This window comes from Bos javanicus, chromosome 9, assembly GCF_032452875.1.
Source record: "Bos javanicus breed banteng chromosome 9, ARS-OSU_banteng_1.0, whole genome shotgun sequence".
NCBI classification, from domain to species: Eukaryota; Metazoa; Chordata; class Mammalia; order Artiodactyla; family Bovidae; genus Bos; species Bos javanicus.
The window spans coordinates 63,176,470-63,248,558 of NC_083876.1; the positions used below are offsets into that span (position 1 = coordinate 63,176,470).

At 39.6% G+C, this 72,089-nt stretch overlaps 1 non-coding gene across 1 annotated transcript; it reads right to left on the minus strand.

The window, feature by feature from the left end:
* Positions 1–25,899: 25,899 nt before the first annotated feature.
* Positions 25,900–26,026, minus strand: LOC133254507 (small nucleolar RNA SNORD22). Its single transcript, XR_009738688.1, has one exon. It is a non-coding gene; the product is annotated as a small nucleolar RNA SNORD22 (small nucleolar RNA).
* Between the last annotated feature and the right edge of the window lie 46,063 nt (positions 26,027–72,089).

Sequence of the window (72,089 nt, forward strand, 5' to 3'; positions counted from 1 at the left end):
TGTACTTTCTGTTGTTTTCTTGGCACCCATGGTTTAGCTATTCTTGAGTCTTTCCTGTCTTCTTCCCTTCTTTTTCCTCCCTTTCTGTACAGACTTGTTTTATACTTGTTTTCCTCACTTCTCTTCCTTGACCGCCCCCACCATGGAAGCTGGGTGACTTCCAACCCTCACATTGTCACTGGTTCTCTTACTCAGCTCTAAAGACCCTGGCTTTTTCCTCTTCTATCCTTTAACATAGGACCTCCTGGGATCTATCCAAGGCTTTCCCTTCTAGAGCTACTTTGTATCTTTTAATAATTGCTTTTGTTTTTTGAGCTTCAATCAGCACTTTTACATAAGTGAATCTAGTAGGAAGGAACTCATCTCATGATCTACTTGGCCACCCTGTCACAAAAGTGCCCCAACTCGAAAAGTAATAATTCAGGCTACAACTGATGAATAATTTTATGGGAAGAATTGTACAATGCAAATATAATGCAAAAACCACTTGCTTAGAAGCCCAGGGAAGGGGCTAGTGGTCTAGACTTCTGAACTTTTATTACATGAAAATCAGAAGTTTGCACTAGACAATATCTAAGTTTCTTTTACCTCGTAAAGTTGATGATTTGTGTAGAGTATTTTTAGAGAAATATTTTATTGCCCCATTGTCTTTACTTCTATCTCAGGGAAAAAAGCTATCCACCTAGAAAAAGAGATTATTTTACTTTAAGTTTCTTTTATCATAATGTTTCTTCATAACAATATCCAAGGAAATTAACACCTTGACATTGTTTTTTTACTAAGTTAAGGGGGAGCTGAGAGGAGATGTTTCAATTTATAGTTTGAAAAGAGTTGACTTGCCATTACCTAGGATTCAGACATAAGAGTTTGGGGTATCATAATAAGAGCTAGAGTTAATTATTTAAAAAAAATCAATTCCAGTATCCTAGATACCTAGATGCAGAAAATGCCCAAAATGAAGTTTAAATTCACTTCTTCAAGGGGAAATTGTTACATTTTGGGTGTTACAAGTCATTGAAAAATATACTTACTATGAAATGCTAAAGCCTTCAATCAAAGAACTACACAATCAGACAAGTTAAATGTTAAAAACAAACTTCTTTCCTTTTTAATAGTGTCTTAATAGAACTTTTAAATGTAGGACTGACCTGAGACCATTTCCCCTGTTATCTTAATTCTCACTTACAAGCACAGTGATGAGCAGGCATTCACAGAAGTAACACCATCTTTGCTCAGACTTTATGCCTTGACCCACACCAGGCTCTTATGTTTCCTCCTCTGTCAAGATTAAGTGAAAGCTGTAGTCTGAGGCTTTGTCAGATCAACTAGAGGCCAAAGATGTATTGTAGAGTGAGTTTTAAAAGAAGTAATTCAATTAAAAAAAAAAAAACACACTTCTCATTTAGTTAAATATACATTACATATTTTTAAATAACAACCAAATTGTCTGTTACATTATGTTCTGCAACATAAGAGGCAGATCTATACAAATACTGCTATCCACTAAATCTTAAAAATACTTAATTCCCTTTCATGAAATTTGCAATCAGATTTTTATTATTTAAAAGACACTAACTGCAAAGGAGTTAGTTGTACAGGAGACAGGGATCAAGACCATCCCCATGGAAAAGAAATGCAAAAAAACAAAATGGCTGTCTGAGGAGGCCTTACAAATAGCTGTGAAGAGAAGAGAAGCAAAAAGCAAAGGAGAAAAGGAAAGATATAGGCATCTGAATGCAGAGTTCCAAAGAATAGCAAGGAGAGATAAGAAAGCCTTCCTCAGCGATCAATGCAAAGAAATAGAGGAAAACAACAGAATGGGAAAGACTAGAGATCTCTTCAAGAAAATTAGAGATACCAAGGGAACATTTCATGCAAAGATGGGCTCGATAAAGGACAGAAATGGTATGGACCTAACAGAAGCAGAAGATATTACGAAGAGGTGGCAAGAATACACAGAAGAACTGTACAAAAAAGATCTTCAATACCAAGATAATCACGATGGTGTGATCACTGACCTAGAGCCAGACATCCTGAAATGTGAAGTCAAGTGGGCCTTAGAAAGCATCACTATGAACAAAGCTAGTGGAGGTGATGGCACTCCAGTTAAGTTATTTCAAATCCTGAAAGATGATGCTGTGAAAGTGCTGCACTCAATATGCCAGCAAATTTGGAAAACTCAGCAGTGGCCACAGGACTGGAAAAGGTCAGTTTTCATTCCAATCCCAAAGAAAGGCAATGCCAAAGAATGCTCAAACTACCACACAGTTGCACTGATCTCACACACTAGTAAAGTAATGCTCAAAATTCTCCAAGCCAGGCTTCAGCAATATGTGAACCATGAACTCCCTGATGTTCAAGCTGGTTTTAGAAAAGGCAGAGGAACCAGAGATCAAATTGCCAACATCTGCTGGATCATGGAAAAAGCAAGAGAGTTCCAGAAAAACATCTATTTCTGTTTTATTGACTATGCCAAAGCCTTTGACTGTGTGGATCACAATAAACTGTGGAAAATTCTGAAAGAGATGGGAATACCAGACCACCAGATCTGCCTCTTGAGCAACCTATATGCAGGTCAGGAAGCAACAGTTAGAACTGGACATGGAACAACAGACTGGTTCCAAATAGGAAAAGGAGTACGTCAAGGCTGCATATTGTCACCCTGCTTATTTAACTTCTATGCAGAGTACATCATGAGAAATGCTGAGCTGGAAGAATCACAAGCTGGAATCAAGATTGCCAGGAGAAATATCAATAACCTCAGATATGCAGATGACACCACCCTTATGGCAGAAAGTGAAGAGGAACTCAAAAGCCTCTTGAGGAAAATGAAAGTGGAGAGTGAAAAAGTGGGCTTAAAGCTCAACATGCAGAAAACGAAGATCATGGCATCCGGTCCCATCGCTTCATGGCAAATAGATGGGGCAACAGTGGAAACAGTGTCAGACTTTATTTTTTGGGGCTCCAAAATCACTGCACATTGTGATTGCAGCCATGAAATTAAAAGACGCTTACTCCTTGGAAGGAAAGTTATGACCAACCTAGATAGCATATTGAAAAGCAGAGACATTACTTTGCCAACAAAGGTCCATCTAGTCAAGGCTATGATTTTTCCAGTAGTCATGTATGGATGTGAGAGTTGGACTATGAAGAAAGCTGAGCACTGAAGAATTGATGCTTTTGAACTGTGGTGTTGGAGAAGACTTTTGAGAGTCCCTTTGACTGCAAGGAGATCCAACCAGTCCATTCTAAAGGAGATCAGTCCTGGGTGTTTTTTGGAAGGACTGATGCTAAAGCTGAAACTCCAGTACTTTGGCCACCTCATGAAGAGCTGACTCATTGGAAAAGAATCGGATGCTGGGAGGGATTGAGGGCAGGAGGAGAAGGGAACGACAGGGAATAAGATGGCTGGATGGCATCACCGACTCGATGGACGTTAGTTTAAGTGAACTCCAGGAGTTGGTGATGGACAGGGAGGCCTGGCCTGTTGCAATCATGGGGTCGCAGAGAGTCGGACACGACTGAGTGACTGAACTGAACTGAACTGCAAAGAGATCCAACCAATCCATTCTAAAGGAGATCAGTCCTGGGTGTTCTATGGAAGGACTGATGCTGAAGCTGAAACTCCAGTACTTTGGCCACCTCATGGGAAGAGTTGACTCATTGGAAAATACTTTGATGCTGGGAGGGATTGGGGGCAGGAGGAGAAGGGGACAACAGAGGATGAGATAGCTGGATGGCATCATCGACTTGATGGACATGAGTTTGGGTGAACTCCGGGAGTTGGTGATAGACAGGGAGGCCTGGCGTGCTGCAATTCATGGGGTCGCAAAGAGTTAGACATGACTGAGCAACTGAACTGAACTGAATGGGTAATTCAAAATGCATGCGTGCATGCTCAGTTGTGTCCGACTTTTTGCGACCCCGTGGACTATAGCCCTCCAAGGTCCTCTGTCCAATGGATTTTCCAAGCAAGAATACTGGAGGGGGTTGTCATTTCTTTCTCCAGGAGATCTTCCTGACCCAGGGATCGAACCCAGGTATCCTACTTGCAGGCAGATTCTTTACCAACTGAGTTCATCATAAAAAAAATTTTAATTGTGACCTCTCCATTAGCATTCATTTCTTTTGAAGGAAACTGTAAAAATCCTAGAAGAAAACACAGAGAATAACCTCCTTGACATTGATCTTGGGAATATTTTGGATTTGTCATCAAAACAAAGGCAGTAAATGAAAAAAAGTAAACATGTTCAACAATATCAAAACAAAAAGCTTCTGTACAGCAAAGGAGCAGTCTTTCCTGACAAACTAATGTGTTGGCTGAGATATGAAGCATGAGTGAGAGCTGATAGGTGAGGGTGAGAGTTCAGGTGAAGGGAGGAGTATTAAGGGAGAGGAAAGAGCATATACAAAGGCCCTGGGGTGAGAAGGGATGTGGTTCTTGATGCATTGAGGAAGGGCCAAAATGATCAGCATGGCTTGGAGGCAAATACTGATAAAGGAAGGAAATTGGTGGATATGAATAGGAGGCTAGAGAGGTACATAGGGACCGTGTGAGGCAAAGCCTTGTACTTGTATATAGGTTTTGGTCTTTAACAACAGTAGGGACAATAGAGACATTATCAGATTTGCATTTTGAAAAGATTGCTTTGGGTATCTATATGAAATCTGAATTTTTCCTTTCTTATGCAAGGAAGCTTCCTGTTCATCTTCCCAACTTGCCCTAATTTCTGTTTTTCAAAATAAGATGAAAAGTTTTTCTAAAGCATTAAGAAAAAACCCTCCTCCTTCCAATGATTATACATTATTTTCCTTTATTCTTTTCTTGATCTTCTATATTAAGAATGTTTTCTCATTTCCCTGTATAGCTCCTGAAACACAAAACTTGGATTTTATTTTGGTTTTCTTAATTTCATCATCCACATCTTAAAAAATCATGTGCCTCTATAATTACTTCATCTATTTTTTTTCTGTCAACATATAGTGAAAATTAGACTGACTCGAGTTTAGCCCACAGAAGGCCTAAGAAAAACTGGTAAGTAGGCCGAATCGTATGTGTGCCACTCTTTTTCTTCCCTGGTGGCATTTTTTCTCCCATTCATGCCTCTCTGCCTTATCTGAATGCCTCCTTAGATCTGCGTTTGCCCTGTTTTTACATCAGCTACTTGCCTTCCATATCATGCAGAGTCATAGCTATTGTCAATGACTGGAGGACCGTGATGTTGAGATAATACTTCGTAATGACTCTCTACACTGCTATTCAAACTGACAGGACAGTTAAAGATTTGGCAGAAGCTTATTAATTTGTTTTTGGGAAATTTTACAAATAAATGGCCCAAGCCCTGGAGAAAAGGGGAACAATATATATGTTTTGGTCCTGACTTCTTTAGAGCTATGTGATCCCAGGTAAGTCACTTTAACTCAATGACCCTGTTTCCTCATTTGCTGAACTCTTAAGAGTTGGTTTGTTTGTGTTTTTTTTTGGTGGGGGGGAGAGGGGGGGTCCTTGGATGGAATGTTGGATCTTAGTTCCCTGAACCCATGACCCTGTAGTGTAAGCTCAGAGTCTTAACCACTGGACTGCCAGGGAAGTCTTGCTCATTTGCTGAACTCTTGATCCCTTCTCAAGTATGGAACAACTTCTGTGCTTGTATAATTCTGTTTTGTTGGCTGATCAAATCTCTTTCTAAAGATCTCTTCCCATAGAATTATTAAAGTTCAGTGGCTAATTCATCTGTAACAGTGAGAAGGCATAGTTATAGAATGGAGACATTTGGAAAAAGTCCTAGTAAACTAATCTAGAGAATGCTTATTTTGGATTAAAACCAAGGAGAAGCTGGAGTTTTACATCTAAAACCATTATTCTGAGTCTGGCGCATATTAATTTAAAAGCAGCCATCCTTGTTACCCCCTCAGGATCACATGTTGTAAGTTTTTATTTTTACCATGTCTTATCTTTGCTGTTGTATTTTTATCCTTTGGCTTCAAGGATGCCCTTCATCGAGAGGTGTGAAGACACAAATACTCCCATTTGGGAACACGCAGTGCTACATCCTTCCTGGTAGTGTTTTCAGTAAAAATAGTTTCTCTTGATAAAAATTATGGATAAAAATGTAAAAGCCTAACAGCCGGTGGCCCCCTTAACAAACTGTGCATGACAACCTTCTGTGTTGGGAGACAAATGTGAGTAATAAGAGCAGAGGGGTCATGCACAGGGGCACTGGCAGGTCAGCCCCCATTGAAGGTCAAGGGCCTGCTTAGGGGAACCATCAGTTAAGAGTCCCACACAAGAACACAGCTAGAGTTTTTCTCAATCAGCTTTTTGCTTGTAGCACACAGAGGGAATTTTCTCAACTTACCTTAAGTAATGAAAAGGTTTAACAGAGGGCTGCAGATGGGGCCAAAGTCAAGAGAGATTCTTCATAGTCATCCAGGCATATAATCACAGCCCAGCCTCATAGGAACAGGAACCAGGTCCAAGGGGTCCTGGGAACACAGGCCTAGGTCATGTGTTCCTATACATGGGCTCTATAGTTTGTGTCTACTTCTTAATTGCCTGCTACCAATCACTTTTACCCTCTTCTTTCTTTTGTATAATATCTGCTTATTTATTATTTCTGCTTCCCCATCTCTCTGCTTTGCAAATGAACCACCATGGCTTTTATAAACTCTATAACTTTCATATCCTGTTTCTGCTGATAAAATCCCCATTTTAAACTCATTTTTTCCTACTGAAATTCCAAAGAGAAAGAATCAAATTGTCCTGGTTCATCTTTCCTTACAGAGCCAGGTCATGAACCACTATTCATGGACTGACTGACCTTAGGTCAACTACCACAGTTCGTTAAATGGGCTGTGACCGGAGAAGGAATCATATGAGTCACATAATTCAAATCCCACAATAGTCTAAGGAGTTGTGGGCAGAGGCTACTCCCCTACAAGGGTAGTGAACATGAGCAATACCATCATGATTGGTGTCTCTAATCTACAGACACTCTGGGGGACATGAAAGGGCTCTACTTACCAGCCTCTTAAAATTAAGTAAAGCCTATAATTAGTACAATAAATAGTAGCTGCTGAAATGAGATGAAGTCAGGCAAATAAGCTAATTGAAAAAGATGGTTCAGTGGAAGAGAAACTTCTAGGAACAATAGTTGAGGCAGAGAGAAGAAAGAAAAGGGGGAAGAGAAAGAGTGAGGGTCAGGACAGAGGGTGGCCCAGGGTGGTAGGAGATAGGGATCAAGCTTGCTGAGGAGACAGGGATGAGAGAAGGGAGACTGAGTTTTCTAGTGAGGGCAAAGGGTGATCTTAGAGGTAAGCATCACAGAGCCTTGCTGCCTCAGGGCTGAGGTTATCATAGTGGTTATAGCAGTGCTGCTGTATCTTAAAATTCAAATTAAAGTCTGATAATATTAAGTGTTGAGAGTGTGGAGCAATGGGAACTGTAATACACTACTGGCAAGAGTTAACATGGTATAAACATTTAGCAAAACAATTTAGCCTAACCTAGTAAAGTTGAAGATGCACATACTCTGGCCCAGCAATTCTACTTCTATGTGTATAACCTGGAGAAACTCTGCTGTATATGCACTAGGATATATTATTCAAGAATATGTATAGCAGCATTGATCCTAAATGCCAAAATCTAAAAACAGCCTAAATGTCATCAATAGCAGAATAGATAAAATTTTGGTATAGTCACACAATGAATATAATGGAAATGAATCAATTTCATTAATGTGCAACATACATGAACCTTACAGAAACAAATGTTCGTGAAAGGAACCAGAGGGACTTCTCTGGCATTCCAGTGGTTAAGATTCTGAATTTCCAATGCAGGGGGCACAGGTTCATTCTTTGTCAGGGAACTAAGGTCTTACATATCACGGAGTACGGCCAAAGAAAAGAAGGAGCCAGAAATAAGAGAATATATAGCTTCATTTATGGAATTCCAAAATCGATACAAACCAAGTTGCCTTATTTACAGACATATACTTAACTGGTACCAAGAAAAAAAAAAGAATATAATTTTATCTTAAAGGAGAATTGTTCAGTTATGCCAGAATATAACACAGGATGATAAAAGAGAGTGCACAGTAAGTTGGAAAAGAATGAACTTTTATTTTTCTTTATTTATGATTCTTCCAAATGATAAGTTTGACAGAAACAATGAAATGTTTTAAAATGTTGATGAATTTGATTCAGTGTTGATAGCTTTATTTCTAAGATGAAGAAAAGATGTGTGATTTTTTTTTATCAGAAAATAATATGTAGGGGAATTTAAAAAAAATTAAAACTGGAATTTAGTTTTCATTTTGTTAAAATAAGAAATTGATTTACGAGTGGGTAGAATGTTCTTATTAAGAAATGGTAGAAATCATTCTAGTCACCTATGCATTTGGCCAGCCAAACATTTCTTATATCACCAAAATAATTTTTTTTTAATTTATATTTATTTATTTTAACTAGAGGCTAATTACTTTACAATATTGTATTGGTTTTGCCATACATCAACATGAATCTGCCATGGGTGTACACGTGTTCCCAAAATCATTTTCATGATGAATAAAACACAACTGTGGATATTTACAAAGGGTGGCACAGTAACAACCAACAAATTCATTATTAAAAAATTAATTTCTCTAGGCTTAAAATACTCTTTTCAATTGATGACAGTAATACCCTGTATTTTGAGCACATCCTTTAAAATCTCAAAGGTAATAGTAAATTTGCATGACGGTCTAATGTTTTCTTGACTAGTTTCCTACTGGAACACAAAGGAAGTTTGAGTGTCAAAGAAAATGATCTTAATAGACAGGGAAGGTTTATGAATCATAATTAATGGAGCAAGAAATCTAATCACTGGGGATGCAACCTACTGAACAAAAAGGATGATTTGTATGAAAAAAAGAGAGATGAAAAGTGAAATAGATGTGAACAACAACAACAACAAAAAACCAACTTGTACGGAACCTCTGTGGACTTTGAGGACTCCTGTCCTGTTACGAAGGGTCTGAACTCTGGGATCTTTGCCTGATAAGGAGAATGTCAGGACTGTGATGATGAGAGAAGCAAGCTGATGTGGAAAAAGGTTGCTTCCTAAACGCTGTGACCATCTGCTGGCTAAATGACAAGATGTACTTTGTTCCATGGATGAGAACAGTTTGGAATAAAGGTTACACTGTGAACAGATGCTGGAAATCTTTTCTCAAGAAACTAAAATTCAGGGGCAAAATTAAGCAGAATCAAACTTTAAAAATGAGGCTTCAGAAAGGAAACATATAATTCTGTGACCAGTAGCTAGCAACAGGATTAGAACAACACTTTGGAGAGGTTTCCACTGGAATAATCCTCATCACTGAGTCCTGACACAACTATGACAATGACTAAGGTGAGTGAAACAGACGTTAAGAGCAAATAGAAAATGTGTGTTGTATATTGTGTTATTTGAAAAGTAAGTGTCATTTTTGTGCTGTGGTCATAATACATTGTTTTACTATAAATAATGTTTTAAGTCATTTACCATCAAATAGAATTTCTGCTCTTAAAAAGATCATTCAGAAAGCACTCCATGGTGAAGCAGAGATGTCCCATGATTCTGACAAGTCTAGGATTGCAGAAAGACCAGGACACCCACTTTCTTATTTGCTAAAGATGGGTGCTCCTTTAAACCTCAGAGGGTACTTTTAAGTCATAAACATTCAAGAGGTAAGTAAATAGGACCCAAGCTATAATCTACTCAAATCCTTTTATTTTCACTGAAAGAAAAACTAAGGTACAATATGATAACATAACTTTGACCACAAAACCAGAACTAAAGTTAGGTTTCCTAACTCCTATTACATTAGTGTAATGGTGATTTAGTCACTAAGTTGTATCTGACTCTTCGCAACCCCATGGACCGTAGCCTGCCAGGCTCCTTTGTTTATGGGATTTCCAAGGCAAGAATACTGGAGTGGGTTGCCATTTCCTTCTCCAGGGGATCTTTCCAATTCAGGGATCCAACTGGGTCTCCTGCACTGCAGGTGGATTCTTTACTGCCAAGCCGCCAGGAAAGCCCTATTACATTAGTACAAAGTCCCAACAGTTTCCTTGCATGATAAACCCTCATCCTCTGACAGATCTCATCACACTTTCTTGTTTATCACTGGTCCTAAGCTCCCAGTCACTTCCCAGGTGGCCTTAGAGGTAAAGAACGAGCCTGCCAAAGCAGGAGACTTAAGAGACATGGGTTCGATCCCTGGGTTAGGAAGATCCCCTGGAAAAGGTAACCCTCTCCAGTATTCTTGCGTGGAGAATCACATGGCAGAAGAGCCTGGCGGGCTACAGTTCACAGGCCACACAGAGTCGGACAGGACTGCAGCGACCTAGCATGCAAGCGCCTAGTATAGAACATTGTACATAGAAAATGCTTACTAAAAATTTACTGAAAGAATGAATATTCAAATTCATATTCTTATGTATGGCATTGCTGGGCCACAAGAATATGTCTTTTACATTTTTATGGGTCTTGCCAAGGATTTCTACAAATTGATTCTGCTACTTGCTTCTCCCACCAACTTTGTGTGAAGGTGTCTGTCGGCCTGATTGGTCCCAACAATGACTCTTAAGGCTTTTAAGTTTCACCACTGAGATATTAAAAAACATATCTATATGTTCTAATATTCTTCTTTTTGTTTGATTATGAGAGGATGAACATTTTTTCATCTGCTTTTGAGCATATTCTTTGTTTTTTTAAATAGTCCAGAATAATAGAATTGGCTATTCATGTCCCTTGCTCCTATTATTACTGAGCTGTTTCTTAACTTTAATTTTTTTTTTTTGGACCTATTCGAACTTTATTTTTTTAATTTATTTTATTTTTAAACTTTACATAATTGTATTAGTTTTGCCAAATATCAAAATGAATCCACCACAGGTATACATGTGTTCCCCATCCTGAACCCTCCTCCCTCCTCCCTCCCCATACCATCCCTCTGGGTCGTCCCAGTGCACTAGCCCCAAGCATCCAGCATAATGCATCGAACCTAGACTGGCAACTCGTTTCATACATGATATTTTACATGTTTCAAGTTTCTTTTATGTTAAACAAAACACCTCTTTTTTTTCATCAGCTGAGTTGCAAATGTTTTTCCCTATATTTTATTTTGACTGCCTTTACTATAATTTCTTTTGATATGCACATATAACATTTGTATATCATTGACTCTCTCAATGCTTATTTTATGATTCAGGGTTTTATATCATATTTTTAAAGACTTTCTTATGGCAAGATTATTTTTAGAATCAACAATGTTTTTTTCTAGTTTTGTTTATGATTTAAATTTATATATTGATTCTCCAGAAATATATTTTGATGGCAGAGGTAGGGATCTAGCTAACCAAATATTTGGGGATTGTTCAACAATATAAAATGAAGGAAAATCCAAAAATGAGGGGGTATATGTATGTATTGTTGATTCACTTTGCTGTACAGCAGAAACTAACACATTGAAAAGCAAATACACTCCAAGAAAAATTTTTAGAAATTAAAAAAGCCCAGTTACCTTAAAAATAATCGTGATTGGGTCAGTGGTGACAGCTGGGTGGTGTCCAACATAGCTTTGCCTTGGGGAATTCAAGTTTTGTGTTAGTTAATTCAGATAATTCAGCCAATTCAGCATCACTTGCCACCTCCCAGCCTCTCACTGTTCTGTCTCTTCACAGATCAGTTGCCAGCCTGTATCCACACATGCTTTTGAATTTAAAAGTCGGGAAACATGGGTTCTAATCCAAAATCTGCCTGCTTGTGTGACTTGAAGCAAGTATCTTTACTTCCTAAAGTTGCAATTTCTTTGTTTACAAAATTAAGCTATGAGACGAGGACCACCAAGATTTTCCAAGAAATAAAATCCTACCATCCTATAGTGTCTTCCAGCTTCCACTTCACATCTCAGACATTATAAATAATCCACAATTGGAAAGCCTATTGAAATCTGAAAATTATTTAAGGTATGCTCATCCTCTATCTTCCTCATCCACAAAAGAGCTTTTACTTGTGATGTTCCCTCTGCCCAGAGTGTTTTTCTTACAATCACCTACATGTTTCTCGGCTCCCCTTCTTTCCAGATTCTGATCAATTGCAACTCTGGTAGAGCCTTCACTTACTACCTTAATAACATAACAAGCTCCACTTCCAAATCTATTCTTTTAACTTTATTCTGCTAAAGCTTTTTGTATAGAACTTTTGCCATCTGACATATTACATATGTACATATTGTTGTATCCCCAAAATAGTATGTGTATCAGTCAGCTTTTGCTGCAGCAACAAATGGCCTCAGCACTCCAGTGGCCTACAACAGCAAATATTCATCTTTGCTTATGTCACATGATGGCTGTCGGTGGGCTACAGCATTTCTTCATTCTCCTGAGCACACCCAGGCTTGGCTAGGCTGGCTTCCACTTCAGGGCTTGAGTTGAAAAAACATATTTTCTCTAGGATAAAATGTCCTTATGGTGAAGGGCAGGAATATGAAAGGAAGCAGAGCCAAAGCAGGAAATCTCATTTTAAAATTCTGCTCAGATGTGACAGTCACATCTGCTCAAATTCCATTAGCTGAAGCATGTCATGTAACCAAGCACAAAGTCAAAAAGTCAAGTAGAGTATATGTCAAGTCACATGACAATCAATTGGAATCTAATTAGATGCAACAATCCTATTGTTAAAAACAATAATCCAATAAGCCAAGAAATATAAACTCTAGCACTTAATTCTTTTCCTGAACTATCTGTAAGGCCTAGAAGAGCAGGCATTCAATAAATTTTATTTGATGGATTAAAACAAAACAAAACACCACCCTTTCATCCTTTCTAGTTCCACTCTTACTGCTAGAACATATCCCAACTTGGCCCACCATTATCACTATAGATTTGATCTGGCAAGGAGAGATGAGAGGGACTGAATAATTTTTTTATGGTCTTTGTAAGCCAGTAATTATGGGATAATAAAAGATACTTTGAGCTTTGAAATGAAAGTGTTTTATTGGGCCTCCTTGAACAATGTGCTTTTGTCACAAATTTCAGCATCAATATTGACAAGTTGTTAATTTCATGTTGGGAATATGGTGGTGCTTGGGGCCTATAGCATCATTGCCATGGCAAATTCTACCACCCCCACCCTGCTTTTCTCTCCCTTGGCATTGGTCTCTCCTGAGACAGGGTGGAAAGTAGACACTGTCAAGATGGGCAGATAAAACCTCACTCTTCTCTCCCTTAGTGATTCATAACAGCTTTTTTGGGTAAGTTATTTCATGGAAGGATTTCAAACTGAAATATTGGGTTAGCCAGAAAGTTTGTTCAAGATTTTCATAACATCTTCTTGAAAAACCTGAATGAAATTTTTACCAATCCAATATACAGTTCAGTTCAGTTCAGTCGCTCAGTCATGTCTGACTCTTTGCGACCCCGTGAACTGCGGCATGCCAGGACTCCCTGTCCATCACCAACTACTGGAGTCCACCCAAACCCATGTCCATCGAGTTGGTGATGCCATCTAGCCATCTCATCCTCTGTCGTCCCCTTCTCCTCCTGCCCTCAATCTCTCCCAGCATCAGGGTCTTTTCCAATGAGTCAGCTCTTCGCATCAGGTGGCCAAAGTATTAGAGTTACAGCTTCAACATCAGTCCTTCCAATGAACACCCAGGAATGATCTTCTTTAGGATGGACTGGTTGGATCTCTTTGCAGTCCAAGGGACTCTCAAGAGTCTTCTCCAACACCACAGTTCAAAAGCATCAATTCTTAGGCACTCAGCTTTCTTTATAGTCCGACTCTCACATCCATACATGACCACTGGAAAAACCATAGCCTTGACTAGACAGACCTTTGTTAGCAAAGTAATGTCTCTGCTTTTGAATATGCTGTCTAGGTTGGTCATAACTTTTCTTCCAAGGAGTAAGTGTCTTTTAATTTCTTGGCTGCAATCACCATCTGCAGTGATTTTGAAGCCCAGAAAAATAAAGTCAGCCACTGTTTCCACTGTTTCCCCATCTATTTGCCATGAAGTGATGGGACCAGATGCCATGATCTTAGTTTTCTGAATGTTGAGCTTTAAGCCAATGTATAGAATATCTAAATAATTATGTATCCTCTTTCTTAAGCCACTAAGCATGGGTATCAGTGGCTAAGAGCTTGTGTTCTAGAGGCCAAGAGATTGGTTTTATATTCCTGGTGTATTTTTTAGTTGGTTGATTTTAGGTTTGTTTCTTCTTTCTCTAAGCCTCAGTCCTCAAATTCATAAACCTGTATCATTCTGAGAATTTAAAAAGCAATGTGTTAAAGGTTTAGCATAATACTGGCACACAGCAAGCACTTAATAAATGACATCTGTTATTTCCCAGAGTACTTGACTATGGAGTAACTCATTGTCGTCTCAACATTACCCTGTCTTACCCATGAAGAGGAAAAGAGAAGTGGCATATGAAATATGCTCAATGCTACACATTCAGGGTTGCAACTCAGGTTTCGTATCATTCCTCTGTTCTCTGGATACAAACAGTAGAGCAGATAGAACTGTATTAAAACATTTATCCAGCTTCTATTTATAAACGTGTGATGGGAGGCCCTCCTCCACCCACCCTCTGGGGCTGTTTCCCATAGTAGATTCTCTGGAGCACTGGTATCTGAGGCTGTTAATAGCTGTTCCAGGAGAAAGGGTCTGTGATCAAACAAGTTTAATGTTCGATTTAAAAGGCTGAGCAGTTTTTCTTTTTTTGCAGAGCCTTTAGTATGCTAATGTACATTTTGAATCTCCAAGAGGAAAATGCAGAATCAAGTATTTCACATTTTTATTTGACCATAAAATCCTGTCTCTCCCATCCTTGCTCCACAAAGAGAGAGCCTTCTGTAGGACACTGTGAAATATTCCAAGGGCAGCTTAAAAGGGACACTAACAAGACACAGATGCAGAAAAATGTAGAAGGAGCACTAGGGACTGGGTATATAAAACAAGTGCAAAAATGAAATGAGTAAAAAAAACTATAGACTCTGAGGAAAACTGTAATAGTGAGGTCATTTTGTAGAGTGGCAAGTTGGGTGACGATGTGCATGATGAGATTGAGAAGAACCAAAGGATTTGCCTTTATTCCATAAGGCTTTAACATGGGACAACAATGCTGTCCCATTCCCAATGACAAAGGGTGTTTTTTTCTAGGTTTGCACACCTCATATTCTCGGCTAATGACTGTTCATATTTAAGTCAGGCGGCTTATCTAATTATGCTTTTTCCTATCCTTCAAATCCTCTTAGCTCCTAGCATTTCGCCTTAAAATTGAATTGGTTCAGTGCTCTAATGTTATAGAAACCAAACTCTATTACAACTTGCAGAGCCAGTGTCACCAATGACTTAATGGAGATTCCCCGAGGACACGTTCACTGCTTAATGAAGCACAGGCCTCTGTATATATGAAAATAAATCTGTTGCAGATTTCTTTCTTTTTCTAGTTTCATTTTCTTTCATAAAATATTCTCATGTTGTCTCTGAAAAAAATCAAGGATTTATAAGTAGCTAGATGCCTAAGTAAAAATATGAAACTTTTGGTATTTTTTAAGTGTATCAACAGCAAATGTATTTTTTACTATTTGAGATCATTTGAAACATATTATTCAACTTGATTCTGTCCGTGTCCAGCTAAGGAGTCAGTCAAGGCATTATTAGCTACACTTGATGTTGAGTTTTAGAGAAACAGAGGTAGTTCCATGGTAATTACATATTTAGACTCTCTTCTTCTCAAGAGTACTTGAGAAAGTTATTATTATTTTTAAATGAATAGGTATTTCTTTTAGAATTTATGTTCTGGGACTTCTCTGGTGGTCCAGTGGTTAAGACTCTGTACTTCCAATGCAGGGGGTGTGGGTTTGATCCCTGGTTGTGAAACTAAGATCCCACAAGGCACAGGGTATGGTCAAAAATTAAAAAGAAAAGATTTATGTTCTTTGAAAGTGTCACAGTCTCACAAACTCTGAAAGAGCTAAGTATCCATGTCAATGTGAACCAATCATATGTCATTTTTCAACAAAGGAGAGTAAGTTTGGACAGCACTTGCAAGCAGGATATTTTCAGTGGGTCACAAGCACAAGTGGCTAACTGCCTCCCCGTTACAGCCCTTTAGTCTAGAATTTATCTCAAACTTCATATCCATGTACCACTGTCTGCTGTATACTTCCACTGAGATGTCCCAGAGGTACCATACACACGTGTCAAGCATTCAACTCAACAGCTCAATCCCACTCCTATCCTCTACTCTGGTAATCTTGATTTTAGCATCCACCTTGAAGTCTTGACTTTTCCCTCCTACCTTAGTTGCAGATTAACATCTAGTTTCCATCACTTTCTCTTAAACTTTCCTCCAGTCTCTCTTGTCTGTCCCTTTGCTCTTCACCCACACCATGTGTAACCTCAACCACTACTTAGAGGCAAATCTCACTGCCTCCATTCATGTCCCCTTCAAACTTTCCACATGCTGATAATCTCTGGAGGGGCTTATTTTAAAACAAATTGGTTTGTAGGGCATAAATTAACCTTAAAAGTGCATTCCCACTATACATTAGGTGCAGACAAACACTGTTTGATTCCACTTATATGAGGTGTGTAGAGTAGTCAAATTCATAGAGTTAGAAAGTACAATTGGTAAGTGCCAGGGGCTGGGGTGGGGAAGGGGAATAGGAAGCTGGTGTTTCATGGGGACAGCATCTCAGTTTAGGAAGGTGAAAAATTTGGGAGATAGATGATGGTGAGAGTTGTACAGCAACGTGAATGTACTTAGTGCCACTGAAATGTACAGTTAAATATGGTTAGGACAGTATGTTTTATGTTATGTGACTTTTACCACAATAAAAAAGCATTACAACCCCCAACAAATTGGATCATATTATTAACCTGTTTGAAAGTCTTCATTGACTACTACTATTTCATTGACTACTTCATTGTCTACTCCTAATGGGAAAAAGTCCTACATGGTTCATGGAATCTTCTGTGTGTGGCTTGACTTGACTCTCTGTCCTCCTCCTCCTGTTCCCTGCCCAATAATTATTGTCACAGGAACCCTGAAATATTTGTACTTTGGTACATAAGTCATGCTATGCTTTTTGTTGTCCTATGCTATTCTTTGTTTATGATCATTTCTTTAATGATACAATACCACTGTCATCCTTTCCTTTCATTTTTTCTTTTAATTAAAAAAAAAAGGCCTTAAAAAATCTATTTTAAAGAGCTGTTCAGGGATCAAGGGCTTTAGCAATCTTGCCTGGACTCCTCTCTTCCCTGTGCCACCCAGATCACATTAGGCTTTGCTCCTGACTATGCTTGTGATTATCACAAATGCTTGCTACATTATGGAATAGTTATTCTGATGTGGATCTGTCTCCCTTACTCAACTGGAAATTACTTGTAGGTAAGGACTCAGTCTTAAAATTTTTTTTTTGTTTCTCAACAACTGGCACAGTACTAGGCAGAAAGTAGGCACTCTATGAATATTTCTGAAATGAATAATAATTCAAAAACATCAGTCACTTTTAGAAATGCTTCTGTAAATCTATATGAGGAATCACTTATTGACAACAACATGATTTGGAAAACAGACAGTTGCTATGTGGGCATATCTGGGAATAACAAATTACATGATATTGGAAAAGCTCCAGATATGTGTGATGATTCTGTCTATAAGCATCTGGATCATAGTGTTTCTATACTTGCATAAAATTTTTCTGAGAACTGGGGAGAACCAACTGTGCATCTTCAATGACGCTGGCACTGTCTGCTTCTCTCTGCCTCCATCAACTTGGGTACCACGAAAAGAAGAAAAATAAGTATACTCTTTTATACTCTTTTTCAGATTCTCTCCCCTTCCCCTTCCTACTCCTCTGTTGGAAAGTGGAGCAGGGAATTTACAGTTTTCTCATAGGTCCAATCCATTAAGTGTCTTACCTCTGGAAAATTATTGTATGTAAGTGAGAGTCTGGGGACATTTTCTGGCAAGGAGAGAGTAAGAAAGACCCTTTCTTTCTTTCTCAAATGTTGTTCAGTCACTAAGCTGTGTCTGACTGTTTGCAACCCCATGGACTGTAGCACACCAGGCTCCTCTGTCCTCCACTATCTCCCAGAGTTTGCTTAAACCCATGTCCATGGAGTCAGTGACACCATCCAACCATCTCGTCTTCTGCCACTTCCTTCTCCTCTTGCCTTCAATCTTTCCCAGCATCAGGCTCTTGGCATCAATTTGCCAAAGTATTTGAGCTTCAGCTTTAGCATTTGTCCTTCCAATGAATACTTATGCTTTAAATGTCAGATTGTCTTTTTAGCTGTTGCCTTCCTTTTTGTTTGTGTGGTTCATTTTCCCCTTTAAAGAAGCATTTATTAAACCTGTATTGTGCCTCCAGCCCTGTTGAGGATACAAAGCAAATGCAGGTCTCCAGCTCTGCCTTCAAAGATCCCAGACACTCTGGGTGGGGAGAAAACACAAACAAGCATGTGCATCAAATATGCTACATATAGTCAAGATTGTGGACCCCTCCTGTGGTCCCTGTCAACAAGATTCAATCTTGTCCTTCGCTCTATTAAACTGATGAACTTAAAATACTGACCCATGTACAAAAATAGAATAAGGGGCCAACTGTTACTGCTAAGTTTCTGTTTCTAAATAGTAATTGTAGAAAATTCTAGTTATGTGCTTCCCCACCTCCATTTGTGTGTATAAAGGTAGGGCTGCAATTCTCAAAGACACATAGGTATGAATCACAGTCCCACCTTAGACACACAGCACATATTTATTATTCTGCGTCTTCTGATTTTGAACTCCTTATTACCAAATTCAGACTTAAATTGAAGGATCATGGAAACAGCAAGAGAGTTCCAAACAAACATCTATTTATGCTTTATTGACTATGCCAAAGCCTTTAACTGTGTGGATCACAATAAACTGTGGAAAATTCTGAAAGAGATGGGAATACCAGACCACCTGACCTGCCTCCTGAGAAATCTGTATGCAGGTCAGGAAGCAACTGTTAGAACTGGACATGGAACAACAGACTGGTTCCAAATAGGAAAAGGAATACGTCAAGGCTGTATATTGTCACCCTGCTTATTTAACTTATATGCAGAGTACATCATGAGAAATGCTTAATGGGAAGAAACACAAGCTGGAATCAAGATTGCCAGGAGAAATATCAATAACCTCAGATATGCAGATGACACCACCCTTATGGCAGAAAGTGAAGAGGAACTCAAAAGCCTCTTGATGAAAGTGAAAGAGGAGAGTGAAAAAGTTGGCTTAAAGCTCAACATTCAGAAAACTAAGATCATGGCATCCAGTCCCATCACTTCATGGGAAATAGATGGGGAAACAGTAGAAACAGTGTCAGACTTTATTTTGGGGGGCTCCAAAATCACTGTGAAGAAGGCTGAGCACTGAAGAATTAATGCTTTTGAACTGTGGTGTTGGAGAAGACTCTTGAGAGTCCCTTGGACTGCAAGGAGATCCAACCAGTCCATCCTGAAGGAGATCAGAGAGAGATCAGTCACTCAGTCGTGTCCGACTCTTTGCGACCCCATGAATTGCAGCACTCCAGGCCTTCCTGTCCATCACCAACTCCCGGAGTTCACCCAGACTCACATCCATTGAGTCAGTGATGCCATCCAGCCATCTCATCCTCTGGCGTCCCCTTCTCCTCCTGCCCCCAATCCCTCCCAGCATCAGAGTCTTTTCCAATAAGTCAACTCTTCGCATGAGGTGGCCAAAGTACTGGAGATTCAGCTTTAGCATCATTCCTTCCAAAGAAATCCCAGGGCTGATCTCCTTCAGAATGGACTGGTTGGATCTCCTTGCAGTCCAAGGGACTCTCAAGAGTCTTCTCCAACACCACAGTTCAAAAGCATCAATTCTTCGACACTCAGCCTTTGTCACAGTCCAACTCTCACATCCATACATGACCACAGGAAAAACCATAGCCTTGACTAGACGAACCTTTGTTGGCAAAGTAATGCCTCTGCTTTTGAATATGCTATCTAGGTTGGTCATAACTTTCCTTCCAAGGAGTAAGCGTCTTTTAATTTCATGGCTGCAGTCACCATCTGTAGATTTTGGAGACCAGAAAAATAAAGTCTGACACTGTTTCCACTGTTTCCCCATCTATTTCCCATGAAGTGGTGGAACCGGATGCCATGATCTTCGTTTTCTGAATGTTGAGCTTTAAGCCAACTTTTTCACTCTCCACTTTCACTTTAATCAAGAGGCTTTTGAGTTCCTTTTCACTTTCTGCCATAAGGGTGGTGTCATCTGCATATCCGAGGTTATTGATATTTCTCCCGGCAATCTTGATTCCAGCTTGTGTTTCTTCCAGTCCAGCGTTTTTCATGATGTACTCTGCATATAAGTTGAGATCAGCCTTGGGATTTCTTTGGAAGGAATGATGCTAAAGCTGAATCTCCAGTACTTTGGCCACCTCATGTGAAGAGTTGACTCATTGGAAAAGACTCTGATGCTGGGAGGGACTGGGGGCAGGAGGAGAAGGGGACGACAGAGGATCAGATGGCTGGATGGCATCACTGACTCGATGGACGTGGGTCAGGGTGAACTCTGAGAGTTGGTGATGGACAGGGAGGCCTGGCGTGCTGTGATTCATGGGGTCACAAAGAGTCGGACACGACTGAGCAACTGAACTGAACTGAACTGAACCTTCTGATTTAGTGCTAGAGATGCCTATTGCCTCTGTTAAATGCTGCATCTTATGACTTTTCTGGTGGTCCAGTCACTAAGATTTCACACTCCCAATGCAGGGGGCCTGGGTTTGATCTCTGATTAGGGAACTAGACCCCAGTTCCCCAACTGGAAGATCCCAAATACCACAACTAAGACCTGACACAGCCAAAAAGTAAATATGTTTTTTAAAAAATGTTGTCTTTATAATGCATTTATCCTTTGCCTTATCGTCTTTGCACACTTAACTATTACTGAGATGCTGCTGCTGCTTTTTTTTTTTTTTTAAACCAGTGTTCACCATAAGAACTGGGCTGTCAGAGTAGCCACCTCTGTGCCTCTTGACTTTTCCTCTCCAGTCATGTCTCCACCTTATCCCATTTACTTCTAGATGTACATTGCCTCCCTGCCCATACAGCTTCAATGATTCCCCATAGTTCCTCACATCAAGGTCTCAGTCTGGTGGCCACCGAGTGCCTCTGTCCAGACCCACCTACCTGTTTGACTTCATCTCCCTCTTCCTGTTCCTTCATATAATACAACTTCACTCTCATCCCTTCCTTTTAATTTCTCATTTTTTAAAAAAGCCATAGAACACAAAGTTACTTTAGAGAAAACAAGTCAAGAGGAGAGGTTTGTTTTTTCTAATAACTTTGTCCCAAAGATAGATGACAATATAATAATGCATATAATAATCAAACCAGAGGATAAAATCTGAGTGAACACATCCTCTTTATGAACTCTTTGAAATGTAGATCTTCAAGAGTGTTGGGCCATGAACAGCCTTTCTAAGAAGTTTCTGATTGCCACATCAGAACCCATGAGCACTTTGGGAAAGACAGACACTGAATAAATTTTAAATGTGTTGAAATAAAAATAAGAAAAACACCTGAAGGAAATCGTGATGAAAATGTTGATTGATCTGGGTTTCCAGGATTGTTTTTGAATTCATCTTCCTGAGAAGGTGAAGAATCTCAAGGGAGCCACTTCAGTTACCACTTTCAGAGAGATGAAATAAGGTGATTACTGAAGCAAGCAACAAATAGAAACACCAGAACAATCTGGATAGAAACTGCTCATTGGACTGACTCACAGAATTTAAATTGAACTATATTTAGTACATGAAAATAATTGAATTTGGAATCTTTCCAGGCGTTGATTAATTCTAGTCAAAGTATTCAAAATTTTCTGTTCTGAGTGAAAGGAAAAACACTCACTTTTCCATACTGAGGACTGAGCATATCCAAACATAAAAGTTTTTTTTTTTTCCTAAATCTTAAAAGCTCTTAATAGACTTATATAGGGTCATCTCATGTAATTAAGTGTGTTCCCATTAGCAAGATGGTATTTTGGAAAAGATGCCATCCCAGGGGTCAGGAGCCCTGAGCTGTGCATGACTATTGCTGCCATCTTGTTCACCTTGCTGGGCTCCCATTTCCTCATCTATAAAATAAAGACCTTAATGCTATCTCTAAGCTCTTCTCAAGCTCTAAAATTCTGAAGCTAGAGCATATTTGGATAAATGACCTTTCTTAGTGGGGCTCAATTATGAAAGGATGAGAGGTATTCATGCACCTCTCATAGAATCAGGAGACCCAAATCCTGGCTGTGCCATGTACTAGCTGGTGAGATTGGACAAGTTGTTTAATCTCCCCTACCTTCAGTGACTTCCTTTCTTTTTTTTTTTTTTAGATTTTATTTTATTTATTTTTCTCATTAAAATTGCCACATTTATTTTTTTTATTTTTTTAATTCAAAAGTTTTAAATTTTATTTATTTTTAAACTTTACAATATTGTATTAGTTTTGCCAAATATCGAAATGAATCTGCCACAGGTATACCTGTGTTCCAGTGACTTCCTTTCAAAAGTAGACACAATGGGACTTCCTTGGTGGTCCAATGGTTAAGGATCCACCTGCAAATGCAGGGGACACGGATTCGACCTCTGATCCAGGAAGATTCCACGTGCTGCAGGGCTACTAAGCCCCTGAGCTACAACTATTGAGCCCATGTGCCCTAGAGCTTGTGCTCCACAACAAGAGAAGCCATTGTGATGAGCAGCCCGTGCACCACATCTAGAGAGTAGCCCCTGCTGGCCGCAATCAGAGAAAGCTTACCCACAGCAATGAAGATCCAGCACAGCCAAAAAAATTAAAAAGCTGCTGAAAAAGTAGACATGATGCTTTTCATGGGGTTGTTAATAAAGATTAAATGAGGTAAAGTTTGCAAACCTAGCACAGTTCTTAACAAGTATTTGACCATTATAAATGAAAGTTGTTTTGTTGTTATTATTTTTATATGATGATCATGAAAATGGTGGTACAAAAAAGACAGAATGAAGAAGAGGATTTACCAGCTTAAGTTTCTGAAGTTGAAAGCCATCAACAAATGATTCCTTAGTAATCTGAAGGTGTTCAGTTCAGTTCAGTCGCTCAGTCGTGTCCGACTCTTTGTGACCCCATGAACTGCATCACGCTAGGCCTCCCTGTCCATCACCAACTCCTGGAGTTCACTCAAACTCACGTCCATCGAGTCGATGATGCCATCCAGCCATCTCATCCTCTGTCGTCCCCTTCTCTTCCTGCCCCCAATCCCTCCCAGCGTCAGAGTCTTTTACAATGAGTCAGTTCTTCACTTCAGGTGGCCAAAGGATTGGAGCTTCAGCTTCAGCATCAGTCCATCCAATGAAAATTCAGGACTGATTTCCTTTAGGATGGACTAGTTGGATCTCCTTGCAGTCCAAGGGACTCTCAAGAGTCTTCTCCAACACCACAGTTCAAAAGCATCAATTCTTCAGAGCTCAGCTTTCTTCATGGTCCAACTCTCACATCCATACGTCACCACTGGAAAAACCATAGCCTTGACTAGATGGACCTTTGTTGGTAAAGTAATGTCTCCGCTTTTGAGTCCAGTGCAGCCAAAAAAATTAAAAAGCTGCTGAAAAAGTAGACATGATGCTTTTCATGGGGTTGTTAATAAAGATTAAATGAGGTAAAGTTTGCAAACCTAGCACAGTTCTTAACAAGTATTTGACCTTTATAAATGAAAGTTGTTTTGTTGTTATTATTTTTATATGATGATCATGAATATGGTGGTACAGTCAAAAAAGACAGAATGAAGAAGAGGATTTACCAGCTTAAGTTTCCAAAGTTGAAAGCCATTAACAAATGATTCCTTAGTTATCTGAAGGTGTTAAAGCACCCCAAACAGTGGGACTCTCTGAGTTGGGCTTTGTATTAATGCTCTTTTCTTCTCTTTGGATTTGAAAGCTTAACTCTGAAACTCCAGTATGCAGGGCCTAAACATTGAGGAAAAGGAGGGAGGTTTTGTTAGCTCACATTAATTCATCCCTTCCACTTTAACAACTCTTCATATAAGACTTTCTACATTCTTTCATTGGTAATTTGGGGGAAAGATTAAAGAATCATTGCTAACTGTAGATTTATCTCATCTGCAAGTGTGTTCCTCGGATAAGTGTGATTCCTAAGTCAGTAGGATTTGGGATCCATTCTGACTTACAGTCTGGTTCATTGGAAGCCTGGCTTACTTGACCCTTCCTGGTCATTGGCTGAGGCCCCACTAATGGGCTTTTCTCTGCCAATTTCCTTGGGGATTCTCAGAGGAAGGGGAGACCTCTGAACTGTTGGGGTGGAATTTCAATAAAACTGTATTAGAATCTCTAGACAGAGAGCATCTTCTCTACATGCGTTCTGCATGTGCACACACGTGTGTGTATGTGCACATGCTCACACATGGCTGAGCTTATGGTGATGCTCTGTATGGACAGGGCATGAGCAGTTCCTTTCTCCTTTACTGGCTGTTACTGTTTTGTGCAAAGATCTTTCACCAGTGCTGGGAAGTAACTGGTGCCTTACTGCATGTGATCAACTGTCGAAGCTTCCCTTGGTCGGTGCCTTCTTCTGTGCAATTCTCACTTCCTCCTCCCAAACCTCTCCTTTATTTCCAAGCCTAGCTTTCACATTTATGTTGTTGTTTACATGGTTTCACAGTTTTACTGAAGCTATGCCTTTTGGGATTTTCTGTTTTTAATATTTTTGTAAGAAAATAAAGTATCAGTTCAGTTCAGTTCAGTTCAGTCATTCACTCATGTCTGACTCTTTGCAACCCCATGAATCGCAGCATGCCAGGCCTCCCTGTCCATCACCAGTTCCCAGAGTTCACTCACACTCATGTCCATCAAGTCAGTGATGCCATCCAGTCATCTCATCCTCTGTTGTCCCCTTTTCCTCTTGCTTCCAGTCCCTCCCAGCATAAGAGTCTTTTCCAATGAGTCAGCTCTTCGCATGAGGTGGCCAAAGTACTGGAGTTTCAGCTTTAGCATCATTCCTTCCAAAGAAGTCCCAGGGCTGATCTCCTTCAGAATGGACTGGTTGGATCTCCTTGCAGTCCAAGGGACTCTCAAGAGTCTTCTCCAACACCACAGTTCAAAAGCATCAATTCTTCAACGCTCAGCCTTCTTCACAGTCCAACTCTCACATCCATACATGACCACAGGAAAAACCATAGCCTTGACTAGACTAGAAAATAAAGTATCACACACACACAAATGCAAATCTGTGAGGGAGACTGGGTCCTTCAACACAAGACTAAGGTTAGTTCATTTTCTCAATGTAGAAATAATACATAAAGTTAATTATTGGACTTGCTGCAGGAGCAGAAGCTTTAAAAGAGGGAATATTCCTTCCTGTAGAGGGAGATAAGATACAGGAAATTTCTAGTGTATTGACTTAATTAAGGAAGTTATTAAGACCCTAATAAACAGCACTGATCACATTGTCACTTAGGGAGTTATTTTTTGTTTGTATTTTGGTTTGTATAGAAAATATGTCTTCACTTTGGAAGGTATCACTGAAATCTAAATCTAGAGAAGTCAAATATAGCTTATTAGAGGATGAATGTTGTGAATTCTCATGAAAATTTTAAATTGTATTTTTTGGTTGTATTTTTCATTTTTTTTCAACCAGTGATTTATTTCCTCCTTTCCCATGTTTAGAAATTATTTTTTTAAATTTTATTTTATTTTTAAACTTTACAATATTGTATTAGTTTTGCCAAATATTGAAATGAATCCGCCACAGGTATACCTGTGTTCCCCACCCTGAACCCTCCTCCCTCCTCCCTCCCCATACCCTCCCTCTGGGTCATCTTATGATCCCTCATAAAGTTCCTTCTGGAACAAGATTCCCTTTTCTCCTCAAGCCAGCCCCCAGTAGGTTCACCTTTACAGTTTCTGGAACTAGAACAAGAGGTAAGATGTGTGAATGTTTTTTCACTGGGAAAATATTTATTGTTTTTAATTTGCCTTCCAGTGTTCAAATATTAGTTCATAAAATAGTTGTTGGAAATATTTCCAACAAAATTTGTTTATTAGATTTATTAAAACTATTTTTATGGGGCAGTTTGGAGGGAAAGTGAAACTTTGGAAAAATCCACAACTGAGTAAGGACAAAACATACCTAATCAAAGGAAGAATTCAGTAAGAAAATGGATTTATCAATCTCTGAGAAAACCCTTTCCAGTCATTCATACTAAGCAACAAATGCCTTTATCTAACATGATTTAATCACTTAGGGTCTCCAGATGTTCAAAGGAAATCTATAGCATGAAAAAGGAACACCAAAGTAAACAAACAGAATAATTGGCCTTGGAGAAAACAAGGATAATTCAGATACCAGAAGTTAACTTCTTAAGAAGTCTATTCTCTGCAAAATTCAGGAGTCTGCATGCATATAAAAACACACTGCTTTTTAAAAAGAAGCAATAAAGAAAAAAAATTGGAAAAATGTGTAAAATTTTTAAATTAAGAAATAAACTTTGTATTTAATAAATTATTAAATGTACACATCTGACTTCTTGTGATCTAGCAATATGGATGATAGAACAGAGAAAATTTCCCACAACCCAGAACATAACATCTTAGAAGAAGGGTTTCTGTGTGACAACAGGTAGGAGAATATAATCAAAGAGATAAAAAAAGGAAATGTCTCTGTTTTCAGTCTTTGGTCTACCAAGTGCCAAACAGCACTAGAAAACATTCCTTTGTAGATATACCCTATTGAAAATTCATAACCACAAGGATAAAGAGAAAAATCATAAAAGCAGAGAAGAATAAAACAAATTACCTGCAAGAGAATGGAGCCAGATTGATTTGTGATTTCTCATTACTAACAATGGATGCTAAAGAAAATGGAGTAACATTTTCAAAATTCATACAGTAAAAGATTTTGAATCAAAAATTTTATACTACAATTTATTTTCAAACACATATTCAGACACATTTTCAGGACTGAGAAAATCTACTGTGCATACAGCCTATACTTTAAACATTAATTTGTCAAGAAAATAGTATACTCAAGCAAAGCAAGCTTTTCAGGATGAGGGTAATGTGGGACATACAAAATATTGATAACTACTGTCACTCAGAATCAAGAAGAAAGATGGCAATAAATTTAAAGAAGATTCACTAGGCCTTGATTTTTGGAAATTTCTCCTATGAATGGCAAAGTTTTGTTGATATGGAATTATCATTTGTGGCTTCTGCCATAATATTTGATTCTACAGGGAATAATGTTTATATGTTTATATTGTACATGATATTTGGAGCTTCATTTTTAAAATCAGCCTTCAGGGAAAACATAGAAGATATATTTATTTAAGAGAATATAGAGATAGATTGAAAGATAGATGATAGATAGATTTATTGTTGTTCAGTTGATAAGTTGTGCCCAGCTCTTTGCAACCCTATAGAGTGCAGCACTCCAGGCTTCTCTGTTCTCCACTACCTCATATAGTTTGCTCAAATTCATGTCCATTGCGTCAGTGATGCTGTCTAACCATTTCGTCCTCTGCAGAAGAGGGTGGCAGAGGATGAGATAGATCGATAGATTAGATAGACATAGATACAGGTTGGTAGATTGTTATAAAGCCTACAAGTATAAAAATAAAGGTATAACTATTTGGGAAGTTGACTGAGAAAAAGAGGTGAGAGGAAAATTAATGTGATAACTTCTTCCAGGTTCTTTGCAGATGATCACTAGACAATGGCTAAGGTTTATAATCTAGAAATAGAAGTATGACAGCAATAAGAAGAATCAAGTCAGAGGGAGAGGTTAACAAAGTTTCCCTCTGGGGAGGTAGAGTAGAGGGGCTGCCACAGGAAAATATTAAGAGTCTTAGACTTTATATTTCACATCTTCTCTACTGTTTTAAATTTGTTGCTGTGCCCATGGAATACTTCTATGATTAAAAGCTAGCTTATGAAAATAGAAGAAAACATATAAAAATGAAATGGTTAATCCATCTTTTGACTGTGGAAAAGGGAAAACTCAATTCATTACCTGCATATGTTTTTCAATGCACTCAGGAACACAAAAGAATATTAAAAACACTTCAGTTGTTCGTAAAAGTTGTAAAAAACTTAGTTTTTCATTTAACTTGATTTTGAACTATTAATATAAGCTAACATATACCACTATTTGTCAACAATACAAGACAGAAAAATCTATCTCTTAGTGTTAAATCTATTAAAATAAAATTTTTCAGTTAATTGTAAGTACTAGTTTTGTGCTATGCAGTAAATCTGTGTGAAAGATTATGGGGGAAACAAAAAGCAAAAGAAAAATGGATTTTCTCATGATAACTACATGAAAGTGTGGAAATAATCAAATAATTATATTTTTAAATGTTATCTTTTGATGAATGTATCTCAGTGTGGGAAAAAAGCCAGTATTAATCCTTTCCTACGTTATTGGGTCTAGTAAATAAACTTTAAGCATCACACCAGGGATGCTTCCCTGGTGGCTCAGAGGTTAAAGCGTCTGCCCGCAATGCGGGATACCTGGGTTCAATCCCTGGGTTGGGAAGATCCCCTGGAGAAGGAAATGGCAACCCACTCCAGTATTCTTGCCTGGAGAATCCCATGGACGGAGGAGCCTGGTGGGGTACATACAGTCCACGGGGTCGCAAAGAGTCAGGCACGACCGAGCGACTTCACTTTCACTTTCATAGCATCTGGGGTTGTATTTTACAAAACCTTCCTATCATCCGTGGAGGTGGTTGATAAAGTCAACTGCATGAAAGATTAAAAGAGGTTTTGCTTTTTTGAAAAAGAAATTTAGAAGTACAAGTGAGAGGAGAAAGCTCTCATCTAGAAATACCTCTTATTAAGAAGATAAAAATACTTACCTCAGTCAGGAAAAAAGACATATTCTTTAACATCATTTTGTAACCAAATTTTCCAAAATGCCAGGATGAGTGAGAAGCAAGTAACCAGTTGGGAGCTGTGGATTGGCAAATTTCAAGATGAAAATGGTAAGTTTTGTTTTAATTTGGAAAGAGTAAATGGATTTAGAAAATCAATGATTGATAATGTTGGAGTCTAATGAAAAAAGTATATAAACAATGCCTGAAAAGTTGCATTTCTTTAAAATATGCTCTATTCTTGGCACTTATTTAACAGATATTTATTCAGTGCTTACTGCACATCAGGCACTATACTAGGTGCTGATAACATACCAATGAACTTAGTTCTTCTTTAAATTTGTGATAAAGATATAACAAATAGCTATTTTGGTCAATAATATTACCTCTTATTGAAGAGATTTCCTTTTCTCCATTGTATATTCTTGTCCCCTTTGTTGTAGACTAATTGACCATATGTGAATGTGTTTATTTCAGGGCTGTTTATTCTATTCCATTGACCTGTGTATCTGTTTTTCTGTCATACAATTTTGATTACTGTAACTTTGTAGTATAGTCTGGAGTCTGGGAGGATTATACTTCCAGATTTGTTCTTTTTTTTTCAAGATTGCTTTGATTTGGGGGCCTTTGTGGTTCCATATAAATTTTAGGATTATTTGTTTTAGTTCTGTGAAAATGTCATTAGTATTTTGATAGGGATTGCCTTGAATCTAGATTGCTTTGGGTAGCCATGGACATTTTAACAGTATTAATTTTTCCGGTCATGAATGTGGGATATCTTCCCATTTATTTGCATCATCTTAAATTTTCTTCATCAAAGCCTTGGCGTTTTCAGAGTACAAATCTTTCATCTCCTTAGTTAAAGTTGTTCATAGGTATTTTATTCTTTTTGATGTGATTGTGAATGGGATCATTCTTGATTTCTCTTTCATTATTAAGAAAAACAACAGATTTCTGTATATTAATCTTGTATCCTGCATTTTTACTGAGTTCAGTTGTTAGTTCTAATGGTTGGGTTTTTTTTGGTGGAGTCTTTAGGGTTTTATACATATATTATCATGTCACTGAAAAAAAAGTAACAGTTTTACTCCTTCCCTTCCAAATCTTTTATCTCTTTTTCTTATCTGATTGAAGTCATTAGTATTTTCAATACAATATTAAATAAAAGTGTTAAGAGTGGACATTCTTATCTCATTCCTGATCTTAGAGGAGAAGCTTTCACCTTTTCACCATTGAGTATGATGTTAACTGTGTATAAAATAAATGAGTTAAAAAGATGTAATATAAGCATAAGAAATGTAGCTTATATTTTATAACAACATTATATGAAATATAAACTATAAAAACATCAAATCACAAATATTGTACACTTGAAACCATCAACGGAAAATTGAATTAAAGATTTACTAAGCATGTCCCCACCCATCAGAACAAGACCCAGTACCCCCCCCCCTCCTGCCCCCACAGTCAGTCTATCCCATCAGGAAGCTTCCATAAACCTCTTATCCTTCTCCATCAGAGGGCAGACAGAATGAATACCACAATCACAGAAACCTAATCAAACTTATCACATGAACCACAGCCTTGTCTAACTCAATGAAACTATGAGCCATGCTTTGTAGGGCCACCAAAGACGGATGGGTCATGGTGGAGAGTTCTGACAAAGCATAGTCCACTGGAGAAGGGAATGGCAAACCACTTCAGTATTCTTGCCTTGAGAATCCCATGGACCATATGAAAAGGCAAAAAGATATGACACTGAAAGATGAACTCCCCAGGTTGATAGGTGCCCAATATACTACTGGAGATCAGTGGAGAAATAACTCCAGAAAGAATGAAGAGATGGACCCAAAGCGAAAACAACACCCACTTGTGGATGTGACTGGTGATGGAAGTAAAGTCTGATGCAGTAAAGAACAATATTGCATACGAACCTGGAATGTTAGCTCCACAAATCAAGGCAAATTGGAAGTGGTCAAACAGGAGATGCCAAGAGTAAACATTGACATTTTAGGAATCCGTGAACAAAATAGGCTGGAATGGGTGAATTTAACTCAGATGACCATTATATCTACTACTGTGGGCAAGAATCCCATAGAAGAAATGGAGTTGCCATCATAGTCAACAAAAGAGTCTGAAATGCAGTACTTGGGTGCAATCTGAAAAACGATAGAATGATCTCTGTTAGTTTCCAAGGAAAATCATTCAATCTCACAGTAATGAGATTGAATCTCCACGTCTTCAATCTCCAAGTCTATGCCCTGAACAGTAATACTGAAGAAGCTGAAGTTGAGCGGTTCTTTGAAGACTTACAAGACCTTCTAGACCTAACACCCAAAAAAGATGTCCTTTTCATTATAGAGGACTGGAATACATAAGTAGGAAGTCAAGAGATACCTGGAGTAACAAGCAAATTTGGCCTTGGAGTACAAAATGAAGCAGGACAAAAGCTATGAGAGTTTTGCCAAGGAAATGCACCGGTCATAACAAACACCCTCTTCCAACAATACAAGGAAAGACTATACACTGGGACATCACCAGATGGTCAATACCAAAATCAGATTGGTTTTATTCTTTGCAGCCAAAGATGGAGAAGCTCTATACAGTCAGCAAAAACAAGACTGGGTGCTAACTGTGGCTCATATGAACTCTTTGTTGCAAAACTCAGACTTAAATTGAAGAAAGTAAGGAAAACGACTAGACCATTCAGGTATGACTTAAATCAAATCCTTTATGATTATCCAGTGGAAGTGACAAATAGATTCCAGGGATTAGATCTGATAGAGAGAGTGCCTGAAGAACTAGGGATGGAGGTTTGAGACATTGTACAGGAGGCAGTGATCAAGACCATCCCTAAGAAAAAGAAATGCAAAAAGGCAAAATGGTTGTCTGAGGAGGCCTTACAAATAGCTGAGAAAAGAAGAGAAGCTAAAGGCAAAGGAGAAAAGGAAAGATATACCCATTTGAGTGCAGAGTTCCAAAGAATAGTATAGAGAGATAAGAAAGCCTTCCTCAGCGATCAATGCAAAGAAATAGAGGAAAACAACAGGATGGGAAAGAAAGACTAGAGATCTCTTCAAGAAAATTAGAGATACCAAGGGAACATTTCATGCAAAGATGGGCACAATGAAGGACAGAAATGGTATGGGCCTAACAGAAGCAGAAAGTATTAAGAAGAGGTGGCGAGAATACTCAGAAGAACTGTACAAAAAATATCTTCACGACCAAGATAACCACAATGGTGTTGTCACTCACCTGGAGCCAGAAATCCTGGAACGTGAAGTCAAGTGGGCCTTAGGAAGCCTCACTGTGAACAAAGCTAGTGAGGTGATGGAATTCCAGTTGAACTATTTCAAATCCTACACCCGTGGTGGATTCATGCTGATGTATGGCAAAACCAATACAATATTGTAACATAATTAGCCTCTAATTAAAATAAATAAATTAAAAAAAAAAAACAAATTCTAAAAGCTGATGCTGTGAAAGTGCTGCACTCAATATGCCAGCAAATTTGGAAAACTCAACCATGGCCACAGGGCTAGAAAAGATCAGTTTTCATTCCAATCCCAAAGAAAGGCAATGCCAAAGAATATTCAAACTACCACACAATTGCACTTATCTCACATACTAACAAAGTAATGCTCAAAATTCTCCAAGCCAGGCTTCAACAGTATGTGAACTGAGAACTTCCAGATATTTAAGCTAGATTTAGAAAAGGCGGAGGAACCAGAGATCAAACTGCCAACCTCCACCGGATCATCAAAAAAGCAGAGAGTTCCAGAAAAACATCTACTTCTACTTTATTGACTGCACCAAAGCCTTTGATGGATCACAACAAACTGTAGAAAATTCTTAAAAAGTTGAGAATACCAGACCACCTTACCTGACTCCTGAGAAATCTGTATGCAGGTTAAGAAGCAATAGTCCGAACCAGACATGGAACAGCAGACTGGTTCCAAATAGGGAAAGGAGCACATCAAGGCTGTATATAGTCACCCTGCTTATATAACTTATATGCAGAATGCATCATGCAAAGTGCTGGGCTGGATGAAGCATAAACTGGCATCAAGAATCCTGGGAGAAATCTCAACAGCCTCACATATGCAGATGACACCACCCTTATGGCAGAAAGTGAAGAACTAAAGAACCTCTTGATGAAAGTGAAAGAGGAGAGTGAAAAAGTTAGCTTGAAACTCAACATTCAGAAACTAATATCATGGCATTTGGTCCCTTCACTTCATGGCAAATAGATGGAGAAACAGTGGAAACTGGGCTCCAAAATCACTGCAGATGGTGACTGCAGCCATGAAAGTAAAAGATGCTTCTCCTTGGAAGAAAAGCTATGACCAACCTAGACAGCATATTAAAAAATAGAGACATTACTTTACCAATCTAGTCATCTAGTCAAAGCTATGGTTTTCCAGTAGTCATGTATGGATGTGTGAGCTGAGTGCTGAAGAATTGATGCTTTTGAACTGTGGTTTTGGAGAAGACTCTTGAGAGTCCCTTGGACTGCAAGGAGATCAAACCAGTAGATCCTAAAGGAAATCAGTCCTAAATATTCATTGGAAGGACTAATGCTGAAGCTGAAACTCCAATACTTTGGCCAACTATTGTGAAGAACTGACTTATTGGAAAAGACCCTGATGCTGGGAAAGATTGAGGGCAGGAGGGGAAGGGGATGACAGAGGATGAGACGGTTGGATGACATCACTGACTTGAAGGATGTGAGTTTAAGCAAGCTCCGGAAATTGGTGATGGACAGGGAAGCCTGGCATGCTGCAGTCTATGGTTTTGTTAAGAGTCAGACATGACGGAGCGACTGAACTGAACTGAAACTAATACAATATTGTAAGTCAGCTATGCACTTCCCAGGTGGCGCCAGTGATAAAGAATCTGCCTGCCAATGCAGGAGATGCAAGAGACACAGGCCTGATCCCTGGGTTTGGAAGATCCCCTGGAATAGGAAATAGCAACCCACTTCAGTATTCTTGCCTAGAAAATTCCATGGGTGGAGGAGCCTGGTGGGCTACAGTCCTTGGGATTGCAATGAGTTGGACATGACTGAGCGTGCATGCAGGCATGCTTCAATTTAAAAAAGATCACAATGTGAAGAAGCAGAACATCCACAACAGAATAAAATCATTGGTTATATGTGTGTGTGGGGGAAGTTACCTCTTAATAGATAATTCTGTCTTTATTGAGAAAAAAATAAGACACCTGACTCAGTGTCTGAGATTCAAATGATACCTCCTGGGAATGTTTTCTGTAGTTGAAAATGACTGACAGCATCATAACCTGTGACAGCATCCTTCACCTGTGGCCCTCACCAAAATTTCAGACACTATGCCTCCAGTGTACCATCAGCTTATTTGTTATATAGCTTGACTTGCAAAGCTAAACTGGCAAGTAGAAATGAATATTTTTAGAAGATAATTCTTAAAGAAACAGGATGGCATTGTTGTTAAAAACAGAGATTTCAACACCAGACTCTAGCACTGTGCTAGATTAGAATCCCAACCACTCTATTATCAGATCTTTTTATATACAAAATGTGTTAGCAACATTTCCTATTTCCTTGGGAGACTGTGGAAATCCAAAGAATTAAAATCATAACAGTATACTTTTACATGTAGTATTCAATAAATGCTAGCTAGTTAATGAGACAAGTGGAAAGAAAATAAGTTTCAAAATGTAAAGGCAATAGAGGGTATGGAAGATCACACAGGGAAAAACATCTGTAAGGATCAGGAAGGTTCTAAAGAACAGTACGATTTAGGTAATAAAGATCAAAGGTGGCAATGGGGAGAGTTATATACACCAGGGAGAATGCAGGACCAGTCCATCAACACTACAGGGCTTCCCTGCAGTGCTGAAATGGGTCTTGACGGTGTGTGCATGCGTGCTAAGCCACTTAAGTCCTATCTGACTCTTTGCAACCCTATGGACTGTAGCCTGCCAGGCTTCTCTGTCCACGGGATTCTCCAGGCAAGAATACCAGAGTGGGTTGCCATTTTCTACTCCAGCTTGATGGTGACCTAGGTCTAAGACAGGTGTTTTTCATTTGTTCTTTATCTGTCTCACTCCCAACTCATAGTGCTTCCTGATAAGTCTAACAGAAAATTGCTGAAAACTTAAAAATAATTATAGGGCTTCTGAAATGTACCTTGTGAATTGAGGGTTCGTAAGTCACTTGATATAAAATAATCATCTCTCTGAGTCTTCAGGAAGCATTCAGTTGGTTTCATACACACTTTCTGGCCATTTGTTATAGTATATCTGTAAATTGGAGGAAAGAGTACTGACTTTTTCCTGTGTTATCCTAGAACCCGCTAGAGTCTCAATGCTATGTAGAAATGTAGACTCTATATAGATTAAGGGTCTCCAGGCTCCAGGATCTAATACCTGATGATATGAGATGGAGCTGATGTAATAAAATAGAAATAAAGTTCACAATGAATGCAGTGAACTTGAATCACCCCAAAACCATCTCCCCACCCCATCTGTGGAAAAACTGTCTTTCACAAAATCATTCTTTGGTGCCAAAAATGTTGGGGACCACTGATGTAGATAGTCTACTTAGAAGACTGATCCATCAGTTCAGTTGCTCTGTCGCGTCTGACTCTTTGAGACCCCATGGACTGCAGCATGCCAGGCTTCCCTGTCCATCACTAATTTCCAGAGCTTGCTCAAATTCATGTACATCGAGTCGGTGATACCATCCAACCATCTCATCCTCTGTCGTCCCCTTCTCCTCCTGCCTTCAATCTTTTTAAGCATCAAGGTTTTTTCCAATCAGTCAGTTCTTCACATAAGGTGGCCAAAATATTGGAGCTTCAGCTTCAGCATCAGTCTTTCCAATGAATATTCAGGACTGATTTCCTTTAGGATCTACTGGTTTGATCTCCTTGCAGTCCAAGGGACTGTCAAGAGTCTTCTCCAAAACCACAGTTCAAAAGCATAAATTCTTTGGTGCCCAGTTTTCTTTATGGTCCAACTCTCACATCCATACATGACTACTGGAAAAACCATAGTTTTGACTAGACGGACCTTTGTTAGAGAAGATAAGCCTATATGGACCTTTATTAGGAGAAGATAAGCCCTTTGTAGAAGACAGATAAAACTATGAAAATGATATCTAAGGGGAATAGAAAAAATATTGTCTAGTGTCTTATATCAATGAAGACTCTAGAAAATAAGCATAAAATACTTCTATGTTCCATTATAATCTATTTTAGTGTAGGTGATATTTAAGCACACAAGACCTTTTTGCACAATGCCAATGAAATATATGTCCTAAATTGTGTTTTCTACCATTCACACATGAAGACATCAAGGTAGTTAACTTCCCATGTATATTGTATCACTTATTCTGTGAAGTTACTAAGCCGTGATACATATGTTGGCTACAGAGAGATAGAAACCAAAAGAAAAATACAGAGACACATATGTGGTCTATCATACACTCTGAAGAATAACAAGTTTAGGGAAAGGCAAACTACCAAGGGCCAAGGGAAGACAAAGAAAATGTAGTTGGAAGGATATTAAGGAATAATTTAATCTAACTATCTTATTTGACAGTTAAGATACCAGTATTTTCAAGAGGTTTGACAATTGTCCCAAAAGAACACAGCAAGGTAGTGGCAGAACCAAGATAGGAGCCAGAGCTTGTTATGTGTTTAGTCAGTGCTAAGCATTGCTCTAGATACTGAGGTGGCCTGTTCAGATGATCAACTATGGGGTTTTCTTTTTTTTTTTTAATTTTTCATTTCATGAGAATGCAATACTCACTTTTATAAAACATAGCTATTAATGATAGAAAGATGATGAACTATGGGGTTTTCTTTTTTTAATTTCATTTTACTATTTCAGAATGCAATAATCACTTTTATTAAAATAGCAATTAATGATAGAAATATTTTATATCAAGTATCTTCTGTGTGGTAGGCAGAGGCTAGGCATTTTTCAAGCATTCTCTGCAACATACTTCCTCTGAGAAATAGGTTGGTTCTGTTTTATAGCTAAGGCTATTTCTCTATCCTTGAAACAGTTTAGAAACATCTCTCACAAACCACGATGCCATTGTTCTCACTTTTGGACTCAGCCCACAATATCCACATCTCCATCTGCCCACCAGCCCCCTCCTTCACCTCACCAAATACCCACCACCCCCTTCTTTGTGTCATAGCTGCTTTCACCTCCAGTTTGTGAACTCCTTTGAGAAGAGATTCTGCCTCTTGTTCTTCTCCTTTCATCATGGTGGGGATCACAAAGCTATGCAGCCATAGGTCTTAAAAATATCATCAAGTTTGATTTTTTTAAACTCAGAATCAGAGGGCTCGAGTAGTTCTGATTAACTGGTTTTGTATTTTTATTAACTGAGTTATGTGTTTGCCAATTATGGATTGCCAATTTTTTTAAGGGACTAGGAAATGTTAATGCCCTTCAACCAAAGGCTCTGCAGGCCTTTTGCACTGAAGGAGAATGCCCAATCATGGGGAGCTGTGAGGCCCTTCAGGGAGGGCATGTTAGAAAGAAGCTATTATAGGATTTTGGGCTTCTCAGGTGGCTCAGTGGTAAAGAATATGCCTGCCAATGCAGGAGATGAAAGAGATGTAGATTTGACTCCCGGGTTGGAAAGATCCCCCCTGGAGGGGAAAATGGCAACCCATTCCAGTATTTTTGCCTGAAAAATCCCATGGACAGAAGAACGTGGTGAGCTACAGTCAATGGGGTCACAAAAAGTTGGATGCCACTAAACACACATACACACACATTATAGGATTCGGGCTTTGGTTGGGTAATTTGGGGGAGGATGTAAGGAAACAGGGTCTCACTCTGGATGGAGTCCTGTTAGAAAACAAGGGCAAGTCTATGACAAAGTGTCTGAACAAATCTGATCTATGGGGCAGGGGTTTAAAATGGGGATACAACTGTGGTTGGTAAAGAAGTAGCCATCACTTGTTTTAGCTGAGAACTAGGGATGTTGGATATTTTGTGGGTTGCACGGTGTTTTTGTTTTGATTCATTTATCATCCTGTCAGAGTGACCTGGTCTGATGTTCTGTGAGTTTTTGTCCAATAGGAGAACAGCATGGCCGAAGTGAGAGTCAGACCAGTTTTCAGCAGTCAGGGGCTTTTGGCTTTTTCAGAAACAAATGGAGAAAAGTATCTCTTCTTAACATGTAATGTGTGCTTGCACTTGTCTGGTGTGTAGTTTGAAACTGCTCTGCTTTAGTAGCTCTATAAGTTATGGACTATATGTTATATATAACCATGTTTTATATATACCATCTGATGGCAGATGGTAAAGAATCCACCTGCAATGCGGGAAACCTGGGTTTGATCACTGGTTGGGAAGATCCCCTGGAAGAGGGCATGGTAACCCACTCCAATATTCTTGCCTGGAAAATCCCCATGGACAGAAGAGCCTGGTGGGCCACAGTCCGTGGGGTTGCAAAGAGTTGGACATGACTGAGCAACTAAGCACAGCAAAGCACATATATTATATTTAATAGTTATATATCATAATGATATATAATATCTGTATGGATGTGAGAGTTGGACTGTGAAGAAGGCTGAGCACCGAAGAATTGATGCTTTTGAACTGTGGTGTTGGAGAAGACTCTTGAGAGTCCCTTGGACTGCAAGGAGATCCAACCAGTCCATTCTGAAGGATATCAGCCCTGGGATTTCTTTGGAAGGAATGATGCTAAAGCTGAAACTCCAGTACTTTGGCCACCTCATGCAAAGAGTTGACTCATTGGAGAAGACTCTGATGCTGGGAGGGATTGGGGGCAAGAGGAGAAGGGGATGACCGAGGATGAGATGGCTGGATGGCGTCACTGACTTGATGGACGTGAGTCTGAGTGAACTCCGGGAGTTGGTGATGGACAGGTAGGCCTGGCGTGCTGCGATTCATGGGATCACAAAGAGTTGGACACGACTGAGCGACCAATCTGATCTGATCTGATGCGAAGAGCCAACTCATTGGAAAAGACGCTAATGCTGGGAAACATTGAAGGCAGGAGGAGAAGGGGATGACAGAGAATGAGATGGTTGGATGGCATCACTGACTTAACGAGTTTGAGTTTGAACCAACTCTGGGAGATAGTGAAGGACAGGGAAGCCTGGCGTGCTGCAGTCCATGGAGTTGCAAAAAGTCAGACGTGACTTAATGACTGAACAACAACAATAATATTATGCGTAATATTATATATAATTATATGTTATATATATTATAAAATAAATTTATACTTAGGTTTTTTTTTTCTAAAAACAATGGTCACTGTGGCAAACTCTGTTACCACTTGCTCTTCAAACACTCTCCTCTTGCTTTTGCTGACACTAAACTTCTCTGATTTTCCTTTGTATCTCTGACTTTGATCCAATTTCATAGGAATTTCCTTTTCTGTTCCCACATTCCCTCTCAGCTGATCTCATCAGTTCCTATAGTTTTAAATACTGTCTCTATGGTGACAGATTCTAAATTTATGTCCACCTCAGGCCTCTCCTCTGACCTCCAGACTCGTTTATCCAGCTGCCTACCTGACATCTTCTCTTGAAATTTCTCTCAAACTCAAGGCCTCTAACAAGGAATTCATTGACTTCCTGTCTTAATGTCATTTCTCTTCTAGTCTTTGCATGGCTCTAAACAGTCCTACCATCTATCCAGATTCTCAAGCTTGCAACCTTGGAGTCAAACATGATACCTATGGACCTTCAATCCCCATGTCTCATCCTCCAAAATGTACCTCATGTCTCCTCACTTCTCACCTCCTCTCCAGCCCAGCTCTGGTTCGAGCCCCCATCTCTGTCTCCATGACAGCAGCTGTTTCATTAGCCTCTCAACTTCCATCTTGGCTCTTTTCCCAAGCTGTTCTCACAGCAGCCAAAGTTACCTTTTGTTTATCTACTGGATGTGCCATGCAGCTTGTGGGATCTTAGTTCCCTGACCAGGATTAAACACCAGCCCTTGGCAGTGAAAGCGCAGAGTCCTAACTATTAGACCACCAGGGAATTCCAAAATCATCTTTCAAAAGCATAAATACAATTAAATCACTCTCCTTTCACCTTAAAATCCTTCAGTAAGTTTCCAATGCACTTTAAAATAAAACCCGAAGTCTTGCCCATGGTCTGTGGCCTGCATGACCTGTACTCTCCCTACATATTAAATTGATTCTCATCGTAGATGCCCCTCCCCGAATACATTATTCTTCAGATTTTTAAATATGTTTCCAAGGTATCAAACTCTTTCTTATCTCAGGGCCTTTGAGCTTGCCCTACCTGTGAAAGCACCCCCACCCACACATGCCTTTCTCCACTCTCACTCCCTTCCCATTGATGGCCCCCTGCTCATCCTTCGGTCTGTGCATCAGTGTTCCCTCCAGAGAAAATCTGTCCTTGACCTCCTTGTCTAATTAACTCCCCTAATTATAATGTCATCAAATCCTTTTCATTTCTTTGTTAACACTTACTGGAATGCATAATTATCTATGTTAATAGCTATCTCTCCCTTGAGACTAAAATAAAATTTCCAACAAGGCAAGAGTAACAGCTGTTTTGCTTTTCACTCTGGTTCTGCATCTAGCACATAAGTAGCACTCAGTAAATATTTGTTGAATGGAGTGACATACTGAGCGGTTGTCAGTCACTGGCATCTTCAAATAAGTTAGGTTTGTTCTCACCAGATTCAGAACACTCCTTGGGTGAAGGAGGGTAGCTACACAAGTAAGAAACAGCAAAGGACATCAGAATGGACTCTATGTCTTCAGTAGGTTGAAGCTGAACAGACAGTGAGGGGATTCAGCCATGGTAAAGTAGAAAAATCAGCAAGTTTGGATGAAGACTGAAGGTCTAGACCAGATGCAGGAAGTCGAACAATTAACTTAAGGCTCTGTGGTAATCCGAATAATGACTACTGAAAGGTGTTCACGTCCTAATTTCTAGTACAGTAAGTCCCCTATATACAAGCGAGTTCCATTCCAGTTCAGGAGTGCAATTTAAGTCCAAGAAAGTTAGACTTAAGTCCAACACAGGTAGACCCTAGTTACCCGACTAACACAGTTGGCTATGTAGTACTGCACTGGCATAGGTTTATAACACCTTTCATCCAAATAATACATAAAAAACAAACAAGAGTTAAGAAACACTTTTAATCTTACAGTACAATACTTCACTTTTTGAGAAGTACAGAAGTACAGTACAACTGCCCACATACAGGGCTGGTATAGAGTGAACAGGCAAGATGAGTTACTCACGGGAGGAGGGAGAGGAGGTGGGAGATGGTAGAGCTGAAGGAATGTCTTGAAGGTTCGTATGTGGGGGACTTACTGCATCTGTTACCTTACGTGGTAAAAGAGACTTGGTAGAGATGATTAAATTAAGAATTTAAAAATAAACTCCTGGACTATCCAGTGGCTGGATTCAAGAGGTCCTCTAAGGGGAAAGCAGGAGGTGCAGAGTCAGAGATGGACATGTGATGACAGAATTCAGCAGGGCCGTGAACTAAAGAATGCAGGGGCCTTAAGAAGCTGGAAAGGGCAAGGAAATGGATTTTCTCCTAGCGTCTTCAGAAGGAGCACAGCCCTGCTCACCCATTAAAAATTCTGAACATCACAAATGTAACAGAATAAATTTGTGTTGTTCTAAACTACTAAATTTGTGATAATTTATAACTATGGCAGGCTTCCCTGATGGTTCAGTGGTAAAGAATCCACCTGCAATGCAGGAAGCATAGGAAATGAGGGTTCAATCTCTGGGTTGGGAAGATCCCCTGGAAAAGAGAATAGCAACCCACTCCTATTCTTGCCTGAAAAATCCCAGGGACAGAGGAGCCTCATGCGCTACTGTCCAAAGGGTCACAAAGGGTTGGACACGACTGAGCATTGGAGTGTGAGCATAAGTACAACAGGAAATTAATATAAGCTGTAAGATTTATCTCTGAAATCTGTCTTATTTACTTAATTTTTTAAATCTTTATTGCTGTTATCTCTCTGTACTAAAGTGTGTTATATAGTAGAAGAGGTTACATCTCTGTTTTCCACTGTTTTATTTCCAGAACCTAGAACAAGGCCTAACACAGAATAGACTTTTAAATAAATGTTTCTTGAATCAATAAGATAAACACAAATTCCTGTTCAACGGAGGTATTGTAAAGACCAACGTGCAACTGTGTTTATAGGCTATTTGCAACTGTTGAAAAGAAACCAGTCTTTCCATTCTTCCCTGTTATTTTCTCCTTTTTCTTTCTCTTTTTTGCTTTTTTTAAATAGGGGTATAATTGCTTTACAATGCTGTGTTAGTTTCTGCTGTGCAATGAAGTGAATCAGCTATTTGTATACACATATCCCCTCCCTCTTGGCCTTCCTTCCCACTCTGCCGTCCTACCCCTCTAGGTCATCACAGAGCACCGAGCTGAGCTCCCTGTGCTATACAGCAGCTTCCCACCAGCTGTCTATTTTACACACGGTAGTGTATATATCTCAGTTGTAATCTCCCAGTTCATCCCACCGCCCCCCTTCCCTCCCATGTCCAATATCCATTCTCTGTGTCTGCAGCTCTATTCCTGCATTTTGATTTGTCTGTGCCATTTTTCAGATTCCACATGTATGCATTAATATATGACATTTATCTTTCTCTTTCTGACTTACTTCACCCTGCATTTCAGCTCTTGGTCCATCCACGTCTCTACAAATGACCCAATTTCATTCCTTTTTATGGCTGAGTAATATTCCATCGTATATATGTACCACATCTTTACCCATTCATTTGTTGATAGACATTTAGTTTACTTCCATGTTCCAACTGTTGTAAATAGTGCTGCAATCATCCCTGTCTCTCCTCCCCATCTGATCTCTTTTACTTCTCTCCCTACTTATTCCTCCCTTATGCAATGCCTTTTCACCCACATCTTTCTTGAGGCTGTCTACCCTTCTTTATATTATAAAGACATATAACCATCCTGCTTGGGAACCCAGGAATGGTTGGCTTATATAAATACAGAGATAACCACTTCTTTTAAAAAATTTTTTTAATTGGAGGATAATTGCTTTACACTGCTGGTTTCTGCTGTACTACAATGTGAATCAGCTATAAGTATACATACATTTCTTCCCTCTAAAGCCTCTCTCCAACCTTCCCCCATCATACCCTTCTAGGTCATCGCAGAGCACCAAGCTGAGCTACCTGTGCTATACAGCACCTTCCCATTAGCTATCTATTTTATACATGGTAGTGTATATATGTCAATCAGAGATAGCCACTTCTTATTTAAATATATGTCACCCATGCTGTCCTGTGCCCTTGATTAAATTTAATATGTAATCATGATGTGTTCATTTACCTTAATTTGATTAGACTATCGTGTATTACCAGAGTCCCTGGTTCTGAAATTTCTCAAACTGATCACAGAAATGTACCATCGTGTAGTGACTTGGAGAATGTCTGCTTTTCAAGGGACAGTCATGTCACATGCAGTGTTAATCAAGTTAGGCATATTAATTCCTCCAGGGTGAGGCAGTGCTGGAGAGGATGTTGGTGGCCCAGCTTTCTTTTTCTCACAGGCCTGCTGGGTAATACTGTCACATACTCTGGTTTACCAGGCAGGGTCTTTGAGTATTTCTGGGTTGTAGATTTCAAACAAAATTATGTTTAAAAAGTGTGTGAGAGAGAGATAGAGAGACACAGAGAGAGAAAGGGAGCAAGCATACTGGGGTGTGCTGTGCTGTGCTTAATCGCTCAGTCATGTCCAACTCTTTATGACTCTGTGGACTCTAGCCCACTGGGCTCCTCTGTTTATGGGGATTCTCCAGGCAAGAATACTGGAGTGAGTTGCCATGCCCTCCTCTAGGTGATATTCCCAACCCAGGGATCAAACCCAGGTCTCCTGTATTGCAGGCAGATTCTTTACCATCTGAGCCACCAGGGAAGCCCATACTGGGATGGATTATATGAAAAAATCTGACAAAATAAAGATGACTCTAACTTTTTAAAAAATTATTATTTATTTGACTGTGTGGGGTCTTAGTTGCAGCATGCAAGATTTTAGATGAGGCATGTGGGATCTAGTTTTCTGACCAGGTATTGAACCCAGGCCCCCTGCATTGGGCCCACAAAGTCTTAGCCACTGGACCACCAGGGAAGTCCTAGCTTTTAAAACTTGGTGGTGGTTTTAAATATCCAGTGTTTGTTAAGTGAGAGCATATGCTCTTCCTTAGGAGGATTATTGACTGAGAGGGGTAGATGCCATACCTCTGCAATGCTGGTCCCTTACACTTCTTTCCAAGAAATGTAGGTGTTGGGGAGGGGTTGTAAGAGAGGCTGGGAGGAAAGAAAGGGACTTCATTAGTCAAGGGCCCAGGAAGCCTCCTCCATGTGAAAACAGCTCCTGCTCACATTTCAGATGGACATTCATTTGGGTGAACAAACTCTTATTTTATTTCTTTAATACTTAAATTTGTGAACACCTTTCTTTTTTGAAGATGATAGCCTCAGTGAAGCATTAATCCAAGCAGGCTTGCTTAGCACTCATAAATGTGCAGTGTGGTGTGGTGTTTTGAGGTGTGTGTGTGTGTGTGTGTGTGTGTGTCACAGATTTTTATTCTGTCTTGGACAGAGATAAAACTACAAAACACAAGGATAGGGATGTTCTTTCAACAGTTAAGAGATAAATACCTCTTGGGTGGTTAATCCTATTACTGATTTATATCTTTATTAATTTCAACTACAAGTCACAGCAATGTTTATCTAAATCAATATACAAGGAATTATTTCAAAGCTTTCCGTATTTATGATTGATGTTGCATCCATTCATTTCTTCATTCAACAAATTCTCCAAACCCTTCTTACTAGATTCCAAACTTTGTATTGGTTACTGGAATTGCAAATCATAAAAAAGAAATCTCCCTGCCCTTCTAGAATGCATAGAACACTGGAGAAAGTAATATAAAACAGGTATATTGTACATGGTTGTGGTGTCATTATTGAGGAAAAAATGGGAATAAAATACTAAAGGAACCTGAAGACAAAATCTTTGAAAATTATCCTAATTGGCTTTTACTTATGTGATCTAGAAAAATATATAATATTACAGTAATTTTTAATTATTGTAGTCTTCTGACACTTTAAATCATGATTGTCAAAGAATATTTCCCCCATACATTTAAGTCAGCAGTGTTAAATCTCCCAGGGATTTATTCACAACATTTCAAGAAAGGTCAATAATTTGCAGTTTATCCAAACAGCAAAAAAATTACATTAAACAGCTCTTCCTGGTCTTTCCCACATCATTTGCTTTGTCTTGTGCTTGTGAAGTGGGAAAGTCAAAGAATTTCTGTGTGTGTGTGTGTGTGCATGTGTGTTGGGATAGGAGGTCTGTGGGTATTACTGTTCCAATCTTACAGATACTGATCATAAAGCCCAGAGAGGTTAAATAACTTTTCAAGCGTTTCCCAGGTGGCGCTAGTGGTAAAGAATCCACCAGCCAATGCAGGAGATGCAAGAGACGTCAGTTCAGTCCCTGGGTAGGGAAGATTCCCTGGAGTAGAAAATGGCAACCTGCTCCAGTATTCTTGCCTGGAAAATTCCATGAACAGAGGAGCTGGCAGGCTACAGTCCATGGGGTCACAAAGAGTCGGACACGACTGAGCACACACACACAAAGATAGACAGCTAGTGAGTGAGATGGTGAGATCTGAGTCTGGGCAAGCTGGATCCAGGTGCCTCTACTACATAGATCTCTCACATGTTTTGAAGTGGAGGAGACTGGAATTAAAAAGCTTGGTAATTTTAGATGACTGTAAGATTAACATGAGTTACTATATGAAGTGGCCCACAAAAAAGCTAAAAAATTAGTCTTTGCTAATAAGAATATACTATCTACTTGTACTAATTATCAATACATAACAAACTACTCCAAAACTTTGCTCACAGTTATTACCATCAAACACTTATTATTTCACAGTGTGGCTCAGGATGCTTGGAGCAGCTTTCCAAGTTCTTGACTCAGGGTCTCTCACAAGGCTGCAATCAAGATGTGAGCCAAGACAAAAATCAGCTCAAAGAAAAACTGGCAGAGGACCCCTTGCCCAGCTTGCTTGTGTGATCCTTGGAAAAATTCATTTCCTTGGATGCTCTGGAACTGTGAACCTTAGTCCTGGCTCCCTATTGACTAGAGACACCAGTTCCTTGTTGCATGAATCTTTCTATAGTGCTACTCAGAACTGAACAGCTGATAATCCTCAGAACAAAGGTTTTGAAAAAGAGTAAGAATAGAACCAACTTGGTCCAGTGGTAAAGAATCCACCTGTCAATGCAAGAGACATGGGTTCAATCCCTGGTCTGGGAAGATCCTCTGAAGAGGGAAATGGTAACTCACTCCAGTATTCTTGCCTGGAAAATTCCATGGACAAAGGAACCTGGAGAGTTACAGTCCAAGGGGTTGCAAATGTGTCGGGCACGACTTAGCAATAACAACAAAGAATAGTGAAAGAGGATGAGCAACACAGATGTCAAAGAGATTATTTTTATATATATAATCCAATCTCAGAAATGACATATCATCACTTTTATCATAATCTATTGGTTAGAAGAAAATCACTCTGTCCAGTCCGTGCACAAAGAGAGGTGACCTGTGACCTGTTACGAGGTCACAAATGCCAGAAGGAACAGATCTTGAAGGATTATTTTACTATTTATTTATTTATTTATTTATTTTGGCTGCACTGGGTCTTAGTTGTGGCGTGTAGAATCTTTTGATGTGGCATGTGAGATCTGGTTCCCTGATCAGGGGTCAAACCCGGGCCTCCCACACTGGGAGCCTGGAGTCTTAGCCACTGGACCATGAGGGAAGTCCAGAGATCATTTTAGAGGCAACTGCCACAGTGTTACCAGTGCCAGAGCCCATCTCCCTAAAGCCATGGCTTCTAGAATCCATTAATAAATTAAACGTATATTTATATAAGTAAGTATATAGAAATGAAAAGACATGTAGATATACATATATATAACCATATATATATGTAAGAAACTACAAAAATAATTTGATTATAAGCATCAAGGATCTTCAGTAATTTCAATTTCTATTAATACCTGAATACTGCATTATTGGGAAAGTCAGACATTTTTTCTAGACAGAGCTCTGCTTGGTGAGATAAGCTTTCATAAAAATTTCACAAGCCCTCCATCCAGTTCAGTCCATTGCTGATGGTCATGGAAGCCTATAAGGAAATGGATATGAAGAGTTGTTTACCTTGTTCTGAGGTCTATTTCTTGTTATTCCAGAAAAGCCTCAATTAATCTCCTCCACACCCTATTACAGAAACCTAAATTACTCATATTTTATAAACCAGATAGGGAAATGTATTTTATTCATCTCTCAGAATTATATTCTTATTCATTAAAGTATAATTGATCTTAAAATATTATTGATATTCCAATTAATTGTGGTTTAGAAAACAGAAGAAATAAGGAAATGACTAGACTATCAGCAATGCATCTCTGCTTTGAGGAAATAATGTCAGATATGGGGAAGGGGACAATTTTGCCCCTTGAGTCTTTTTCTAATTATGTTTTAATATTATATACCTGTGTGACTGGGCTTCCCTGGTGGCTCAGTGATAAAAGAATCTGCCTACCAATGCAGAAGACACTGGAGACGTAGTTTTGATCCCTATGTCAGGAAGATCCCCTGGAAAAGGAAATGGCAACCCACTCCAGTATTCTTGCCTGGGAAATCCCATGGTCAGAAGAACTTGGCAGGCTACAGTCCACAGGGTTGCAAAGAGTCAGACACAACTTAGCAACAACAACCCATGTGATTAATTTTGGTCTCCATTTGCTAATAAACCCTTTTTCTAAAATACTGCAATGAAAGCAGTGATGTTGTGTGCCAGTCTGCTCCGGCAGACCTCAACTGTGGCATTGCCCTGTCTCCTGGGAACTCCACTAGAAGAAGTGTTAGAAAACAGGAAGATATTCATAAAAGAAAAAAAAAAAGTCTTGTGAATAAATTTCATAATTTTCTTTTTAACTGGGTATTAGCTTAGGGAGACTGTCAAAAAAACAAAACAAAAACAAAACTGGTTTTTTTGGTTCCTGTCAAGAGCATTCTAGAACTTTTCTTTACAGGTCACCTCTACTTCTGTGTGCTCATTACTTCCTCGCTGTGTGTTCACTACTTCTTGTTTCTTGAGAAAGACAGGCGAATCCTGAGCACAAATGATGTGTCTCAGCCTGGGGAACATCATCTGTGTTCAGAGTCTGCCTATCTTTCTTGTGAGAACACTTCCTTTCCGCCCCCCCCCCATTTTAAAATTCTATTAAATTTAAAGTTCTTTTTTTTTGGAACCTACTATTAAAAGTCAGTCGTGTCCGACTCTTTGCTACCCCATGGACAGTAACCTACCAGGCTCCGTGGTCCATGGGATTTTCCAGGCAAGAATACTGGAGTGGGCTGCCATTCCCTTCTCCAGGGGATCTTCCCAACCCAGGGATGGAACCTGGGTCTCCTGCATTGCAGACAGATGCTTTACCATCTGAGCCACTAGGGAAGCCTACTATTAAAAGTTACAGCGAGTACATGTCTCCCCCAAACTCCCTATCTATGTCTTCCCCCCATCCCTCCCCGCCCCTCTCTACCCCGCTGGCAACCGTAAATTTGTTCTCTAAGTCTGTGAGTCTCTTTCTGCTTTGCAAGTAAGTTCATTCATTTGGGATCAACAAGTACACACTGCCATATTTTAAATAGGTAACCAACAAGGACCTACTGTGTAGCACAGGGAACTCTGCTCAATGTTACATGGCAGCCTGGATGGGAGAGGTGGGTGGGGAGGAATGAATGCATGTATTAATATACATATGGCTGAGTCCCTTTGTTGTCCACCTAAAACTATCACAACATTGTTAATCAGCTATACTCCAATACAAAATAAAAAGTTTTTAAAAAAGTTACAGAGAATGACCACTATTTATACACATTTTGTAGAAAGTTAAAGCTGCCTTTTTAAAGCTATGTATTTTGCAGACTCATAGGTTATTTTTCTCAGGCTGTATCTGCTCAGATAATGCAGAGTCTGTCTCTCTGGAAGGAGGCACACTGAACTTTCAGATATCTGCAGGGCCATAGAAATGCCAGGACCCTGGTCAGCTTCTGTCATTAGTTTTTCCTTCACCCTCCCAAATTCTAACCAACTCCCATGTCCCACTGCTTCCCCACCCAGAACACCTCTAGAACCCATTCTCCCCTTCCATGCTCACTCCTGCAGCCTTGGTCCAGGCCACATTCATCTCTCGCCTGCACCGGGACACCAGTCTTTGACCCTAACCTTGCCAGTCAAGCCTTCCCAGGAACTCAGCCCTGATCATATCACTTCTCAACAAAATACCTTTCCATGCCTTTCTAAATGCCCTCAAAATAAAGTCCTAATTCCTTGGCATGACAGAAAACCCTTCATGATCAACCTCATATTTTACAGTGTATGGAGAACACTTCTTTTCAATGTCCTGCTGCTGTTGCTGCTGCTACTAAGTCGATTCAGTTGTGTCCAACACTGTGCGACCCCATAGATGGCAGCCCACCAGGCTCCTCTGTTCCTGGGATTCTCCAGGCAAGAATACTGGAGTGGACTGCCATTTCCTTCTCCAATGCATGCATGCATGCTAAGTTGCTTCAGTCATGTCCGACTCTGTGCAACCCCATGGACAGCAGCCCACCACGCTCCTCTGTCCCCGGGATTCTCCATGCAAGAATACTGGAGTGGGCTGCCATTTCCTTCTCCTTTTAATGTTCTGGGAATGCACAAAGCCTTCTATCCTCAGCTTACCCCGTCAGAGTGCCCTTGTGGGGAGGAGTCCTCATGTGCAGACTGTGTTTTCCAGAAAGGAACACTTGTGAGAGCCCAACAGATGGGTCACCATCCTTTTTCTCAATGGCTAGGATGGCCTTTCCTTCTGCTATTGAAAACAAGTCCTTCCAGTCATTGATAAATTATTATAAGGAAAAAAGTGGTGACTATTTCAAATATATTACCTTGGCACAACTTGAAGCCTTGCCATATGAGAAACCATTGAAGAGACAGGAGACATTTTAATCTGGGAGAAGAAAAGTCTAAAGAAGAGGGGTGTGGGAACTACAGATTTTGAAGAGCTACCGTGGAGAGGAAGAGTATCACCTTGGCCATCTGATCTTGAGTCTTAGGACCAATAGGAAGAACCAAGGGAAGGCACAGTTTACCTCTTGGTAACCAGAGAAGATGATCTAGCAGGCAGAGTTTTCCATACCATACAATCAGCTGCCCTGGAAAATGATAGACCTGTTATCACTGGGATGGTTCAAGCACAAAGAAGGGGAGCCCTTGTCAGGGATGTTGATGTCTTCTATCAAATGTTCTTTAAAAGGAGATAGGTTACTTCCCTGGAAGTCGAGTAGTTAAGACTCTGCACTTCCAGTGAAAGGGTTGCAGGTTTGATCCCTGATTGAGTAATTAAGATCCCACGTGCCACCCAGACAAATAATTATTTTTAATTTTTTTAAAAAAGGTTTCAACTATAAGACTATTTCCTTTGCAGTTTTATTAGGTCTCCTTACACATCATCTTCTGCATCAACATTTTGCAAACTTGCTGGAAAAGCTGGGTTAATTTGAGAGCCTTCTCAGGCTGAGGGACAAGGAAGTACTGAACCATGAACAGGTCAAGGAGTCCTTTTGCCTTGAAGTCTTCACTATGCTGGTAATCTTCCCTCCTTTAGGAGCTGGTGCCCCAATTCTACTTTTCTGCCTCCACACCACAAACATGACTTCAGCCTGATAACCTAAACTTGACTCAGCTCCTACTTAAGGTTTTAAACCTGAATAACAACCTTTGGCCATTGGGCAATTGTTTTGGTTTGCTTTGTTTCTAGATTAAAGGGTGAAGGCTCGTATTCTTGCCAATGACATTCAAGAAATACTTACATGGACAAGATTGCTACATATTTCATCATGATAACTCGTGAAGCCTACTATTGCTGTACTATACAAATCTAAATTATGCTTACATTCTTCCTATCATTAACTTTTAAAAATAATTAATGTGTGGTTTAATTTATCTTTATATGCAGAGAGAACAGTTCATTGATCTGGAAACTAAGCTGTGTAATTATCTTAATGGATAATTTTTGTTACTAACTTATCTGTGCAGGGATCCTCTATCATTTGTTGACAAGAGAAGCTGTATCTTCCTTCTGAATTACATTTGCATCCGTTGTTGGAAATGGGACCAGCTGGGTTCTGATTATATAAGTAGAGCCAGAATATTACAAGGTCTAGACACAATTTTAAAATTATGCTAGTACTATGGATTAAATATTTATATCCCCTCAGAAATTCGTATGTTGAAATCCAAACCCAAAGATCATGGACTTAGGAGGTGAGACCTTTGGGAGGTGATTAGATAATGAGAGTAGAGCCCTCATGAATGGAATTAGTGCCCTTATAAAAGAGGTCCCATGTTATGCTAATAGAAATAAGTCAGACAGAGAGAGACAAATACTGTATGATATCACTTATATGGGGAATCTAAAACACCAGAAAAACTAGTGAATATGACAAAACATAAGCAGACTCACAGATAAAGAGAACAAACTAGTGGTTACCAGTGGGGAGAGGGAAGATGGGAGAGGGAAGAGAAGTAAGGGATAGGAGGTAAAACTATTAGGTATAAAATAAGCTGCAAGGATACATTGTGCTATATGGGGGATATAGCCAATATTTTGTAACAATGATAAATGGAGATAACCTTTAAAAATTGTGAATCACTATATGGTACACTTGCAACTTATATAATATTATATAGCAATTATACTTCAATTTTAAAATTGCTTTAAAATAAATGATGCAAACTTATAAATAAATAAAAATTTTAAAGTCCTCATAGAGATCTCACATTCCTTCTGCTACATGAGGTTGTGTTATTGAAACTGGGGTCCTGCTGTTTGCTGCTCTAAAGCCAATAAAGGGACAAGGTTGGTGGAAAGAAAAATTTGTTTTATTTCGGACACCAGCAATGGGGTAGGGGTAGTGGGAGGGGTGGACTCCTATCCAAAGGCTGACTTTCCTTCAGTGGGTAAGAGGTTTTATAGGAGGAGAGGGGCTCCATGCAGCAATAACCCAGTCAGCTCTGACAGTCATCTTGAAATTGATCATGCAAGTGATCTTATCAGCGCCATCTTGATTGTTTTCAGTACAGTTAGTCTTCAGTTCCATGGTCAGTTTGTTCCCATCTTTGAGGCTAGTTCTCAGAATTGTGGCAGCTTGTGCCATGGGTTCAGCCTGGTCATCATGTGGTTAACTTTTCCACCAGCTGGGGTTTTCAGTATCTATAAGACAGCTCACAGGATATGGCTCAGAATGTTGTCCACAGCCCTTGAGGAGGAACAGAAGGTCCTTGACTTTGCTTAATGACTAAACTGTAATATTTTGTACTGTTGGACTGCTTTCCTTTGCTTCTGCATTTTTTTCACTTCTCGGAGTAAACTTACTCTTTAGCTAAAGTTTTTCTATAGACAATAAATAAATAAACAGGCAGAAGACGTGGTGGGGGGTGGGAAGGGTAGGAGGACCATAGGGGCCTGCTCCATTTTTAGTTACAGTAAAAAAAAAAAATGGCCATCTATGAACCTGGAAGCCAACTCTCAGCAGACACCAAATTTTCAAGTACTATGACGTACTTCCCAGCCTCCAGAAATGTAAGTAAATGTTAATAAGCTGCCCAGTGTATGGTATTGTGTTGTAAGGCCCCAGAGTGAAACAGATGCCTAGGCCAGGTTTCATTGCTCTAAAAAGCCCTAAGAGGAGAATCGTAACACGGACTCATGCAACAAAAGAGGAAAAGTGAAAGTGAAGCCGCTCAGTCGTGTCTGACTCTTTGCGACCCCATGGACTATAGTCTACCAGGCTTCTCAGTCTATAGGATTTTCCAGGCAAGAGTACCGGAGTGGGTTGCCATTTCCTTCTCCAGGGGATCTTCCCTACCCAGGGATTGAACCTGGGTCTCCCACATTGCAGGCAGAGGCTTTACCCTCTGAGCCACCGTAAGCACTAAAAGAATGTGAAATGGAGTATGAGAAAGGTTCTGGAGGCCATGTAGACCACCATGACCAACTGAAGAAAAGAGGGCTATAGTGGCCAATCACATTTACTACCGGGGTCCAGCCCCCGTTGGATCCAGGGATCACTTGGGAGGACGGCGCCGGCGACTGAGAAATAGAGAAAGAGATAAGGAAAGAATTTTGCAGTTAAGAAAACAGAGGAGAGAAAAGAGGCTAATATTCCTTGGTTTACACAGAAAGCCAATAAAGCCCCAGCACGGGACTTGCTCTATTCACGTAGGCCACAGGCACCCTCTTGAATCGTGGAAGGTGCCCCACCTTAGGTACCTTCTCTAGTGGGTCTTAGAAGCCCAGGCAGGAAAGTGAATGCAGAGGGCCCCTGCACTCCAGGGGATCAGCCTGAAAAGGAAAAGGAAAGAGAAAAAACAACATGAGGAGGCCAAGTCTGATGAGCAAGGCCCACACTTTATTTTCCAAAGTAGTTTTTATACCTTAAGTTGTGCATAGAGGATAATGGGGGTTGGGGGTAGAGTCATGCAAGGTCAGCAGTCCTTGATCCTTATTGAAGCCAGGCTTTCTTTCTGCAAACTTATCATATGCAAAAGCTTTTAGGTGCTTTACATCATCTTCTGGCCAGTAGGCCTGTTAACATTTTATGACCCTTTCTTCAGAAAACTTATTTTTCTCTAAAGGTGATTATTCTAAAGTCAGGCGCCACCCTCTGAAAGCATTAGATAAAGTTGCATTCCTATAGGGCAAAAGTGTGGTGGGCTATAACAAGAAAAGAATTAACTCAAGGGTCCAAGGTTACAAACATTAAAGCTACTACTTACATTTCTGTACACCAACTATATTAATCAATACACTCCCAGGGACACAGTAGGTAAGGGATATGGAAACTTGGCAGCAAGCATTAGCTCAACAAAGAAATCCTCTACTAGTTCTATTCTAACAATTTTAACTCTCTGAGAAGCTCTGCATTATTAGAATATCTTAAGCTTCCTGTGCCTCTTGTGGTTGGGAGGCTGTGAACAATCACATGCGTAGCTGCAAGAGTCTGAACAAACCTGTCAGGCAAGCTAGAAAGTCATCAGAGGGGTTTGAATTGAAACATTCCTATTATGCCCAGGAGACTTATTAACTAGAGTTTTAAGTTGATTTTCTTACAGAGAAAAGTGGTCAGGGATAGCCCCCCGTTAATGTCAGAAAAGTTGGTGAAAGCCATGAAATAGTAAAACAGACAAATTTTGGTTTTGGGGTAGATGCTCGGGCAGGTCCAGGGGGCCCCTTGAGCCCTGACTTGCCTTTGCATATCAGGCCTCTTAGCATGACCTTTGTCATGGGTGGGAACTCCCATGCTGGCTCCCAGCAATTTACTTTCTTACTTTATTACTCATATATTTACTTATCACTTTCTGTTTTTTCTATTCCTTTCCCCTTCCATTGGAAAAGGTAATTAATTTTATTATTTAGTCCATAAGTTACAGAAATCAGTATGCAGGTCAAGAAGCAATGGTTAGAACTGGACATGGAACAAAGGACTGGTTCCAAATTGGGAAAGGAGTATGTCAAGGCTGTATACTGTCACTCTGCTTGTTTAACTTATATGCAGAATACATCATGAGAAACGCTGGGCTGGATGAAGCATAAGCTGGAATCGAGATTGCCAGGAGAAATACCAGTAACCTCAGATATGCAGATGATACCATCATTATGGCAGAAAGTGAAGAGGAACTAAATAGCCTCTTGATGAAAGTGAAAGAGGAGAGTTAAAAAAAAAAAACAAAACCTGGCTTAAAACTCAACATTCAAAAAATGAAGATCATGGCATCTAGTCCCATCACTTGATGGCAAATAGATGGGGAAAAAATGGAAAAACAGTGACAGACTTTGTTTTCCTGGGCTCCAAAATCACTGCAGATGGTGACTGCAGCCATGAAATTAAAAGATGCTTGCTCCTTGGAAGAAAAGCTATGACCAACCTAGAGAGCATATTAAAAAGCAGAGACATTACTTTGCCAACAAAGATCCATCGAGTCAAAGCTATGGTTTTTCCAGTAGTCATGTATGGATGTGAGAGTTGGACCATAAAGAAAGCTGAGTGCTGAAGGACTGATGCTTTTGAACCAGAGTTCAAAAGTGTTGGAGAAGACTCTTGAGAGTCCCTTGGACTGCAAGGAGATCAAACCAGTAGATTCTAAAGGAAATGATGAATATTCAGGACTGATGCTGAAGCTCCAGTACTTTGGCCACCTGATGTGAAGAACTGAGTCATTGGAAAAGACCCTGATGCTGGAAAAGATTGAAAGCAGGAGGAGAAGGGGATAAAAGAAGATGAGATGTTTAGATGGCATCACCGACTCTGTGGACATGAGTTTGAGCAAGCTCCAGGAGTTGTTGATGGACAGGGAAGCTTGGTGTGCTACAGTCCATGGGGTCACAAAGAGTTGGACACAACTGAGCAACTGAACTAATATGACTATAGGAATCAAGAAAGAATTCCAACCAGTGTATAGGAGTATTGAATATCATCCAACAAGATTTGGATCTCCCCTTTTGGGGAAAGAATGAAAGCATTTTTATTTGTAAGAAAAATAGTTGCGTTATATAAGAGAGAACACACTGTCATTGCTATTTCATTGTTTAGAAGCTCAACTTTGGGAAGAAGAGTGTTGAGGAACCAAAGATGAGAATAGTGGTGTATACAGTGTATTGTTTCTTTCAACATGTACTTTAACCCCCTTTATGCTTGTCTCCTAAATTGTATAAAGAAGGAGGAGGGAGAAGAGAAGGAACAGGAGGAGGAGAGGAAGAAGAAGGATAAAAAGAGAATGAAGAGGAAAAAGGATTTCTGGCATGGCTTTGATTTTCCTGATCACATACAGCTCTGCAAGACTTAGAAGCAGAAAGTTGCCAATTCATGAGGAAGTGTGATACACACAGCTAGTGGGTCTTCTTGCCTGCATACTAGCAAAGGAATACGGTCCTTGGAGGCAACAACAGTGATGGTTTCAGTGCCCAAACTCTGTCATAGATGCTGAGCTGTGTGAGATGATAGCAAAGAGATTTATACCAGAGCAATTCTGTCATGATTGGGCATTTCTTTTAGATATTTTTTCCCCTGGTTTTGTAGCTATGAAATCAGTTTCCTGACCCTGAAGGAAATTCTTTAAACTACCTCCATCTATAAAGAGTTAATAAATTCTTTCCTGTTTAAAGTAGCTAAAGTGGATTCTATCATCTGCAGCTAAGAATCCTGACTGATTCGTTATTCTGATACACCACCTCTACCAACAACCCCAATTTCTCATATATTGTTAGGGTTCTGGGCAAGTTCAAGTACAGCAGAATTTAGCAGGTACCTTAGATTGTTGTTAAGGAATATTCCACCAACATCTATTACAGTAGCATGATTGGAAGACAAGATAGTGCGACACCATTGGGCACAACTCAGAGAGTCAACTACTTGAGAAAAGAGACCATATCCACTCATATTTTTCATGCAGCCTCATAACACTAGAATAATGCCCTGGACTGAACCTGAAAGCAGAGTGTTCAATGGAAGATGATAGAATAGCTCCAAGCTTATACTAAAGCCAGCAAATGCAAGGCATTCACATTCTGCCTTTAGAAATTATTTCCATTGTAATTCAGAATACAACAAATATCATGTTTTTGCTGAAAGTGCTCCATCTTAGAAGTGGAATAGCAACACCTACTTCTTGATGGTGCCATGAATAATGATAATAATCATGAACAAATATTAAAAGGCATATACTACATGATAGGTAGTTTTCTAAATGTTTCATATGCATCAGTTCATTTAATTTTTATAAAAACCTGCTAAGTTACATATATATATATATGTTACATATATATATATGTATGTATGGTGGTGGTGGTGGCTTAGTCACTAAGTCATGTCTGTCTCTAGCAACTCCATGGACTGTAGTCTGCCAGGCTCCTCTGCCCATGGGATTCTCCAGGCAAGAATACTGGGGGGGTTGCCATTTTCTTCTCCAGGGAATCTTCCCTACCCAGGAATCGAACCCAGGTCTCCTGCATTGCATGCAGATTCTCTACCAACTGAGCTACAAGGGAAGCCCATATGTATACTCATTTTGCAGATGAGGAAACTAAGTTCAAGATCACAGGTGTAAGAGTCTAGAATTTGAATACAGGCAGTCTGGCCCTGGATTCTATATCTTTTACCACTCTGCTTTATTGTAAGTAAAATAAAAAGTTGTTAAATGATGTGCCAGAGGTGAAAAGAGCAGAGCAATGCATTGAGAGTAACATGAAAAATATAACTTCTGATGGCTAGAAACTATTAGAACGATGTCAGATAATTTTGAATAGATTTTATGGTAAAGTATTTTTCCTGTGGGGCTTCCCTGGTGGCTAGAGGTAAAGACTCTGCCTGCCAATGAAGGGGACATTGATTCGATTCCTGGTCTAGGAAGATCCCACATGTCATGGAGCAACTGAGCCCATCACCACAACTACTGAGCCCGTGTGCCGAAACCACCAAACTCCATGCGCCTAGAGCAACTAGAGAAGCCACGGCAGTGAGAAGCCTAGGAACTACAATGAAGAATAGCCCCTGATCACCGCAACTAGAGAAAGACCCCATGCAGCAATGAATACCCAGAAATTCATAAGTAAATAAATGATTATAGAAAAGAGATTGAGATTTAGATAGGAGGATAAAATATATATGTTTGGGTCAACAGTCAGCTCCTAAGCAGAATAATCATATTTTCTTTCTTAAAATCTCAATTTTCCTGGTCCATAATGCCTGGCTGCTGCTGCTAAGTCACTTCAGTCATGTCCAACTCTGTGCGACCCTATAGACAGCAGCCCACCAGGCTCCCCTGTCCCTGGGATTCTCCAGGCAAGAACACTGGAATGGGTTGCCATTTCCTTCTCCATGAAAGTGAAAAGTGAAAGTGAAGTCGCTCAGTCATGTCCAACTCTTAGTGACCCCATGGACTGCAGCCTACTAGGCTTCTCTGTCCATAGGGTTTTCCAGGCAAGAGTACTGGAGTAGGGTGCCATTGCCTGGAACTTAACAGAAAACAATTTTTTTTTCAACTGATTAAACATCGGTCATCTTGTAGTAATATGGTAAGGGAACTTACGGGTGTAAAATTTTAATAACACCTAAAATAAGTGAGATTTCAGGAAGTGAGTGGGAATTTGGGCCTTGAAGTCTGGCAAGAAATAAATAAGGAGAAGAGAAAAGACAGGGTATCTTAGGTGAGGAAACAAAAGAAGTGAAATTGTGGGGATGGAAAGACCAACATAATCCTAGCAGCCACCATGGTGTCCTGGGGGTTCTTCTGAAGCCTGAGCAAGCACCTGGTTATTTGGAAGACAACGTCCTAAGCTATTATTATAGGCACATTTGTTTTTCAAGTGTTCTTTGGAAAAAATTCAAGCCAGTTTGAAACAGGTGACTTTTCAAGCTCATTCACTTTCAGTGGTCCATTTTCGGCATTCGTTATCCATGAAAGAGTGAGGATTGTGTCAAGAATGACTGTTGATGCACTGGTAAGAAAAGCACTGTTTGCTGTATTGTTTTTATTTTATAAAGACAGAATATCTAGAATATGCAAATAAAAAAGATGATTGTCCTGTAGTTATTCTCCCTTTCCCCAAAGCCCTGAAGCTGCCAGGGAAATAAATGACTTCAGGAATCCTGATGATTAAGCAGCAAGAGAAAATCACTGGTAGTGGGTGAATTTGGATGCCTGACAACTCAAATGCGGATTGGTTACATCAGTCACAGCTAAAACAGTGGACTGACTTCAGGAATAACCATGACTTGCCTTCTCAAAGATTTCTCTCCAAATCATCCTGTTAATGGGTCCTACTATTGCATTGCAGTCAGTTTACTCCATTAACAAATATTTGTGATTCCTTGCAGGACTGAAAATACATGCTTTTAAATTAAATTTGGTAGGTGATTGGGGCTGAGCTTAGCATGGAGATTTTGGAATGATTTTATTGCGGGAAGGGGACCCCTTCCAGGACCTGAGAGTGGGCTCTTGTTTAATCCTCTGAATTGAATTGTCTGAAGAGACACACAGGCTGACAAAGACTTTATTGGGAAGAAGTGCCTGGGAGGAGAGAGAAGCAAGGTAAGGGGACCCGGGAGGACAGTTCTGCCATGTGGCTGAAAGTCTTGGGTTTTATGGTAGTTGGGTTAGTTTCCAAATTGTCTCTGGCCAATCATTCTGACTCAGAGTCCTTCCTGGTGGCTTATCAGTCAGCCAAGATGGATTCAAGTGAGAAGGATTCTGGGAGATTGGACAGACATTTGGACTAGAGTCTCTTCTCTGCTTTTGACCTTTCCTGGATTATTCTGGTTGGCGGTAGTTTGTTAGTTCCAACTTCCTTCCTAGGACCTCTGGTTGTAAGATAATTCTTACATGTAGTTACTACAGTGCCTGACCAGGGGGAGTGGTTTCAGTCACTGGTTCCCTTAACAATTTGAGTCTCACCCGGAGCCCTCCATGAAGCAGCCACTGGTCCTGCAGAAAATGCTCTTCCCCTTTTCTCAGGAGAGACTTGTATTGGTGTCTGCAAATATTATCATATGTACAGTCCTCTTTCTTGCCCTTTCCTTCTGCTTCCCTCCCTATGGCATCATGTTGGATCAGGTTCTTAAAAGCATGTGTGATATTGGTGTGCCATGAAGAATAATTTTGAGTCTTTGTTGGTTCTTAAAGATTCTTCCTTAATTACTCCAACACTTCTACTCTAAAGTATTGCTGGCATTTTGTTATTTTAGTTTCCCTAAACTTTGATACCTGTGAGTCATGCCCTGTGCAATCTCCCTAGTCCCAGCCCCACCCAATTTTGACCTGTGTCCTTGACATTGAAGAAAAGCATAAATTTTCAAGGCAAAATGACACTGTGGGAGTGTTGTTTGCAACTATAAACAGAGTATTGTCCAAACTGGGAATAATAATTCCTTTTGGTAAAATGAGGCATTTTCAGAATATGCAAATGTGTTTGTTTACCTGAGAAAAGAGACTGTTACTCATTTAGCAATTGGTTTATCTCTGATAATAACACTTGGATAGGTACTGACTCATGGGTAAATAGGATGCCCCAGAACATCCTACTTATTACAAAGTAACTTAATGAAGTGAAAAACCCATAAAATGAAAAGCTGTTAGTTGCATAAAGCTTGACAAGAAGAAAGATGATCAATTGTTCAACACTTCTACTAATGGTAAATCAAGTGAGAAGTATGGTAAGTTAAAGCAAGTTTATCTTAGATTATATATCAGAAATAACTTTCCAGCAATGAGGGTTGTTATGCTTGATATGACCTATGGAATAGCTGTAAGAGAAAGACTTACATATATTTATGTAGTTTAATTATAATCTTCCACAAAGATTGAATAATTAATACCCATATTAATCATATTAATCACCTGGCTTCCCAGGTGGTGCTAGTGTTAAAGAACCTGCCTACTAATGCAAGAGACACAGGAGACATGGGTTCAACCCCTGAGTCAGGAAGACCCTCTGGAGAAGGGCATGGCAACCCACTCCAGTATTCTTGCCTGGTGAATCCAGTGGACAGAGGAGCCTGGTGGTCTATGGTCCATATGGTTGCAAAGAGTCGGACACTACTAAAGTTACTTAGCACTCACAGTTCAGTTCAGTTCAGTCGCTCAGTTGTGTCCGACTCTTTGTGACCCCATGAATCGCAGCATGCCTGGCCTCCCTGTCCATCACCAACTCCTGGAGTTCACTCAGATTCACGTCCATCGAGTCAGTGATGCCATCCAGCCATCTCATCCTCTGTCGTCCCCTTCTCCTCCTGCCCCCAATCCCTCCCAGCATCAGAGTCTTTTCCAATGAGTCAACTCTTCACATGAGGTGGCCAAAGTACTGGAGTTTCAGCTTTAGCATCATTCCTTCCAAAGAAATCCCAGGGCTGATCTCCTTCAGAATGGACTGGTTTGGATCTCCTTGCAGTCCAAGGGACTCTCAAGAGTCTTCTCCAACACCACAGTTCAAAAGCATCAATTCTTCTGAGCTCAGCTTTCTTCACAGTCCAACTCTCACATTCATAGATGACCACAGGAAAAACCATAGCTTTGACTAGACGGACCTTTGTTGGTAAAGTAATGTCTCTGCTTTTCCATATGCCATTTAGGTTGATCATAACTTTTCTTCCAAGCACTCACAAGCATGTGTCTAATTCCACACATACACACAAATTGAGGTGGTTTTAAAAGGAATATATAGTAAAACAAGATATGAAAAGGAAAAACTTAGACTGAAGGGAAAAAATTGATTATTTCTCCCACACATACCAAGAATATTTTTGCTAAATTGCAATGTGGTGTAAAGCTATCTGTTTATATTGAGAGTCATTATTTAAAACAAACAAAGCTAAAAACCCAACAGCTTCTATAAAACTCATTACTGGATCAAATTTAAAAGTGCTGTCAAGATCATTGCTTACAGTAAATGTGGTTCCCAGGGAGACCTGGTAAGGATGGGAGATCTGACAGGTAGGGATTAGTAGAATGTGCAGTATGACCATAAAACAACATATTTTAAGTTAAACATACATGTCACACTACATGTTACAGAGACCCCGACTAGCTTCAGTTAGTTGGGTTGCTATGGCAGCAGGATAGCAATTGTCCTGGGCCCATCAGGTGACTGTAAACTAATGTCTCACAGCGTGCTCACCCATCAGTCAGGCTGTGACTGCAACTAAACCTACATAGATGGACATCATTACAAAGCGGAGACTACCATGGGCTGACAAGATGAATAAGAAGCTGGAAAACCAGGCATGGAGAGTGGCCAGATCAGGGAACCCCAGGGATTTAGTATTAGAAAGGACAGCATGGGTAGCAGCAGTCTGGCTTGGCTCTGTCACTGCCCTTGTGATAAACATGACGTACTCTTCCTCTCTGTGTCACTTGCTTCAGATTGCAAATCCTAGGAGGAATTATCTGACTGTCCAAATTAGAACATGAGCTCACTCCAGATTTTTCCTGAAGTAAATGCTATTCCTGTTTGGCTTGGGCAAAGCCCTTGAAGTTACCCTTGACAATTCCCTCTTTCTCACCTCACATCTGATAAATTAGCAGATCCTATAAGCTCTATTTTCTTTTTTAAAATTTATTTATTAATTGAAAGATAATTGCTTTACAGAATTTTGTTGTTTTCTATGAAACCTCAACATGAATCAACCATAGGTATACATATATCCCCTCCCTTTTGAACCTCCCTCCCATCTCCTTCCCCATCCCACCCCTCTAGATTGATAAAGAGCCCCTGTTTGAGTTTTCTGAGCCACACAGCAAATTCCTGTTGGCTATCTATATTACATACAGTAATACAAGTTTCTATGTTACTCTTTCCATACATCTCACCCTCTCATCCCCTCTCCTCATGTCCATAAGCCTATTCTCTATGTCTGTTTTTCCACTGCTGCCCTGTAAATAAATTCTTCAGTACTATTTTTCTAGATTCCGTATATATGCATTCAGTTCAGTTCAGTTCAGTCGCTCAGTCGTGTCCGACTCTTTGTGACCCCATGAATTGCAGCACGCCAGGCCTCCCTGTCCATCACCAACTCCCAGAGTTCACTCAAACTCATGTTCATCAAGTCGGTGATGCCATCCAGCCATCTCGTCCTCTGTCGTCCTAGAATGCAATATTTATCTTTCTTGTTCTGACTCATTTCACTTTGCGTAATAGGCTCTCTGTTCATCCACTTCATCAGAACTGACTCAATTGAGTTCCTTTTTATGGCTGAGTAATATTCCATGGTGTATATGTACAACAACTTTAGCCATTTATCTGTCGACGGACATCTAGGTTGCTTCCATGTTCTGCTGCTGCTGCTAAGTCGCTTCAGTCGTGTCGGATTCTGTGCTACTCCATAGACGGAAGCCCACCAGGTTCCCCCGTCCCTGGGATTCTCCAGCCAAGAACACTGGAGTGGGTTGCCATTTCCTCCTGCATGAAAGTGAAAAGTGAAAGGGAAGTCACTCAGTCGTGTCCGACTCTTAGTGACTCCATGGACTACAGCCTACCAGGTTCCTCCATCCATGGGGTTTTCCAGGCAAGAGTACTGGAGTGGGGTGCCATTGCTTCCATGTTCTAGCTATTGCAAATAGTGCTTCTATGAACAATGGGATACATGTGTTTTTTCAGTCTTGGTTTCCTCAGGATATATGCCTAGGAGTCATATGATGGTTTTATTCCTAGTTTTTTAAGGAATCTCCATACCATCTTCAATAGTAGCTATATCAATTTACATTCCCACCAACAGTGCAAGAGTGTTACCTTTTCTCCACACCCTCTCCAGCATTTATTGTTTGTAGACTTTTTGATGATGGCCATTCTGACTGGTGTCAGGTGATATGTCATTGTGGTTTGATTTGCATTTCTCTAATAGTGAGCACTATCGAGCATCTTTTAATGTGTTTGTTAGCCATCCATATGTCTTCTTTGGAGAAATGTTTGTTTAAGTCTTTTCCCCACTTATTGATTGGGTTATTTGTTTATCTGGCATTGAGTTGTATGAGCTGCTTGTATATTTTAGAAATTAATCCTATGTTATTTGTTTCATTTGTAATTATTTTCTCCTATTCTGAGTGTTGTCTTTTCACCTTGCTTATAGCATCCTTTGCTGTGCAAAAGTAAGTTTAATCAGGTCCCACTTGTTTACTTTTGTTTTTATTTTTGTTACTCTAGAAGGTGGGTCATAGATCTTGCTTTGATTTATGTCATTGAGTGTTCTGCCTATTTTCCTCTAAGAGTTTTATAGTTTCTGGTCTTACATTTAGGTCTTTAATCCATTTTGAGTTTACCTTTGTGTGTGGTGTTAGGAAGTATTCTAATTTCATTTTTTTACATGTAGCTGTTCAATATTCCCAGCAGCATTTATTGAAGAGGTTGTCTTTGCCCAATCATATATTCTTGCCTCCTTTGTCAAAAATGAGGTACCCACAGGAGCATGGGTTTATTTCTGGGCTTTCTATCTTGTTCCATTGGTCTGTATTTCTGTTTTTGTGCCAGTACCATACTGTCTTGATGATTTGTACTATAATCAGTATACTGAAGACAGTATACTGTCTTCAGATTTGTAATATAATCTGAAGTCAGGAAAGTTGATTCCTCCAACTCCATTCTTCTTTCTCAAGACTGCTTTTGCTATTCAGGATCTTTTGTGTTTCCACATGAATTGTGAAATTTTTGTCCTAGCTCTTTGAAAAATGCCATTGGTGATTTGATAGAGATCACATTGAATCTGTAGATTGTGTTTGGCAGTATAGTCATTTTTAGAATATTGATTCTTCCTACCCAGGAACATGGAATATCTCTCCGTCTGTTCATGTCATCTTTTATTTCTTTCATCAGTGTCTTACAATTTTCTGTGTACATTATGTTCAATACTTGTTCTAAATTCAGGGCTTCCCTGGTGGTTCAGATGGTAAAGAATTCGCCTGCTATGCAGGAGACCTGGGTTCGATCCCTGGGTTGGGAAAATCCCCTGGAGAAGGAAATGGCTACCACTCCAGTATTCTTGCCTGGGAAATCCCGTGGACAGAGGAGCCTGGCAGGCTACAGTCCATGGAATTGCAGTACTGGACACAACTGAGCAACTTTCACTTTTTCTGAATTCAACCACTTCTCAACAATTGGGGCAGTCAAGACTCTACATGCAATTATTGCTGACTCCATTGATAGCATGATTCTTGCTATCTTGGCCAATTAGATCACAAGCCCATTAAAACAATAACAACAACAACACTGAAGAAAAAGGTTGAACAACTTTGTTGGGGTGATTATCTCCACAGTGGAAGATTTTAGCTTTCAGGATGCACATGAGGCACAACATACTTCTGCCCTGGGGCCAATTTTGTAAAGTCCATCTACTGTCATCTACCAAATCTTCATAAACCAATTTTCCAATCTCATTTTGCTGACTGTGTAGCCAGATTATTGGCCATGACAATGAGATAGTTTTAACTGGACATGTTCTTCTTGAAATTCTCTTTTCTACTGTCTGAGGGAATTACTCCTGGGACAGAAGATAAAGGTGTTAACATCTTCCCCAAAGTTAAAAAAGTGAAAAGATGCAAAAAGGGAACAATGAAAAAACTTGGAGGACAAGATCAGAAGGTCCACCACCTAAATAATGAATACAAAAGAGACATATTAGAAAAAACATGGAGTTGAGTAAATTGAATAAAAGAATTCAAGAAAATGTCCTGAAAATTTAGGGTAGGATCTCCATATTAAAAAGGCTTAACTGGTATCCATTATAATGGATAAAAAGACACAAATATTGTTGTGAACATTCAGAACACGGAGACCAAAAAAAAGTTGTACGAGATCAAAAAAAAAATTAAAACAATCACATACAAGTAACCAAGTATCAGATGAATTTGTATTTCATAACAGCAACTCTTGAAGAAAGAAATTAAACATTGCCTTAAGAATTCTAAACAAAACTTATTTCCAAGCTAAAATTCTATCTCTCACCAAATTATCAACCAAGTAATAGGATAAAAATTTTTTTCACACATTCAAAATCTAAAAGGAGTTATCCCAATACACCTTTTCTCAAGAAGTTACTAGAACATATGCCATACCTACACCAGACTTTAAAACAAAAAAGGGAAAGACATGGGATTTACGATGACAGCTGAGGACCTGATGTGAATTAGAACAGATCAGAGTAATATGATTCAAGAGACATACACGTGAAAGGCTGTCATTCTCAAGATTCCTATTAGCTTCAATTCTACCAGCTTTTAAACCTGAGAATAGAATGCATAGGGAGCCTGGACCCTCTTCTTGGCTTGCCTTGATATATGTTATTGAAGTTCCTGCTTTCCCCTCCAAGACTTCCTGTGTGCCTGAGCTGAGGCCACTTGCTCCAGATGAATTCCAACTGATTAGATCAGTCCCAAGGAGGATATCCTTCCTGTTGATTAACTTAAAGCTGACTGATTTTTGTGTACAGAATCTTTTCACAGCCAAGCCTCAATTAGTGTTTGATTGAATAATAGAGAGGAGGAGTGCGTATCCCAGAGGAGTGTGTATCCCACAGAATGGTCATTGCCTCCATTCTGCTGTCCACCTGTCCTGGGAGAATGTCACAATAAACTACCCTAACTGGGAAGAGACTAGAAATAGAGTTCTTGGGACTGTAACTCATCCTAGCCAAGTTGAGACATAAAAAGCATAACAATATCACTATTCTCAATGAGTGATATATTTCACAATTTAAAAATGAAAATTAAATTCAATTATTTCCTTTTTAGCAATAAAACAAAATTACTAGGTAATCTGCAAAGATGTCACTAAAACTATCAATAGAAGCTGGCTTTCATTGCTATCATATTTCTTGCTGGGGTAATTCAAAACAACAGTGGCAACATAATTTTAGAAAAGTGTTCTGTTTTCATATTTGAATAAGATCACACCCAGTTGACAAAGGAGGTTTGAATGGGTCATATTAATCCTTAACCCCATCCTTGAATGGGTCACCTTAATCCTAAAAATAGACTATTAAAAACCATTAAAAATGAGAAAACATATCACATTCAAACATTTTGAAAATAGTATTAGTACACTATGATACAGTTATTTTACCAGAATGATTTGGGGAACATAACCTGTCTTTTACCACACAATTCTGTCACCCTGAAATGCAGCTTAAACTTTTAGAAACCATTCCAATGTTGTAATCACTGCTATTGTATCATTATTTTAATAGTTTCAGTTAAACTTGCTGTAGCACTGAGAACAACATATTTATTAGTTGAATAGAGATTGTTCATAAATGAACCATAACCAATTTGTGCTTGAGATAATATATTTCTCTACAAAGAAACGTTAAGTGACCGTATACAAGAAGTGGGTATTATCCCCATGGCTCTAAGTAGACCTAAAATAAATCGGTGGAAATATATGGGAAGAAAGACATTAGTTCAGGGTAAAGAAAGCTTTATTGACAGAATCATTTGACAATAGAGTGGGCATTCTCTGAAGATTATGACTCTCTGCTCTTTACAGGGTCCAAGCCTAGGATGGCAGGCTTGCTGGGGTGATGGTGTCACAGTTAATGCTCTGGACTAGATTTCTAATTCAATGTAAATATTATACATATCACCTCTTTCCTACCTTACCACTGGGCCATTCACCTATCACTAACCACTCTATGAAGTAACCAAGTTGTTCCATCAACAGCACTCCTGGGGTAGGATTGGTGGGTGTCTGTCCACAAAATTCTTTGCTTCAACAACACTTTTCTTTCTGCTCAGATTGATTCTATTTATGCTGGATTGACCCAGTTTCTCAATTCTTGAGAAATTCCACATTCTCAAACATATAAACTTTCACATCTTCTTTAGTATTTCTCCTACTCATTCTTGAGGAAATTCTCTCTTTCTCTTTTCATGTTTTCTGTGATTGAACTGAAAACTTGAATCACAATGAATGAATGTAGTATTGGTGGAACACCAAAATCAAGAAAATGAAAGCCCTGGGTTTTGCAGTGAAATTAGACACAAAAATGAATCAGACTAGTCTTAGAAAAAATTAAAACAATCATAAGTCAGCAACTATGATATTGAAATTATGCTATTGAAGAAAAGTCAAACACCCATTTTCTTCAAAAAAACTGGATATCTACTGTATGCCAGATAGTAGGTGTGCTAAGGATAGACAATGGAATGATGTGGTGTTTTTCAAAGGGTGCGTGAGCATTTCTCAGAGTGAAAAATCCTCTAGAGGCTGAACCTGGGAGGGGCCAGAAACCTGAGTCTTTCTTGCTCTGTTTCTCTTACCGTTTCTCACCAACAAAAATTTTTGAAGAAAATCTATTCTCTCTTTTCAGTTAATCAAACAGTTGCGTGATTAGCAGGTTCAAACATTTGTTCTTTATGGATAAAACTGTGAGTATGATTTGGGATTTTTCTATTTGTGTTGTGCAAGAGATAAGATTTTTGACAGAATGACAATGTAATCTAGGATATGGTGCCCCTTTAGCAGCACCACTGTTTTGCTGTTTGGGAGGCAATGTGATCCAGACAGATATGGACTTGAATGCAAGTTACATCGTGTTGTTCCTCTGAACCAGTCTGTGACCTGAGAAAGGAGGACAAAAGAAATGCTGAAGGTGTTGTAAAGTTTAGAGATAATATATGCATGGTGGAATATAAATGACGAACAATCAGGATTTGCAACTTGCCAATCTTCCCAGCTCTCTGACAATAAAAAGACAAAACTAGAAGATGCAGAGTCAAGTGAGAAAAGCAACAGACCCAGTAGGAAAAAATACCCCAGGACGCTGCACAGGGAGGAGGAAATGTAATGGGTGGGAGGGGGGCATTTGAGGGGATGGTATGACACAGAATGACATGTAAATTGACAAGATGCTGAAAAGACACATGTGGATGAGAGAGAGGACTCTTGGGTAAGAAATTGAGTTTCTTGGGAGTTTCAGGGTACCAGAGAATAGCAGATCATTTTAATAAGAATTTATATATTTTTTAAATAAGGATTTTAATAAGAGGATTTTAACAAGAATTTCTGTGTAACTTTTGAAAGTTTGAGTGAGTTGTGAAAGTGAAGAGTTTTCTTTGGACTGTATCTCTTTAAATTCAGGACCATGCAGGGAATGGGCAATGATTGTCAAGGGGGCTGTCATTCTCAGTTTTGAAACTAAGGTGGGACTGTACCTAAAATTGACATAAAAATCATTGCTCTAAATATGTCAATATGTTTTTTCACCAGTAGTGTCAAATGCTAAGCTTTCATATAAAAGGGATAAAGTGGAAGCAGCAATGATTCTTGAGTGTACTATTCCCACCAAGACCCAAATTAGAGGTAAAATTACATGCAAAATTGGAATATAATTTGAGACAAATGCAAGATTTCAAAGAAGTTCTTTGACATTAAATTGAGAAAGTCTACCCCCAAAAGTCCTTGCCAAGTTATTATCTAGGAATTTCCATTTTAATAAAAAATTTAGTAGACTCTGAACTGCTTATGAATTTGAAGTCCTTTCTGCATGGGGACAGAGAGTTAGCCATGGATGTGGGGACCAGGACAATTGTGTATCTTTTCTCTGCTGGGGTACTTGATCCTGGTGGCTACTGATGCTCTAGAACTGACAATGCTCAGGCACGGCAATCAACTACCTGACCTCTTTTTCCTCAAAAGTGGAAACATGCTTTAGGATATTCTGCTGAGAATGGGATAAAAGGGAGTGACTAATGGTTGGAATATGCCTCAGAGACACTGCAGGAATGGCCAGGTCAAAAGGTGGAGATAGCAGCCATTTAGGATTCAGGGACTCAAGTCATCTGAGTTAGAGGGCAGGAACTGGAGATGTGTGCCAATTCACACCTGTGCACCAGTGAGCAGTGAGCCTCTGACTTTATAACAGAAGGAAATGGCAATCCACTCCAGTATTCTTGCCTGGGAAATCCCATGGACAGAGGAGCCTGGCAGGCTACAGCCCAGGGGATCACAAAGAGTTGGACATGACTGAGCAACTAAACAACAACAGGATAAAAAGTATGAATTAATAAGTGAGAACAGATGCTATTGCCTCTCTAAGGAGTCACTTAAATATTCTCCCTCGATCATTTCATGAAAGCTGGAGAGAAAAGGAAGCAAAACTTGCAGCCAGAAGGAAGCAAGATATCTGAAGACTTTTAGGTCTGAGATCCTGGGTAGAGGTGCACTATACCTTCACTCCTCAAGGACCGACTCTCTGGGGGACAATTTCAGTGACCCTCTCTCATCCAGGTGAGGGGACAAAACTGGAGCTCAGAATGGAGACTACAGCCCCTACTGAGTTTCCCATGTACCAAAGTGGGAAACAGGCAGGACCACTGGAATCATTTAGCTTCTTCCCACATTTCCCAAATCCTATTAATCTGTGAGTGGCATGAATTCCAAAAGAAAAGGCTGGACTTGGCTCTCCTCTGGTTCGAGCTGATTAGAGGGACATGTGGTACTTCCTTCTCCATTTGGAAGACGAAGGCATGTGCTTTAGAAAATGTTCTTGCCTTCCCCCTTCCAATGTTTTCTAGAAGAAGCTGTGTTAAAGTCCCCAGGCTTCATCTGTCTGTACCTCTAGAGGCATCTGAGAGTTCCCACACTCTGATAATTAGGTATCTGAAGACCTCAGCACCAGGGATTTTAGCTTTTTTTTAGTCCTAGGAACCATTGTCCTTCTAACTCCCAATCAGGCAGGCACGAATTCCCAATACTGAATATATGATAAATATATGACACATACATGTCTTTAATAAGGAAAAAGAAGGCCTGGACAGAATTATGTGAGGTTCTGGCATCTGATCCATCCCCCAAAATATAAAACGCTGGTGAATGTGTCTCAAACACACACTAGGACCAAGACCATCCTTTCTAAATGACTCTCCTTCTGCCACATATTGGGTTGGTCAAAAAGTTTCTTTGGGTTTTTTCATAAGATGTTATGGGAAAACCCAAAAGAACTTTTGGCCAACCCAATACATAGCCAGAGGCTGCCAAACTTCTGTTTCAAAGTTAGAGAGGAAATTCGAAAAGATGAATATGAGGCACTTGCCAAATAATACATAAAAAAGAATATAGCTTGTGTCTGTACTTTCAATGTTTAGAAACTTAAATTTGTGACTGTGGTTCAGATAACAAAAAAGACTCAGTCTCAGGCCAAATCATCTCTTCTTTTCCCATGGCCATGTGCTCAGGTGTTCAGTCATGTCCAACTCTTTGCAACAACATGGACTGTAGCCCTCCAGGCTCCTCTGTCCATGGAATTTTCTCAGCAAGAACACTGGAGTGGGCTGCCATTTCTTTTTCTAGGGGATCTTCCTGACCCAGGGATGGAAGCTGCATGTCTTACATTTCCTGTATTGGTGGAAGTGTTCTTCATCACTAGCGCCACTCCTCTGTAAAAGAAACCGACATATTCTTTATTTTGAACACACACCGTGGACCAGAAATTGTTTTTAGCTGATTTACATGTATTAACTCAGAATTTAATTTATGTCTCCAAAGAACAATAAATAACTCTCTGATATGCATTCATGGAACAATTCACTGCATCTTTAGATAGAGTTAACTACAGTTTTTGTAAGACTTTCCCTGAGGGGAAGCAACACGTAGGAAAGAAACAGAATTATCTGTTATCTGAATAAAGAGTCATACATTACTTAATGAAAAGTTGTGAGTTTTTTTTCTGTTAACAAATTAAATCTATTGGTGACATTCATTCATCCTGAACTAAGTAGCCAGCTATATCTCAGTCATGATAAAAGATTTTAAGGAGAGCATACCAATGAATCCTTCCCGGGTGGCTCAGATGATAAAGAATCTGCCTGCCATGCAGGAGACCTGGGTTCAATCCTTGGGTCGGGAAGATCCCCTGGAGAAGGGAATGGCAACCTACTCCAGTATTGTTGCCTGGAGAATTCCATGGACAGCGGAGCCTGACAGGGTACAGTTCAGGGGGTCTCAAAGAGTCAGACATGACTGAGCAACTAACACTTTCACTTCATAACAATGGAAAGTTCCCCCTTTGCAAAGCATGCTTATAAATTAGTCCATTTCAAAACATATTTAAGGATTCTCCAGGAGGAATAAGATCTTGAGGAAATTGTTATCAACAAAAAAATGTGAGTTGTTTTCACAACTACCTGGACCAATTTGTAACATTCATAATCAACAATGATATGTTTTCAAAAGCATCTCAGAAAGGGTTAAGCTCACTGTTGTTTATTTCTCCTAGGATATAATTGAAGCAGCTGCAAGAGAACTTAGCACCATTCATTTTTTTGAAGTATATAATTTCTACTAATTGTTAGATTACCATGTTTGTAGATTATAGCATCATGATGCCAATGAACTTTAGGCAAAATTTCAATGCAAATTGCAATACAAAGGCCTTAGATTATTACACTAAGAAGGAAAATTAAAATAGCCAGATTTTGTTTGGTTAACAAAAGGTTCAGCTTGATCAATAGTTTAACATGACTT